Raw genomic sequence first — 70656 nt, forward strand, 5'->3', positions numbered from 1 at the left:
GGTGCATGGTGATTTATCCATGTGAATGTTCCTTGCAGAGCTGTTTAGGTGAAGGCTGGGGGATCAGATAAATGCATCCTGCGACAGGCCTCCCTGCATGAAGCCTTTAACAACAAATTCACAGAAGAACAATGACATGAAAAATGCTTAGGAACAATAGTTATGAAATTCTATGCAGATACAGTACACTTCCTTTGTGTCCTAATTTAATTGCTCACATGGTCCTTAGAATAATCTTAGGAGCCAGGTACTGTCCTGTGGGTGCAGAAACGCTCTGCCCCAGAGCAGGCTGGGGTACATGTGCTCACACACACACACACACACACACACACACACACACACACACACGAGTGTGTTAAAGAAAGAGAAATAAAGTAGGAGAAGGAGCCAGGTGTTGGTGGCTCATGCCCATAATCCTAGCTATTCAGGAGGCTGAGATCTAAGGGTTATGGTTTGAAACCAGCTTGGGCAGGAAAGTCTGTAAAACTCTGATCTCCAGTTAACCACTACAAAGATGAAAGTGGAGTTGTAGCTCAAGTGGAAGAGTGCTAGTCTTGAGTGGATAAAGCTAAGTATAGCATCCAGTCCTTGAGTTCAAGCCCAGTACTGGCACGATTAGAAAAGAGAAGGAGGAAAAGGAGGAGAAGGAAAAGGAGGAAGCGGAGGAGGAAGAGGAGGGGAGAGAGAAGGAGGAAACAGGAAAGAAGAGAAGGAAGAAGAGAATGGAAAGAGGAGGAGAAACTTCAAAACTCAATTGGATGGTGTATCTATTATGAGAGAAGATAGTACAGATATAAATTGTGTTTTTGAAACCCTATAGAAACTTAAGCCCTGATTGTCAGTCATATTTAGCTGGGGTCTGGTCAGCATGCAGACCGCAACTCAGCAGGTCCGAGGGACTGACATGTTACCTCTCTAACCAGCTCCCAGCTCGTGCTGCTCACAGGAATCTGGGGAAGCACATTTTGAGAAACAGTGGACCAGGGAGGCTGAGGCTCCCAACTTCCAGAATGTACGTTCCATGAAGCCCAATGGGCACATACCCAGTACTGAGAACAGAAAAAGCCCATCACCATCAAATGAATGATACAGACCAGGGATCCCCCTGGGGACCCAAGAAGCGGAGTTCTGCATGTAGTTCTGTGTCTCCTGCAGCCATGGTCTTGGCCAACCTGCGGGTCCTCGTGACAGCCCATCACTATGGAGGGTGACAGCTCTGGCCTCTCCTTTCCTATGAGTCAGCACGGCACCCCCACTCAGCCCAGGCTAGGAGTGTCCAAGATTTGAGCTGTTGCATGAAACAAAAAGTACCAGCAACTTGGCAGCCTCAACCACGCTATGTTCTGAGAAGACCAAGGAGAGAAGTTAGCAGTGAAGAAATATCTAAGTTGAAGTTACCGTAGAAACATTAACTCATCCACATTGGCTGCTTGCTGCATTTGGATTACAGGTTAGGCTCAGAAGCCTGAAATAAATTATATACTCTTGGTATTATTCAGCACTGTACTGTATAATAATAAATTATACAGTTATAGGCCTCAGCCCAAGTTATAACAAATTATACCACAGCGTATAATTACCCTGCACTGTACCATATAATAATAAATTAGACAGCTACAAACCTGACTTATGATTCCTGGAAGAGATAGGAGAAAGAACAGAGCTATTGATCCAGTTGTCCATCAGATGCTTGTTAGACAAGCCAGGGGCCAAAGGGAGGGACCACTCCTCTTTCTTCCTTCCTATTTGAAGCTCCCCCGACCCCTGCCCAGCTCTCTTGGTTTTCAGGGTAGACTTGGCCTTGGAGATTTGGGCTGACTTAGAATCAAGCCCTCATGGGCCCTGTAAGTTGGCTAGGGAGTGGAGGTAGGTACATTGCAAATAAAATACAACATATGAAGGCTCCCAAGAGGCCAGTCACTAAAGCTGAAGAATTTTACCAAGGAAAAAGTTAATGTACCTAGTGGCCAAGAGTGGAAAAGATGGGAAATCAAACTCCAATCTGCCTCCCAGGGGTCAGGCTTGGGTTATGTATGGGCTGACAGGCTCAGGGAAGGTGTTGGAAGGCTAACTAAGAGCAGGTTGAGATGGTTAAGTCTAGAGTTTACTACAGGTTTCCTCTTGATTTCAAGAATAGTTATACAGAGTCAAGAAACCAGGAAGCTGCTGGGCACTGGTGGCTCACACCTGTACTCTTAGCTTCTGAGATCTGAGGATCAAGAATCAAAGCAGGAGCTGGGTGCCAGTGGCTCACGCCTATAATCCCAGCTCTCAGGAGCTGAGATCTGAGGATAACAGTTTGAAGCCAGCCAGGCTAGGAAAGTTTGTGAGATTCTATTTATTTATTTATTTATTTATTTATTTATTTATTTATTTATTTATTTATTTATTTATTGCTGGTCGTGGGGCCTGAACTCTGGGCCTAAATGCTGTCCCTCATCTCTTCAGCTCAAGGCTAGCACTCTACCACTTGAGCCACAGTGCCACTTCCTGCCTTTTCTGCGTATGTGGTGCTGAGGAATCGAACCCAGGGCCTCATGCATCCAAGGCAAGCACTCTACTAGCACTAAGCCACCTTCCCAGCCCTGTGAAATTCTTATATCCAATTAACCACCAGAAAACCAGAAATGGTGCTGTGGCTCAGAGTAGTAGAGTGCTAGCCTTGAGCAAAAGAGCTTAGGACAGTGCCCAGGCAGAGTTCAAGCCCCAGGACTGACAGAAAGAAAGAAAGAAAGAAAGAAAGAAAGAAAGAAAGAAAGAAAGAAAGAAAGAAAGAAAGAAAGAAAGAAAGAAAGAAAGAAAGAAAGAAAGAAAGAAAGAAAGAAAGAGAAAGAGAAAGAGAGAGAGAAAGAGAGAAAGAAAGAAAGAAAGAAAGAGAGAAAGGAAGGAAAGAAAGAGAGGAAGGAAAGAAGGAAAGAAGGAAGAAAGAAAGAAACAAAGAAAGAAAAGGAAAGAAGGAAGAAAAGAAAGAAAGAAAGAAAGAAAGAAAGAAAGAAAGAAAGAAAGAAAGAAAGAAAGAAAGAAAGAAAGGAAAGGAAAGAAAGAGGAAAAAAAGAATCAAAGTCTGGGAAGGTGGCTCAGTGGTAGAACGCTTGCCTTGCATGCCTGAGGCCCTGGGTTCGATTCCTCAGCACCACATAAGCAAAAAGAAAAAAAGCCGGAAGTGGCGCTGTGACTCAAGTGGTAGAGCGCTAGCCTTGAGCTGAAGAGCTGAGGGACAGTGCCCAGGCCCAGAGTTCAGGCCCACAACCGGACCCAAAAAAAAAAAAAAAGAATCAAAGTCAGCCCAAGTAGGAAAGTCTGTGAGATTCTTATCTCCAATTAACTACCAGAAAGCTGGAAGTAGAGCTGTGGTTCAAGTGGTAGAGCACTAACTTTGAGCAAAAACCAAAAAGCCAGGGGACAGTGCCCATGCCCTGAGTTCAAGCTCCAGGACTGGTGCATGCATGTGCACACACACACACACACACACACACATGCACACACACACACACAGCATCCTGGGGTTAAGTATCTTCCAGAAAGCAAGTAGCAGCTGGAGTGTCATCTCCTCATGCTTGGTTAGCCAGGCATCACTGTCCCCACTGGACAAGTGCACTGAAACCGTGTCACCTGACACAGAATGTGATGAAGAGGGGGCAGCGTGATGGAGAGGGTTGAAGGATGAGGGCTGGGGCCGCTGCAGGAGCCACGGGTGAACTCTGACTCTATCTGGAGCTATGTAAGCGCAGTCAGCCCCCAGGCCCCGCTGTGGTAACATCTTCACAGCTGTCACTGACTCCTGTGTTGTCAGCCCAAAGCCTGAGGGCTGGGAATTCTGGGAAGGCTGCTCAGGCTTTGCCAGGCTCTGCCAGTCCTGGGCCCATACCTATTGAAGATTATGGTTCCAAAGGATGGGTGCTGGGAGCAGGGGTCTGCACCCCAGTTCTGCCCCTGACTATCCCTATAACCCTGGGTAAGTTACAGGCAGGAGTTGGTCCCTTCATGCCTCAGTTTCCTAAACTTGTAAGACGTATACAAAAGTCAAGACCTTTTACAGAGATTAAAAAGAGACAATGAACCTGCCTTATGTAACTGTAACCCATCGGGACATAACCTTTATAATAACAATGATTTTTTTTTAAAATGATTTTTTTAAAAAAGACAGTGAGCCCCTCATGGCAGCTGACACGTCTTAATCAGTTAGCTAATAATGATTGATATTCATACTGAAGAGTTTGGCATCTAGTTTGCTGTGGGGAAATAAAGAATCATTGTCTTAAAAGATAAGATCCAGCAGTTCCCTTTATACATGATTTAACTTTGTGTGGTTTATCACCTGGGGTTAATCACAGTCTGAAAATGTTAGTGTTTGTCATTTTGTTTGATTGTAACAGGGTCTCACTAAGTAGTCCAGGCTGATCTCAAATTCCTAATTCTACTTCAGCCTCCTGAGTGCTGGGATTACAGGCATGCATCACTATGCCAAGTAGAATATTTGTCTGGATTCTTCCCAAAGAAACCAGGTTTCTATAAATTTTAGTGCAGCATAGTGTTACTATTAATTGCTGTTACTCTCTTCTTGTGCCTAGTTGAAAAGTTAAACTACACTATACATATATAGGAATGTGGGGGAGGGAACACCATACATGTAGAGTTCAGGATTATAGATGCTTTCAGGCATCCCCTGGGGGGGGTGTCTAAGACACATATTCCGTGGATAAGTAGGAACTATTACCCTAAGAAGTTATCTAACCAGGTCCCAGCAGCTCACATCTAAAATCCTAGCTACTCAGAAGAATTAGATCAGAGGCTTGAGATTCAAAGCCAGCCTGGCAGAAAAGGGACCCCATCTCCAACATCATCAGCAAAAAGCAGGGCTGGAGGTGTGGCACAGCCTAGCCAGCAAGAGGCTCTAGAGTTCAAATTCTGATATTGAACACCCCCGCCCCCCCCAAAAAAAAAAGAGGAAGAAAGAAAAAAGAAAAGAAGAAACATGTTACAGAATCCGCTCTTGACTGAGTCACTCATCGGGTCAGTCTTGGAAGAATCACACAAGCCATCTTCCCCAGCAGCCCTGAGTGCCAACACGGACATGAGATGCTCACCTCCCCCATCCCTGCCAAATTAAGGGAAAATAACAAAGTTGTGCCTCAACCCCGTGCAGATGCAGTGGCTGCTAATGAAAAGAAAATACTTCCTTTGAAACGCGGTGCATGAAAAGGAAGGCCTGGCAGCCAAGCTGGCATGGAGTGGAAGCCAGAAGGTTGGTGGTCAGCAGGTGGTTGCCCAGAGCCAGGGGCCCTGAAGAGCTGGGAGCTAGGAAGGCCAGGTGGGGGCCCTGAGGGGTGCAAGGCCGAGGGCCCAGAGGACAGCGGGCTCCCTGGGCTCCTGGCGCTCAGAGCGGTGGAGAAAAGTGAGTGGGATTTGTCACCAGCCTTTGGTTCCACAGCCATCTCAGTACGGGGCCTTGTTTTCAGGTCTGCACAGAAAGAAAAGCAGATTCTATGTAGTTGGAAGAATAGGGCAAATTGGCCCACTTGAGGGTGTTGGAAGCTTGTTTCTGGCTCCTGCTGGAAAACAAGGCCCCTTGGTTTTCTTTTTTAGCCCCTTTAGCCTAGTTCTGAGGATTGTTTTATGTTGGTGGGTTGTTGTTGTTTTTTCCTCTCTGAACAACTGGCCATTTCAGATTGCAGCAAGAAATCCAAATGCATTTGAGACTGGCCGGTGTGCACCAGCAGTGGAGGAGAAGGGCAGTGTTCCCAGGGCCCAGCAGGTGGACAGTGTCCAAGAATGGAGACCAGAGCTCCTGAGACTCAGGCAGGTGGATGTGGAGTAGAGGCCATGTGACAATCTGGAAATGATTTTAAAAAAACAAAAAAACTGTTCACATCTCTGACTCCACCAACTCACTTCTGGGAATTTCTGTGCCATGAAGTTTGTGACACATACATCAAAAAAAAAATTGCTTGCAACTAGGGGAAAAAATAGAAGTAGTCCCGATCAACAGGAAATTCGTTAACTAAATTATTATGGTGACATCCATGAGTGGAAAATTACTTCTTTTGGTTAAAATGTTTCAGTCATGGGGCTTAACCTCGGGGCTTGGGTGCTGTCCCTGAGTTCTCTTTGCTTAAGACTAACACTCTTGTTGAACCACAGTTCCACGTCTGGTTTTCTGGTGGTTAATTGGAAAGGAGAGTCTCACAGACTTTCCTACCCAGGCAGGTTTGAAATTGCAATCCTCAGATCTCAGTCTCCTGAGTAGCTAGGATTACAGACACGAGCCACCAGAGCCCAGCTCTCCTTTAAACATGTTTTTTCTTTTCTTAATTTTGTTTCAGCTTCTTCCTCTGTCAGCTAGGTGCTTCCTCTGTCCCACCACAGAAGCAGGTTCTGAGCTGGATGCAGCCACCACCATATCTCATGAGGGTTCTTCATGACAGGGCCTTGGTGATCTTTCTCATCTTTCCGTTCCATGTCTACACACCGCCAGTGCTCCCAGCCCCAGTGGCTTTGTATATTGCTCAGGGTTAAAGTCTGACCTCCTAACCGGAGCTCTCAGGCCCTGCTTCCTGAGACCCTGGCTGGATCCATGCACATCATGGCAAAAGCGCCAGTCCTCTCCCTCCTAGAGCTTTATTTTTGTGCCTGACCTATGTGTGCCTTATCCTTCTCTTCCTCCAGGGGGCAGTGTAAGCATCATCTAAATGGTCCCTGCCCACCCTCACCCTCACTCTGCCCATGTTATTTTTTTTTAAAGAGCATTTGCATAAAGTGACATGGTCCCCATCGCTTATTTGTGTTCCTATTCATCTTAACTTCCCATAGAACTGGAAGTGAGGACCTCACGGGTCGTGTGTTCTTGCTTGATGTACAGAACTTGCCCATTCTACGCACTGGTGGAAGTCGAGACACAAGGTGAGACTCTGAAGCTGCTTCAAAGGACAAGGGTGACTTTCTATGTCTTAGTTGAAAAGTGACCCAAATATAGACCACAGATACAAACCCATCTGTGACAAAGTCAAGTTCATACTCAGAGCCCAGCCATTGTTTGAGTGCTCACAATCTCTCCTGGGCCCGGTCTACAGACTTTTACACTTATTGATTTGCGCCATTTGATCTTCACAGTAACTTTCCGGAGTTGCTGTGGTTTTGAGAACCATTTGGGGAAAGAACTGGAAGAAACTTGAGCAAGGTCACACAGCTGGGAAGTGGGGAACCCAGGAAGTGAGAGGGGCTGGTGGGGCAGAGGGTCATCTCAGGAGATAGGAGGCAAGACCAGGAAGAAGCTGTGAAGTCGGGGGGGGGGGCTACAGATGCCGATCTATTCCTCCAGTGCTGAGTGACCTAGGGTGGGCCACCCACCTTCTCTGTGCTCCCTGAGGAACCAGAGGTGGTAGCCCAAAGCTACGGAGAACACACTGAATGATGTCCCCAGCATGCCCAGGGGGCCTCAGCACAGGGTAGCTGCCAACACAGCATAGCAGCAAACATGTCCCAGTTCCATGAGCCAGGGTCCCACAGGACTCCACAGGCCTGGCGGCATGGCTCAAGGCAAAGGAACTTCATGGGGCTTCACTCATTCCCAGCTGTCATCATGCTGCTGTCCCCATGTGCTGGAATGTGAGTCTGGGTGCCCCACCAAAGAATTCGCAGGGGACATGTTTGAAATGGCTGAGCTCCTGGCTATAAGTGCAGGCAAATGAGTTCAAAGGGCTTTGGCAGTGGGATCTGGAAGGTGAACCCTCATAGCCTGCCCTGCCCTGCCCTGCCCGGCCCTGGGCTTCCTGTCAGTAGGACACATGTGGAAAGGAGAAGAGTAAGGAACCGGGAACTTGGTACTTGCTGGGCTGGGCTGGGTGGCAGCAGCTCACTTCTGCAGAAATGCAGGATGAGGGCGTGGCTGGGGGCAACTTGGCTTTACCATCCTCTGGGCACTTAGCACAGCTGTGATTCATGTTTCTTTTTCTTTTCCTTTTCTTGGCCAATGTGGGGGAGGGGGGGTTTAAGTTAATCCTCCCATTCAGCCTCCCAAGTATTGGGTCTACAGACAACAAACCCCTTCCCTTCCCTTCCCTTCATTTTTCACCTTCCTTCCTTCCTTCCTTCCTTCCTTCCTTCCTTCCTTCCTTCCTTCCTTCCTTCCTTCCTTCCTTCCTTCCTTCCGTGTGTGTGTGTGTGTGTGTGTGTGTGTGTGTGTGTGTGTGTGTGTGTGTACGTACGTGTGCGCACGCTTGCTGGTACTAGGTCTTGAATTCAGGGACTGGGTAATGTCCCTTAGTTTTGTTTTTGTTTTTGTTTTTCACTCAGAACTGATGATCTGGGCTGGGAAGGTGGCTCAGTGGTAGAGCGCTTGCCTTGCATGCCTGAGGCCCGGGTTTGATTCCTCAGCACCACATAAGCAAAAAGAAAAAAGCCAGAAGTGGCGCTGTGGCTCAATGGTAGAGTGCTAGCCTTAAGCTGAAGAGCTGAGGGACAGCGCCCAGGCCCAGAGTTCAGGCCCCATGACCAGAGTTCAGGCCCCCCCCCCAAAAAAAAAGAACTAATGATCTACACAGCTCAACGTGTGGCTTTTTGGTGGTTAATTAAAAATACAAGTCTCATGGACGTTTCCTGCCTTGGCTGGCTTTGAATCTCAATTCCCAGCTTTCACCTTCCCATGTAGCTAGAATTACAGGCACCGGTGCCAAGCTTGTTTCTTTTCCTGATTATTTAGGGATTCTCCTTTCTTCCTGCTTTGTCCCCTGACAAGGGCGTGGATTTGTCTGTTGCTAGTCACATGTCTGCAGATGGATCTATAAGAAAAGTGCTTAAGGTGTGAATGAGTCAAGAGAGTCAGACACAGGAGCAACCCTAGCAAGAGACAGGTTTTATTAAAGAAGATCGGAGAAGTACTCTCCTTTTCCTGGCTTTGGCTATGAGAAAGAGGGCACTGCCTTGCACAGGCCACGAGGCTTCATGGAGATGGAGGAGAGGAGGGAGACAGGCATGTGTGCAACCGATGAGGAGACAAGGCTGCTGCAGATAGTTCAGCCTGGAAACCAGCACTGACGTCCAGTCGTGGTGATGAATGAAAATTCCTCAGCAGGCCTAGGGCCGTGAGGTCTGGCAGCAAAAGCTGCTTCCTCATTTCCATCATGACCTAAAATAGACACTGAGTAAACCTTTTTCTAATGAATGGGTGGATTTCTCCTTCTGCTAGTTTCATCACGTCAGGATGGCCCTGGGATTTTAGTCCCACCTCCAGATCGATGGTTGAGTAATCTTGGACTTTGTTTTTAAGGTTTAGGTGCAGGGATCAAAGGCTGTCTGAATGTGAACTCAAGCTCTGCCTTTACTAGCTGTCACCCTGGTAGACAGTCTCAACTTTTCTGTGCCTGTTTCTTCATCTGGGAAATGGGTGACACCTGTCTCACCGACAGAGGTGAAAGGTAGAAATGCCTAAAAATATAGAAAGTGCTTATAAGAAGAGCTAGTCCATGGAAGATCTACATAACTAAATATTAGCTTATTATTATGCTTTTTGTTTTCATTCCTGGGGATTGAAATCAAGGTCTTGACCTTACTCTACCACTTAAACCATGCCCCCAGCCCTTTTCACTTTAGTTTTATTTTTCAATAAATTCTCTCTCTTTTTAAATCCAGGCTGGTTTACAGCTTTACACCCCTACCTTCCCCTCCCCCCAATCCTCCTACCTCTGCCTTCCACATAACTAGGATTACAAGCATGCACCACTATACCAGCAGAGGCTGCAGCTTCTTTTAAGACTGGTTTTGTTAAGGCATCGTTCCCAAAGAATCAAGTGCACACACAGTTTGATTCGTACACTTCCAAGCTGGTTCTTTGAGCTCAGCCTTATGGTTTGGTTGTTTGTTGTTGTTGTTTGGTTTGGTTTTTGCAATTTGCCCCTTTTATTTACTATGAATCTCAGAAAACGTGCTCCTTTTGATTGTGATAAGTCACCTTAAGTACAAATTATTTTCTGTCTGCGTTCCCTCATCAGCCAGTGAGGTCAGTTGCTTCCACCTCATGGAATGCAGAGAATGAACAAACCAGACCACCAGTAACCATTGCTTACACAGCCTGCATTCCACACTAAGCCCAAGCTCTCCTCCACAGCCCCTTCCCCTACATGACAGAGGGTCTGGAGCCCAGAGGGTGCAAGGACACCACGGAGTTGACGGGGGGAGAGGCAGGGAGAAAGTCTGAATAGCTGCACAGCTGTGGAAGGATGGCCGTGTTTATAAAGCAGATTGTTATTTTTTAATTCTTTGCTGTGTGTCCTTTCCCCTACTTCCCTCTTTTAAGGATAATTAAAATGCAAGCTGGCACTCCCCGGTGAGGAGACAGCTGAAGATTTAATTGCCCCAAGAAAAAAAAAATTTCCAGCAAAAGGTCCTGCAATAATGACAGCTCCTAGCCTGGCTGCTCAAGCGCTCTCTGTGTCCTGCACATAATACCAGCGATAATGCGTTAATCTGCATGTGTGCCGGGTCCATTTACTGGCACGGAGGGAGACGCAGCGGCGGACAGCCGCAGCCAGGCTGCAGGCTCCTCACCATTAAACTCTCACCCGGCCTCATTCTAGAGATGGGTCCGTGGCCCTGATTCACTGACGGGCGGCCACATCAGCTGACCCTGCCCTATGGGGGCAGAAGGTGGGGGCTGTGGGAATGGCACCTTCCACCACAAGGGCCTGACTTCTCGTCCTTGAAATGAGGCCAGGAGGACGTGTCTGCTGGGTGACGGAATCCAGCAGCTCTCAGAGTTGGCCAGCTCACCAGCGGGGCTGGGTTGTACAATCTCAGGATAGGCAGCCCTCTGCATCTTTCATCTGCGTTTCTAAGTTTAGGACTCTTTTCTTTAGATGACACAACAAAGACCTAAAAGATCATTGGCTCCTCCCAGTTGGGGAGCGCATAGCAGGTCATGATCAAGGGCAGAGGACCTCAGTGGGACAAGCCAGGTGGGCTGGGATTTGAATCTAGTTTTAAAGGTGTCTTTGTTTTTGTTTTTGTTTTCTGGTGGTTTTTTTTTTATGGTGCTAGGACTTGAACTCAGAGCCTGGGTTCTCTCCTTTAGCTTTTTTGCTCAAGGCTGGTGCTCTACCACTTGAGCAATACCTCCACTGTCAGGTTTTTGGTGATTAATTAGAGATTGAGTCTCATAAAATTTACTGCCTGAGTTGACTTCAAACTACCAATCCTCAGATCTCAGCCTCCAGAGTAGCTAGGATTATCAGGATAAGCCACCAGTGACTGCCTTTAAATCTAGTTCTAAACTGCCAGAGAGCCCATCAGTTCTCCTAAGATGCCAATCTGTCTTTAAGTCCTTCAATCTCCCATTTTCTCCTTTTCCTCCTTTTTCTCCCTCCCTCCAGCCCTCTCCTCTCCTTTTTTTCCTTCCTCCCTTCCCTCTCTTCTTCTTTTCCTATCCATTTATCCATATACCCTCTCATCCATCCATCCATCTTCTCATTAATCTATTGACCAGTCCCCTCATCCTCCATCTTCCCCTCATCCTCTACCCATCCTCTCATTTCTTCAGCAAGCATTGGTTAGGTGCTTCCTGGAAACTAGGCATGGGAACTCTGTCAAAGAGCAAATCCAACTATCTCTTTATCCCTAGGAAATTCCCAGAGCAGTGGAAGAAAGAGAGATTAATCACACAGCACAAGATCAGTGTATAATTACAAATTGAAACATAGGCTCCAAAGAATTGCTATTAAATGTCTAACAAAGGCATTAAGCTCAGTTTGTGGATCAGAAGCAAGCAGGGAAGAAAAGGAATGTGTGCAAAAGTCCGGTGGCTCATTTTAGAAGTTGTCAGAAGGCTGATGTTACCAGTGCAGGGTGATGGAGAATCGTATAATATGGGATACAGGCAAGTTCAGTGGGCCAGCTCATGCAGGGAAGACTGGCCTCGCCCAGCACCGGGCCCTCCACTCTGCCTGATTCTTAGATTTTCTCTTTGGAAAGTTTTCTGCCTCATGCAGGCTGAGCACGGCCTATGCATTTTTTCTGTAATAAGAAAAGGCATCCCCAAGTTGGAAGTAAGGCAAGAGAAGGTGCCGTTTCCTTTCATTGTCAACCTGGGACAGTTGGAAAGTGAGGAACTGAAGGATTTCTTAATTCTGCCTAGGAATATACCCAAGTTTGTCAGCCCAGATTTTCTAAAGCTGTGGGTGATGCTCATTTGTAGATTTTTGTCTGGTAGTGGACAAATGACTTCTGTCTGGCAGAAAAGACCACTTGCAGGTGCAAGTACCTATAACACGTTGACCAGTTGTCTCCAATGTAGATCTTTTGTCCTCGAGTCCCTTTCCCACATCTTCCAGTAGGCCAGCTTGTGAATGGTGCCTCTCTCTCTACCTTGGGGCCACCCTCTGACCTGGCTTCCTTGGGCCTCATGCGTTCATATGGGTGTGGTTCATCTGAGCTTTGCATGGGTCTGCTTTCCCAGAAGAGCTTGAGGCATAAATTGTGAGCTAAATAGCTGCTTTTGAGCTTCTCCCTTCACCTCTCTGAGCCTCAGCCTTCCTACTTGTGAGTGGACACCACAGCACCCATCTACAAAGGAATACTCAAGGCTCTGTGGAACAACAAATCTCTGCTGTGATCCTAGCTTCTCAGGAGGCTAAGATCTGAGGATCATGATTCAAAGCCAGCCTATAGCAAAAGCTGAAAGTGGTGCTGTGGTTCAAGGGGTAGTATGCTTGCCTTAAGCAAAAGATGCTTAATTAAGGACAGCTCTAAGACCCTGAATTCAAGCCCCAGGACCAGCAAAAAAGAAAAACAAGAAAAAGAAAAGAGAAGGGAATTTCAAGGGAGCCTTCTGATCTTAGACTGAAATCTCTAAAGCCAGGAGCCAAAATAAAAACCTTTCCCCTTCCTCATACTGTCTTCTTAGGTCACAGGGATGAAAAGCTAGCTAGCACATGGTAGGCTTTCTCCTGTCTCGTCCTATAGACTGGATTGCAAAGGCAGGACATAAAGTTCTGGGAGTGGGGAGCTCAGGGTCTGGGTTGGAAGACAAGGCATGTGGGGGCTGGACCCTTGTGCAGGGCTCTCAAAGGTATTTGGCAGAACAGGACGAATAGAAAATGTCTCTTAAAGGGTCACGCAAGACAGAGGGAAGAGGATTGAAAAGCCACATGAGGGGCTGAGCTCCCAAAGGTTGGCAAGAGGGAGCTCTTGGGGGCTAGAGAGGAAGGGAGGGCCTGAAGTCTTTCCTGTCATTTAATTCCTAAGTTGCACCCCATTTCACAGGCAAGAATGCCAAGGGGTAGAGGTGCCAAGGTTGCAGTACAGCTACCTCTTGGCTTCAGAATGGAGGATAGGGAGCAGAGGGTGGAGGTAGAGGGAGGAGGAGTGGAGAGGATGTGAAGACAGTAAGAGGGCTTGTCCTTGAGTTGTCCTTGGTCTTCATGTCCGGTGTGGCGCTTTGTCTCTCGGTGCCTCATGTGGTCACCAGGATGCTATCTTTTAGATGGACTCATCAGTACTCCCAGAATCCCTCACCTGGACCAGACACTGGGGCTGGGTTTGGGATGGAAGATAAAGCATTGGCTTTTTTTTTATTTTTTAAAAAAAGAAACTGTCAGCCTGGGGCAAGCATCACGTTTGGGGAAGGTGAGGCAGCCCTGTTCTAAACAGTTGAGGTATAATTTGTTGCATGGGTGAGTTTCATTGGTCTGGCATCTGGAGACCTTCAAGAAACCACTTCTGGAGAGGAAAGGGGGTACAGCACATCTGCTCCCCATCAGGCTCCTTCTGCTCCTTGCCCCAAGGGTAGTGAACTGTCTCATCTGTCACCAAGGTTTGGCTGTGTTGTTTTTTGTTGTTGTTGTTGTTGTTGTTTGTGCTGGTCCCTGGGGCTTGAACTCAGGGTCTAGGTGTTAACCCTGAGCTTTTGTGCTCAAAGCTAGCACTCTATTACTTGAGCCACAGCTCCATTTCCATTTTGGTGGTTAGTTGGAGATAAGAGTCTCTCGGAGCCTGGAGCTAGTGGTTCACACCTGTAATCCTAGCTACTCAGGAGGCTGAGATCTGAGGATTATGGTTCAAAGCCAGCCTGGGCAGAAAAGTCTATGAGACTCCTCCAATAAACCACTAGAAAACCAGAAGTAGCGCTGTGGCTCAAGCGGTAGAGCAGTTGCCTTGAGCTGAAGAGCACAGGGACAGCGCCCAGGCCCAGGGTTCAAGCCCCATGACCGAAAAAAAAAAAAAAAAAAAAAAAGAGTCTCATGGACTTTTCTGCCTGGGTTGGCTTCTCAGCCTCCTGAGTAGTTAGGATGACCCATGCTACCGGGGTTCTTGGTAATGTGTTTTATTTCCTTTTTTTTTTTTTTTTTTTTTTTTTTTTAGGCATTTTCAATGTCTTGTCTTCACCAAACAAAACAAGACCCTGGTAGAGCTATGGTGCTATGTTGATTAGGGTGGAGGACCAGCAGCAACAGGCTGAGCCCATGGAAGATTCCGACTATCTCTGCCTGGATGGTGACCAGGCTGTCACTCTGACGCTTTCCTGATGAGACTATGTGGTATTTCTTGACTTTCAACGGTCAGATGCAACCTGAGCCCTTAAAATCCGTGCCCCTCATATCTATCCACCAACCCTCACCTCCCTAACCCCCATCCAGTGCCTGACAGCACCCCTCCATCAGCATCTCTTCCTGGATAGAAGCCTTCGAATATGATTATTCGAATATGATTATTGTTGCCATTTCCTTATTCGATTTTGGGGTTATCACAGTAGTTACCTAAGATAGAGGGAAGTCGCTATTTATACGGAGGATTGGATATGCAGTATTGTAAAATTATGTATTTATGTAAATAAACCATGGTGGGATCTTGGCTGTTTGGAATATGCTAGGAGATGTGGGTTTCCAAATCAGGCATTCTTTAGGGGGAATGAGATTTTCCTGATCATCGGGTAACGCAGGCTCAGGGCTTCTAGGCAGATCCTCACAGAAGGAGGGGTCATCTGCCCAGGGAGTTGCCAATAAATGGCAAATGCTTGACTGATTTCTTGGTGGGCAGGAGAGAGCCACTTGGTGCCCATCCACTTTTCTATCACCTGCCAGCCTCCAGCCCTGGAGATTTGGCCTGCAGTTGAAAGAGGCTCAGGCGCTGCATAAAATATATCTCCCAAGCCTCCTCGCCTGGAAGCGTAGTCTATCATTCTCTCCCTTCCTAGGAAATGGAAAGTATTTCCTCACCCACTCGGATAGATTCAGGCCTTGAGCACCCCATTCTTGGGAGCTGCACACATATTTCATAGACTGGACCTCAAGGGGGAGAGAGACAGAGGGGGGTCAGGGAGAGGAACCAGGACAGGGCCAAGCTGAGTTCTCAGTCACAGTCCAGGATGTAGCCTGGGATGTGGGTGACCTGCAGGAGACTCCTTGGCTCAGGTGGTAGGTCCCTGATCACAAGCCAAGCCAAGATTACAGATGATTACAAGTGGGCTTGGCTGGCTAGGTGACATGCTCTAGTGATGTCCAGGATTGAGGAGGAGGGCTGTGAGGGTCAGACCCCCTAGTTGCTAACCCAGGCTTGTGGGGACACTGGGAAATGACTTCTCTTTGTCTGTTACCTCATCTACACGCCCACCGGGAGTGAGACCGTCCATCTCACCTGGCAGCCAGGATGATGAGACGATTGAGCAAGTTAATGACTGTCCAACACTTTACTTCCCATGGCGCTCAGCAGCCAACATTCATTTGGTAGTCAGCGCCTACTTGAAATGTGATACCTATAAAATAGGGTCCAACCAGGTACCTGTGACTCACACCTATAATCCTAGCTGCTCAGGAGACTGAGTAGCTGAGTTGCTTTGAACTGAGAATTGTAGTTCAAAGCCAGGCCAGGCAGAAAAGTTTGTGAGACTCATTTCGTTAAACAGCAAAATGCCAAAAATAGTGGTAGAGCGGGTAGAGCACCAGCCTTGAGCAAAACAAACAAACAAAATCCAAGTGAGACTATAGGGCCCTGAGTTCAAGGCCCAGTACTCACAACCAAAACAAAACAAAAAACCAGTAACTGACCTCATTGAATGATAAGGGTTGAAGGACTCGGTCAATGTAAAGTGCTGGCAAACAGTAAGCACTATGTATATTGCTATGTTAATACACTAGGGATTGCAGCATGATTATTGATTGTACTGATATTAATACTCTAATGCAAAGAAGGTAAAAAACAAGCATTTATTGAGCACCTACTACATTCATCCAGCAAGGGCTATTACAGGACAGGAATCAGATTCAGCGTTTGCTAGGGAAAGGCTCCAGGAAGAAGGGTACGGGGAAACAGGCCAACCAATACTCAGGGAGCCTCCCTTGTGCCAGGCCTGGAGCTCAGCGCCCTGTATCCTGCCTTCATCCCTATACGGGCGGGGAAGCACAACTGTCCCCATTGTACAGATGAGGGAGTCAAGTCTCAGGGGGTGATCTGTCCAAATGTCCACAACTACAAAGCAACAGAGCCAGATTCCAAACTTGGTGGTCTGTCTAGATTTACATCCCACCCCAAGCTAGGGAAAACAGAAGCTCCCACTGGAGAGGGAGGGGCACTGCCAACAGTGTGCAAGGCCTGGGCGCCTTGTCTCCCCCTTCCCCCACCCAACTCCTGGGACAGGCAGACGACAGCCTTCAAGAGGCCCCAGAACTTGATTCCCAAAAGACAAGAACACCACAAACACACGCACGCACGCACACGCAGTACCCAATGACATCAGTTAACCCAGAAATCTTTATTACAAAAATATTTTGCAAGCCAAAAAGTTTTAAGTTGCAACTATATACAAAAATGGGGCCTATTTCCTTCCCAACAGTCTGAAAATAAACTCCTGAAACCACCCTCCTTCCGCAGGGTTGTTTCAACCTCTTCCTTTTCCTCTGGGGTTCCATAAGACAGAGATGTGGGGACCCTCCAGGCTGCCTGGCTGAAGCTAGAGCTAGCCACATTCCCTTATATCCCCCTCCAAAGAGCAAAAGAAAATGAAATGAAAATGGCACCAAGGAAACGTCCTTTTAAAATCGTGTGTGTGTGTGTGTGTGTGTGTGTGTGTGCGCGCGCGCGTGTGTGTGTGTGTGTGTGTGTCTCCAAACATGCATGTGCTGTCTGGGCCAAAGAGGAAGAAGGAGGTTTACAAACCAACACTTTGGAACTGGGGAACCAGCCCAAGCAGTGGCTGAGCCACTGTGGCTCAGATGTATGGGAGCTCAGGCTTCTCAGCTAGTGTTATCCACATGGCCTGTGGGCTCAGCCCATTCCTGGATGCCACCCTGTAAAACACCAAGTGACCCATCCTACACAGCTGTCCTGTTGAACTCTTGGGGTTCCCCCCACCCTGGCCTCTACCCCCATTACACCTGCAGAAAACAGACAGGATGGCTCAGCTTTTCGCTTGGAAGGCTCAAGGCAGGAATCCCTCTGGCTTCCAGCAGCATCTGTGTCTGAATTCTAAGAGTTCTCCATGGAGGCTGAATGGGCAGGGTTACAATACTTGCTTGCCTGCACCCAATGAGGCTCAGCTGGAAGGAGGAGGAAGGGGTCAGAGGGTAACTGGGTCACAGCCTCTGCCCAACCTTCCTGAGACAGAGGGACAGCGGGGGATACATTCTGGCCCACCACTGGGCTATCTTGGCTGTGGTCAGCATGGATTCCAGTTTAATTCCCATGGAGCTTGGGAGCACACACACACACAAAGGAAGCATCTTCCTGGGGAGGGGGGGGGTCAGCTCAGAGGGAAAAGGGGTGCTCTTGCTCAAAGAGTTGGGCAGATGCCAGCTCAGTACCCCTCCCCTCCGCCTGTCCCTAAAGTGCTTGAGAGACAGTGGCCAGGGACATCAGGATTTCCCTCCCCTCTCCTCTTGGAAAAAAGAGCAGAGGGAGCTGAAGAAATGCACTTAGCATGGTGAGACCTGCTGACCTTAGAAGGGAGCAAGACTAGCCCCGTGGCTCAGCCCAGAACAAGGCCAAGTTAGTCCCAGAGAGATGGCAGAGCCCCTCCATGGAGCTGCCCCAGAGAGATCCTCCTTCTTGTCCTAGAAGAACCCGGACTCAGTTTCGGTAGGAAATCCCCTCCAGGGTAAGAAACTGTTAAATCTCAGACTGCACAAGACCCAACCAGGAACTTCAACACATGACAAAGAGCCAAGATAACCAAGTTGTTGTTTTAAGGGGAGAAAAAAAAAACAAAACGAAAACAAAAAAAAAAACAACCAAGAAATTTAAAAAAAACCCAAAACATAACACCACAGATCAAGTTTTCTAACACCTTGGCTTCAAGATTGCACGGTTCACATTTCTCAATAATTTACAGGCGTCCACAGCGTGCTGCTGTTAGTGCTAGCTGGAGGAAGCAAGCTCGGGTCTAGAAAGGAGATGCGGAGCACCCCAGATGGGTTTGATGGTTGTCCCAGGAGTCACCGCTGGCCCCGAGGAACAAGAGCGAGTCCCCCGCCTCCTCCAGGGCTTGTGGCTCATCAGCCCAGGGAAGGGGGGGTACACCAGGGTTGTTAATAGCAACCTCACCAGGTCTCCGATTGCAGGTCTCAAGGGTCTTTTTTTTCCAGCTTCTCCATGGATGGGACAGTTTGATCTAAAGGGCAATGTTCCCAAAGCCCCCAGTTGGGTGAAGGTGGTGGGCAGGAAGTGAGATCATCTTCCCTCCTCACCTGGAAGATCAGGCTCATGGAACATCAAAGGAGGTAGCCCTGGGGTCTCTCAACAACCACGACCCAGACCTGTGCTGGAGGTGGACAGAGGCAGGACAGTCCTTGGACTCTCGAGAAGTGCTGGCCAGGTCCTCGGCTGGTTGGATGATCTCCTCCTTCAGAGGTGGGGCCAAGATGGAGGAGGCATGAGCTGGAAATGCTGGAGAGCCAAGGGGGATAGATGGACAGGCAGATAAGAACCATCCCCATTCCTGGTCCTAGGGCCTTCTGGAAATGGGGCTGGCTGTCCTCGTCATGGCCGCTCCATGTAGGGCACAAGAAAGCTTGTGGGGCCAGACCCTAGAGCCGACGGGCATCTTGTTCACTTCCTCTGGACCTGGACACTAGCATACTCTGAGAAGGACGGCTCGGGCTTGGGGGCTGGCGGTTTGGGGGCCCGGTTGAGGTGGACCATGTCCAGGTCTGCGTAGGTGAGGGTGTCCTCCGACTTGGGCGGGGGGCCGCTCTGAATGCTGGCATACTCTGTGTGATTGTTTGGCTCGGCAGCCCGGGGGGCCGGCTTCTTCTCCTTGGGCAGGTTCAGGTCCGCATAAGTGATATCATTGATGTCATTGGTGTCCTGGATCTGAAAGACATCGCTGGAGGTCACTTTGGAGCTCTCAGCCCACTCACCCACCGAGTACCAGGTCTGGATGCTTCCGTCCCTCCGGTTGTCAGAGGCTCAGCCCTAGTGCAAATCCCTCTAGTCTTGAGAAGGAAAAACCACCTCTAGCCTTCCCCCTTTCACCCCACCTTCCTCCTCCCACAGCCTAAGGGATCTTCCTGAAATGCCCATAGAGTCACCTCTAAACTGTGGAACTGGGGATCCTTTCCCATGTCCACCCACCTGCCTGGTACATGCACCCTCCTCCTCATAGTAGGTATGTATCTTCCATGCACATCTCAGCCCCAGCATTTCTCCACCCTGAGATGCTTCCCTGACCCCATGTCCTTGGCCCAGGGCTCAGCCTCCACGTTCCCCGGCCTCACTCCCTGCATCAGTGTCACCACCAAGACTGTGTCTGTTTTGTGCCCTGAGTATATGTGATCTCCCGGGGAGTGGAGATACTCATTCATGTATATATGTACTCAACACATATTTGCTGGGTATTTCTTATGATGCTAATATCAAGAACTGGCACAGAAGCCCAATCTATTAGAATGGAGGGGAAGGAGGGAGGAATGGATGGTTGGATGGGTAGATCAATAACTGGATGGATGGATGAGTAATTGGATGATGGATGGGTGAGTGGCCGTATTGGGGAATGGATAGATAGATGGGTGGATGGATAAACGATATGGCAATACTTCTAACTCCACTCTGGGTGAAGCTGGAGCCTGGGAGACAGAACAAAAGCAGTGTGGGAATGACGTCTCCCATCAGTGGATCCAAAAGGCCTGGATTTCAATCCCAATTTTGCTTTGCCTAGCTGGGGGCCTTTGGGTAATCCATTACAACTTTCTAGGCCCCAGTTTTCCCAGCTGAAAAGTAGGGACACATAAGTAGTATCTTCAGCCAAGTACCAGTGGCTCACACCTGTAATCCTAGCTACTCAGGAGGCTAAGAGCTGAGGAATGAGGTTCAAAGCCAGCCCAGGCAGGAAGGTCCATGAAACTCTTATCTCCAATAAACTACTCAAAAACAAAAGCCAAAAAATGAAGCTTCAGCTCAAGTGGTAGAGTGCTAGCCTTGAGCAAACAAGCTCAGGGATAGTGTTCAGACCCTGGCACGCACGCATGCACGCACGCACGCACGCACGCACACACACACACACACACACACAGAGCACTATCTTCTTCACTGTCATCCTTTCCCTCAGAAAGCTTCTAAGGGAAGTCCAAAGGTAAAATGACTACTGAGAAAGTTTCTCTCTGCCACACCTGGCAACTGTCTTGTATTTGCTAATTGCCATCCAGGTTTGTGTCCAGGATTGCTGGGCAATCCTGGGGGAGGAAGACGGGGACGAAAGAGCAGGCCATGGTGTCTAGCGTATGAGCACCATGCTTCTCATAGCACAGCTCCTTGGACAGATCACATCTAAAACAATGCCAACTGCCTGGGAAATAAACAAGGGCAGCTGGCATTCTCTCAGTCAGGGTGTAGAGCAGGGCCTATCTCATTACAAGTGCTAAGGAGCCCAGAGCCTTTGGGGTCTGACAGCGTACATTGGTGACAGGCAGGGCTTCAGCTGCCTATGAAATCTCAGCAATGTGCTGGGAAGAAGCTGCCAGGTCAAGGGCAGGTGCCCCCAGGTGGGGTAATTAATAACATGTTGTCTTTCCATCAGCAAAGGCCAGAGAGGTCCTGGCAGGCTGCAGTGTACTGCTTTTCCAGGTGAGAGCCAGGCTGCAGGAGGAGGAAATAAAATGCTGTGGTTGGAGGAACTGGCTTGAGCAAAGGCTGGGTGGCAGGAAGGTAAAATCCACAAGTGGAGACTGAAACCAGACTTCAAAGCACACTGACACAGGCCGTACTATGACCGCTGTCCCCTGGAGTTGTGCAAAGGGGCAGCCATGATGCAAGAAGGATGCAACCAAGTCTGCAGGCTAGAACACCACCACAGAATTAGAGGAACTTGGGGAGGTACAGAGAGATCTGCCCTTCCCTCATCAGGGGCAGGTCTTAATTTAGAACCGGATCTTCAGCTTTGCCTGATGTAAGGAAATCACACCCGGAGTTTACCAGGAAGGGCGGCTCACCAAGGACTGTACCTGGGTTATTTCTCTGGCATTCTTCTCTGGCTCATGCAACCTAAAAAGGAAAGAGACGTACAGATAAAAATAACCGGGCTCTATCTCAAACGCTCATGCAAATCGATAAGAATAACATTTAGGTTCCACTTCCTATATTGAAAGGAAGGCAGGCATGAATGAATCATACACAGACCTAAGCAGCGTATCCAATGTTTGGACATGAGGGCCAATCTCACAAACAAGTAATTTTCAACAAGGCACTGGCTGTGTGTGTGTGTGTTTAAAAAAAATTGTTGGCCTGAGTCTCCGAGAAAGCTATTACTCAGAGAAGGAGTGGGGAGACAGGTGGGTATTCTCCTACACTGCTAATAGGAGAGGCAGCCAGGGCAGCCCTTGGGGAAACCCTTCCTATTTTAACTCACAATTCTACTTTCTTGGGGGAGGAGGCTCTCTGCCAAAAGGTAAGGTGGAAGAGAGAAGAACTTGTCAACTGGGACCAGTTTAGGAAATAAGGATAAATCTAGATGTTGAATTTTTTTCTTTAATTTTTAGGCTTTTAGATCGTAACTTATAATCATGCCTGGAAGCTTAGCTACTCAGGAGGCTGAGTCCTAGAGGATCAGGGTTGGAAGCCAACCTGGGCAGAAAAGTTCTGGAGACTCCATCTCTAAAAAAAATTACCAGCAAAAAGAAAACCAGACTGGAGGCATGGCTCAAGTGGGAGAGCACCAGCCAAGCAAGCAAGGGGAAGCCTGGGAGCTCAAACCCCAGTACTACATAAATAAATAACTAGATGAAAGTAAATTAACTGAATGAAATTACAAGGTATAAGAGGAGGGCTTCTTTATTTTTGTTATTAGTGTTAGGGATCAGAGCCAGGGCCTCCTACCTGCTAGTCAAAGGTTCCACCACAGAGCTACACCTCCAACCCCATCAGATGTATATGATAAGTTACAAACGATCACATTGGAATGGTCAGGGCAAGAGCTTAAGGCTGTGGGATAATCTCTATGATGACAAATGTACGATTAACCCTGGGAGGAAAATGCTAACAGCAGGGATCTTTATAGATTATTTTTCTTCCTTTTAGTTCCCTATGTTTTCCAAATGTTCTGTATTATAAATATCTATGTATTACTGGGGTTTTGTTTTTGTTTTTTTAAAGAGGAGAGGGAGAGAGATGTTCTGATTAATCAAAAAAGCTGTTCATGCACTTGATTCTGTAATTGGAGGCTGGGTCACGGTCAAGGTGATGAGCAAGTCAGCCACTGCCCCGGGTCGGGCAGCAGTTTGTGTAAATTCTCAAGCCAGCAGCTCCGGGCACGTGAGCCTGGATAATGTCAGACATGAGCACTGGGGCTTGGCAGTGGGGTTATTAATGGAGTTGGCTTGAGGACTTGGCTCACAGGCAATTCTGGGGCATGACAGGGCCCCACGTGGCACAGAAACAGCTTGCTAGGATCACAGAGATCAGCAAGCCTCGCCCCACCCCCTCCAACTTGAACACCTCTGTGGACCCCCACTGCCGATCCCCTTCAGGTTCAACTCACCCAGTGGAGTGCTGGGTAAACTCCCCTACTGGGCCCATTCATTCTCTCACTCTCGTGTACACTGTACTGACCATTTCTTGAGGGCTTCTTGATTCTTCACACTTGGTGCTTTCTGACCCCCTTATTCCTGGTGAACTTTCGGGCATCCTTCAAGACTATTCTGATGTTGCTTCCTCCAGAGGTTTTGCTAATGGTGGGCTGGGCTGCCTCTCCCTCGCCACCTCATTGTATTATCTCTGCTTTAGGCTGCTGTCTGCATGCTGTCTTGTCACAATAGTCAAGGCTGCCCAACAGACTTGGAATGAATGGCGGTCAGGTCCCAGGACCTTTGCATACTCAATGCTCTTACCTTGTCATCACCTGTCTTACTCTTCTTCCTCCTCTAAGTCCTAGTTTAAACATCCCATTTTAGGGGAAACCATCCCCAAACCACCAAACTCCATTCTCAGCAGATCCAGTCATCTCTTTCAAAGCATTATTTCACACTGTAAACAATTATCCGGTTTCTTGAGTCCATTTCTCCCCTGGTCTTTCTACCTCAGTGAATGGGACCACCAGTGTTCATACCAGGCTCAGGTTAGAGGTTGCAATATCCCCGATTCTCTCCTCCTTTACAATCCAGGTCTAACCAATCACAAGGCCAACCGGCTACTTCTAAAATCTATACATCGGATTTAGCCATTCTGTCACATCATTTCCCATATCCTGGCTTCCTGGGCTGCTAGGGCAGGGGGTAGGGGCTGTTTTTAAGAGGCATATATGCAAGCCAGGTATGGTGGTACATGCTTGTAATCCCAGCTATTTGGGAAGTAAAAACACAAGAATCATCATTTGAGGCCAGCACAGACAAAAAAAAAAAAAAATCAGCAAGACTCCATCTCAAAAACAAACTAAAAGCAAAAGGACCGAGGGTTCAGCTCTAAAAAAAGAAAAAAATTTGCATCGACGACGTCACATTGTTTCTTTGCTCAAAACACTCATGGTACTCCCCTGCACCACAGTGACAGCAGGGCTCTGCTTTCTGCCTGCCGTCCTCCCTTCCTCTCTCACTCCCTCCTTCCCTCCACCCCAGCAACTGAGGCCTCCTTCACGCTCCATAAACATGTCCAAGGCCTCAGGGCCTTGGCACTGACCGCTCCCTCCGTCTGGCCTAACTCCTGCCCCAGATGGACCCACAACTGATGCTCCCCATCCTTCAGCTGTCTTCTAAACATCACCTCCTTGGAGGAGCCTTCCCTGCTTGCCCCTAAGTCTCACCTCTGAGCTCGGCTCCATCCCTTGCCTGCCTTCATCTCATCTCCTCGGGCCCTGCAGCACTGTGGTGTCTGATAAGCTGAAAGACTGTGCATGCGCCCTGTGCAGAGTGACCGTGAAGCCACCACGCTAGTGCTGGGCTAACATACAACTGGCACTCCATAAATATTTATTTGTTGAGTGAATACTGAGCATTTCTCCTATTCTGTGCCAAGGACCAAAAGGCCAGGCTTAGCATATCCCCTACCTCCTTCTGTCGGCCCCCAGCTCAAATCTGGCACAGAGCTGGGCTCCATCCAAAGGAGTAAGCGAGGGAATCAGGAAAGCACTCATAGTCTAAGAATAAACGTAGTGATTGTGTGATAAGCGAACAAACGGCCACCCGAATGAACCCCAGTGCCCAATTAATGCAGCTGCCATGCTTTCTCTCGTCTGAGCCAGGAAGGGTGGTGGGCGGTGAGCTGCCAGTTATTCCTAACCAGGGAGTTAGGAGAGCGGGGTCCCTGTAGGGTCTCTGTGCTCAAAAGCAGCAGCGGTCTCCCCAGACACCTACCCCGAGGGGCCAGGTTGTCCCCTAAACCAACATCCTCGGAAAAGCGTCTGATCTCAGCAAGCCAGGCCGGAGCCGAGGCTGAACGCAAAGCCATCACGGCTCGCCAGCGACAGCTTTGGTTTCGAGAGATGAAAGGAGCGAGTGATCTCTCATGGCTCCCTGGGTAGCTCACGCTGGAAAAATATGAAACAGCCAGAAAACGGTTGGCTCCTCTGGGGAGGCAGGAACAGGAGGCAGGAGGCCCGGGAGCCGGGATGCAGAGCACCAGGGTTAATGCCAGCACGGGGTGGGGGGGTGGGGGGCGGGTGGGACCCAGGCTTCTCTGAGCCTTGGTCACTTGGTCACTTGCATCATATGATGGAATGAGGGCTCTGGAACTGCAGCTTGGACCAGCAGCCCCTAAGACAGGTGTAGAACCTGGAGGAGGGAGGGTCTGACTGCAGCTGATGTGCAAACACCATCCCCTCCTCTCCCACCCCCATCCGCAGCAGTACTTTCCCACACAGGTCTGGAACCACTGTCCTGTGACACAAAGTAAGAAGTCTCAGTCTCTGAGAAGTCAGATCACAAATGGATACATGCATAAAGGGGCAGATGGGTGCATAGGACATAGCAAATGATCAGTGAACAGCAGGTGAAGGCTGTTGGTCACTTCCCTTATGGACCCTTGTCCCTTTCATCCAGAAACTCACCATGTAACTTGGACAGGTAAGATGAGTGAAATATACAGACAATGAAGACAGAGTGGGTGATGGAGACGGGGGCAATGGGGAAGAGCTCAGAGGCTATGCAGATCTTAGCTGCAGCAGTCAGTCTGTTTGGTTACTTGTTCATTCAACAAACCTTGGCTGAGCACCCAATGGGAACATGAGGGACATAGGGGCTAAGTAGGGGACAGATACAGAGTCACCGTGAACACACTGGATATCAGGACCAGCCCAGAGGAGGCTCCCAGGAAGTTGCTTAGCCTGGTGAAGAGGCCATGCCCTCCTACCAAGCTCAGAAGAGCAGGAGGTGATCATGTTGCCTGCCATGCCACAGAACTCAACAGGTACAGTCCCTACAGCCTGCTATGTCCTCAGAGAGGACACAGGGAAAGGTCCTGGGTGGTGTGTGCAAAGGGGTTTACCTTAGTAGAGGCCACTCACTGTCCAAGAGCCAGGAGGTGCTAGGCACTGGTGGCTCACACCTGTAATCCTTAGCTACGCAGGAGGCTGAGATCTCAGGATTGACTCAGTTCAAAGCCAGCTCAGGCAGTAAAGTCCGTTACTCTTATCTCCAATATACCAGCGGAAAAACTGGAAATGGAGCTGTGGCTCAAAGTGGTAGAGCACTAACCTTGAGTAGAACAGCTCAGGGACAGTGCCCAAGCCATGAGTTCAAGCCCTACAACGGACTGAAAACAAACAAAAGAGCCAGGAGGAGAATGAGGATCCTGTGAATGGAAGAAGGACACAGCAGATATCATCCACTTAATGAGAAGACCACAGGATGGTCAGAACTGATGGTCTAAGCCAGAAGGAGGCAGGCCAAAGTCCTGGACCTTGAAGGCCAGGAGACACTGAGGCCTTTGGGCAGAGGATGGAGAGGAGTCTTGTCCCCAGAAAGGAGGAGCAGGTAGATGCTGCTTGTTCTGGGGAGAAGGCAGCCAGGAGGGTGGCCCAGAAAGTGGCCTGTAGAGCTGCATCCCAAGGGCAGCGGGTGCCCTTTCTCCCTTGCTGGCAGGGTGGGGCACACAAGCTCCCTAGAGCCTCTGGGGCAGGGGAGACGCTCTTGCTATATGCAACCTGGGAGCCTAGTAGTTCCTCCATCCCAACACCCAACGCCTACAGTTCCCTAACTAGGGTACAGTTATCCCCTCCCTCCACCCCCAACCCTGAGTTGAGCCTGACTCTACATCAATCCATCAGCAAACCCTCTTTGCTCTCCAAGATACTTCCCGAATCTGACCATCTGTCATCTTCCTCTGCTTGGACCACTGCAGCAGCCTTTCCACAGGCCTCTCTGCCTCCACCTTCACCACCTACATCCAGATTTCCACTTCCAGAGAGGGTGAGAAGAAAAGTAGGACCACAAGCCAGGCACTGGTGGTTCATGTCTTTAATCCCAACTACTCAGGAGCCTGAGATCTGAGGATCACAGTTCAAAGCCAGCCTGGTCAGGAAGGTCCGTGAGACTCTCATCTCCAATTAACCACCAGAAAACCAGAAGTGGAGCTGTGGCTCAAAGTGGCAGAGTGCTAGCCTTGGGCAGAAAAAGCTCAGGGACAGTGCCCAGGCCCTGAGTTCAAGCCCCACAACCAACAAGAAAAAAGTAGAACCACATTCTGCCTATGATTTATCATACCCCCCTTCTCAAAGTCCTTCTTGCAGCCACAGGCCCTGGACTACTGTCTCCCATTCTAAGGTCACACAGCTGCTCTGCAATTCTGAAATCCAGGACACTTAAAAAGCAACCAATAAACACACACAGAAGTATCTGCAGTCATGGGGCAGTAAAACCCTGCCGGCCCCCACAGGAGGCTGTTCGATCTTATCAGTCACTGTAGTAGGGAGTATGGAAGCACACAGCACACTCGCCGGTGGACCCGTACCCGGTTAGGCTGGGTGGAGGCTCCTTCCTAGCAAGCCAACGAGGCCTTACTAAGAGGCTGCAGTATATGGGGCTGCTACTAAGAGCCCAGGACCTGCTCCCCTCCCCGCTGTCCCCCTGCCCGGCCACATCCCACACCATGACCCTGGCCCTCCCTGCCTGCTCTCCTGCTCCTGAAGCTGCCTTTGTCACACCCTCAGTTCCACAGCTAGAGGATCTGCTCAGACCCCCTCTCCAGGCAGCCGCTCACTCTGCCTATGACCTCTAAAACCTCTCCCCCTTCCCCCCTCCCCCACCATGGTAGACCTCCACCTTCATGCTAGATCAGACCATCATCTAACAGAACTTGCTAGATCATTTCACATCCATATTTACCACGTGTGCCCCTCCTCCCCACATCTCAGCCCCACGGCAGCCTGGGCTCATTCTGGTTCACAGACCTATCCCCAGCACACGCGACAGTGACACATAGTAGTGATTCTGCAACAAATCACTGCCAACGGGAATCCACACAGATGTGCCCTCTCTGTGACAGCGTCGCCCCAGAGCCCCTGGCCAGGCTGTGAATTTCAGGGGGGCTCGACATGACTCCATCACCCTAGCGTTCATCCCAGCCACGCCCACCGGGGTGCTCAGCCGACAGCCGCTGAAGAAAGGTAAGAGAGACGCCCACTAGAGCCTGCACACAGGGTGTACGCGAGCGCCACAGTCCACGCAGGATTACAAACCAATGCGAAGAGGTTACAAAAGCCAACAGGATGTGGACAGGCACCTGAGTGACAGTCAAGTGACAAAATGTGGCTTTGGGGACCACAAAAAAATAAAACAAAAAACAAACACTTGTGTCCCCCCTTCCCCTCTCCGCCCCCCCCCCCCCCCCAGCCCAGTGATGCACTTACCTCGTGGAAGAAGTAGAGCCCTTGGCTAGAAGAGAATAGAAAAGAAAAAGCTAGTTAAGCACAGTTCGTTCACCTAAGTATCTTCTGGGGAAAGGGGTGGGGCGGCAAAGGTTTGCCTGCAGGGCTGTGGTGAATTCCTTCCTTGAACCTGGACAAACCACCGCCCCCTCCATGCCCAGCCAATGGGTGGTCCTCTCTCTTCCAGGAAGCAAGAGGCAGTGGAGTGAGTCAGGCCCTCCCATGCTTCTGGAGATTTCCACAGCCCCCAAACAGCTTTCAACCTTGGATGGGTCCAGGCTGAACCTTACCTGTGCTTGAGCAGAAACCTCTAGCAAGCCCTGTTAGGTTTCACAGCAGGAGATGGGGAGCAGGTGTGACCCCCAGGCTGGCCACCCATGCACTTTGCTGTGTGACCCAGGGTAGGACCCTTCCCCTCTCTGAGCTTCTTAAAACGCCTAAGATCGGCCTGCACATCCATTTATGTACACATCACCATGTTGCCAGACAGCAAGCGTCCGCCTGGCACAGAGGTTTTCAGCCTGTGATACGGGGTATCCCACAGAGCAGGCTCCGAGGCTCCGCAGCCATCTGACTCCCATTTTACAGTAAATTTGTAATTAAAAAGCAACACGCGTGCTCAAATGTGCCTGGCGCCACACTCCAACAGGCTGGAGGCTGCCCTGGTGTGGGAGCTCCAGCAGCCTGGGTAAGCAGGCTGGGGCCTGGACAGGGCCTGGCTGTGGGAGTGAGCTGGGGTGGGGGGCAGGGGGAAGGCTGTCCCTCAGCACCCCACATCCACATGGAGGCCCAGGAGTCCAGATACTGAGTCACACATCATCTCAAGGGCAGGGACAGGATGGGGGTGGGTCCTCATTTCATACCAGAGACTGGTGTCTCCCCAGACTTAACGTTGGCAAGTGTTAGGGTTGAGATGGGGATAGCCCCCCCCACACACACAGGTGAGGTGGAGGCGGGGGGGGGCCCCCCAGGGTCCAGGGGGTCCCACCATGGCTCATGGCTTTGAATCCTAGCTTCATCTACGAGCTGTCAGGCCCCAGCAGGTTTTGGATTGTTCCCAGGCCTCTGTCACCTCGTGTGTAGATTGGTTCAGTAAATCCTTCCCCTTCCCCAGGAAGGACAGAACCTGGGGTTGGGGGCAGAGGAGGAAGAGGGGTACAGAAACAAAGCGTGACATGCACAACCAGCCAGGGCCCACGCACAGGATGGCTCAGGGCCGTGGCGTGGCTCATGGGGGGCAAGGGGCGTCACAACCAGCATTTTTAATAGGAAAAAAAAAACCCCAGGATCTGACCGAAAAAAGAAAATACCAGTTTCATTTTTATATAAAGGGTTGTGTTGGGTTGAGACGTGAAATGTTATTTCTATGGTTTGTGGTTAAAAAAAAAAAAAAAAAAAAAGGTCTTGGAAATATCAATTTAAAATTGCCTCCTGAGAGCGTGAAGAAGGAAACCTGCAGAATGAGGCTCTAGAGTGTGTGACAGTAAACTTGAGCCCTGGAACTACCCTCCGAGACAGGCAGGGCTGTACCCATCTTACAGATGAGGAAACCAAGGCGAGAGACGCAGAACTGACTGTGTAGAGTAGATGCCAAGGACCTGGAGACTCGCTGCCAGAAACGAGGGAGAGACTGTGACTTCAGGAGCCTGTGCTGTGAGCCAGGCTCCTCCCTAACCTCACAGCCTCCATCCATCCCATTGGCCCAGCCTTGGAGACGGCTGGGAGTACTCACTCTGCCTCTGTCTGGTCTCCTACCCAGGGCAAGCATGCTACCCAGCCAGGTTAGAGGAAAGCAGAGCTCTGCCAGGCAGCTCCTGGGAATGACTGTCCTCTCTGAGTCTCCTCTCGCCACCCTGGCAGCCCTCTGCTCTCATCTCCTATGAGGTTGTGAGACCTGGGGCAGTGACAGCCATGTCTGTAGCCATGAGGAGAAGTGGTGAGGAACCCTCCCAACTCCAACATGGTGAAGCTACTGCACCAGTCACTGGCTTTGCATTTCTTATCCCTAGAAGTCACCAACGCCCCTAGAGTACCCAGTGGCCACATCCTCCAGGAAGGACAGACGAGAGCAAACTCTGAGAAAGAAGAGGGGACTCCACCTACCTTTCTTCTGTTTGATTCGGAGGAGGTAGAGGACTGCCATCAGCAGGACCACCAACAGGGCACACACCACACCCACCACGATGAAGATATTCCAGCTATTTGTGCCATCTGAAGATCACACAGAAGAGAACCTTCACCGGTACAGATAAGAAATGGGGAAAAACAGAAGCCCACCGCCCTTTCTTACTACACAGGCACTGCTGGCCAAGAAGCTGGGTCTCCTGAGACATCAGGAGCCACCTGGGCCTCTCAGTGAGGACTGGCATACACTCACCTACATGGGTCATCCATGATGGTACAAATGTCATACCTAGGGGGCCACCAGGGAAAATACTGCTAATGGCAGCCCCTGAAGGAAGCCCCAACTTCCTCTCCTGAGGAGCAGAGATCTGTCTATCCCCCACCTCCATCTGAAATGACCTATGCTGGGCAGCCACCGCTGGAGCCTAAATTCCCCTGACACTTGAATCAGCAACTGACTATCCTTGGCCGGGATGGGGGAGGGGTCCTCTGTAGAGCAACCTGGGCTGGCCACTCATCTAGGAGCTCTGAGTCAGGTCACCAGAGACAGAGTCAGTGGCTGGGGCAGGCAGGTGGGTTCAGGGCCCAAGCAGAAGGTTCTAGTCTAGAACATAGCAGGAAGTCAGTAGGGCTCTGTACCATGGAAACACAGGTTCAAATGAACACCCAAACACATTTGTTTCACAGGCTCCACAAGTAAGCTGAACCCTCCTGGCTTCCCCCTGCTCAGGAAACCAATAATCATCTCCACCTGAGTGGAAAGTTATAAGAATCATCCAAGAAACCAGCTGCCCACTGACTCCTGTGCCCTCTCTTGAAAGACTGGAGGGCCTACTGTATACCCTAAAGCTAAAGGAGCAAGGGGAGGCTCAGAGAGAGCACTGATTGATCCAAGGTCACACAGCAAGTCAGTGACAGAATCACAGTGGACACGCATGCGTCCCTCACCAGGAGCTGTGTGCTATGAAATTCGGGTACTGGGGACATCAAAGTATATCTGACATGATTTTGGAGGACACTATGTGGGGCTTCACAAAGAACGTATGAAGACATAGTTCTAATCCATTCAAAGGCTTTGCTATGGACAACTCATCAGCCATGGTGGTGACAGGTGCCAGAACATTCCACTGAAAAGCCACCAAGGTGCAGTGCTTTTCAAGGACAAGATGGGAACCAATAAGCCATGAAAAGAGGGCTGAGAAAACGCCACCCTGATACCCTGGCACTGACACAATATGACCTTTATCCTAAACCACTGTGCCCTTGGCCTACAAATGCACCTCTAGAAATGGTCTCCAAGGAGACGGTCACACACAGGACAGAGCACATGCAAGGAGAGCCAGTGAACCACAGCCAGTGGCCTGCTCCACTCCTGAGGGCAGAGGGTACCGAGTGAGGGCAGGACAGGAGAGCCATGCAGAACGGACGTAACAACTGTCAGATGAAGGAGGCACAAGGATCCAACTCCCCTCTCCTTCAATATATGTTTATGTCCACAGATCCACGGAGCCATGCTAGTTCCAAACTGCACCAAACTCCTACAGTGCCACTCGGTGTGTGAACTGACTTTAAAACTCAACGTTCTAGACTTCTAGATTCATCTATAGTCAACACTATACACTACTTGGAACATTTAAACGTGTTAAATGGAAATAACATCTAGTGAAACATTCTAGGAGCCGGTCCTCTGCCGTGGAGGGCTCACCAGGGGTTGTTTCTGCACCCTGCTCCTTTTGCTGGGCAGAGGCCTCCAGGGTGAGGTTGGCAGTGATGGCGGGCTGGCCCTCGTGCTCCACCTGGCAGGTGAGCACCACGTTCTCCCTGTGTGCAGAGACGTTCACCAGCAGCCAGCTCGTCTGGTTGTAAGTCCCATCCTTGTTCTCGGTGCGGGCCCAGCTGGTGTCTGTCCGCGATAGGTTTCCATTCTCCATCCAGGTCACCTGGAGGCTTGAAGGGTAGAACTTGGACGCCAGGCACGTGACATTCACCTGGTTCCCTGCCATCATGGGCTGCTGGCTGACCTCCAAGGTGGGCGGCACTAAAACAGCACAGGCAGAGTCTCTGACCTTGTGGCTCAGAGACCCCAGAGGAAGGGCTGGAGTGCTAAGCCTCCACAACAGGGCACAGGAATCACACGGGACAGCGCTGGGCACTGGGTATGTGCTCCAATACTGAAGGGATGGATGTGGACATAATATAATCACTAAGCACAGTAAGCCCTCAAGTACTCAGGGCTGTTGTTAAATGAATAATAAGTGAAACCAACACATGCAGGCCTGGCATGCAGACAGATGCAGTGATGGCAGCTAAATGAATGAGAGATGGACATGCACACGGGCCCAGTACTTGTAGCTGCCCTGGTAAAGGAAGTGCAGCCTCCAGCAGAGCGCTGGGCACAGGTGCTTGGCATCAGGACTGCTGGGTACCATTTCCAGGCCCTTCAGACTCCACAGCAAAAGCCCTAGGGAGGGTCAGGCTTGGTGGGCAGGCAGGGACTTGGGCTGGGACTTGGGGTCATCTACCTCGAATGGCGTCAGACAAGTTGGCAGTCCCACGGAGAGGGCTCCCGGACAAAGTGGCATGGGCCACCTCACAGATGACCTGAGAGCGGACGTCCCCAGGGGTCAGCACCACCTTGGCTGTGCTGGAGATGTTGTAGGAGACACTCTCTCCCTTGGGGTCCAGGCTGGTCTGGGAGTCAGGGAGCTGCTTCCCATTTTTGAACCACTTCAGGGTGATGTTCCGAGGGGAGAAGCCGTGGGACTTGCAGGTGAAGCTCACTGTCTGTCCAGGTGTGGCCCTGGCTGCAGGGCCGGAAACCACGGGAAGAGAAGGTCTGGCTACAAAGGAGCATTTACAGACAGAGATGTGATTGCAGAGCCTGCCCTGCCGTGCAGGAGAGATGCTATGAGTAACCTTCCCACACACTGCTGCTATTAGTACTACTATACACTATTGTCATTATGACTACTACTGTTCTGAACACCGAGTCCAGGGCCTCATGCCTGCTACATCCCCAGACATAGACAGGACATTATTAAACCTCCTAATAAGGCTGGGAGGGTAGTGTCCTTAATCTGGTATTACAGCGAATACAGAAGCTCCAGGAGGTGAGTGAGTCAGTAAGAAAAGCAGGCATAGGTCGACTCCAGGCTTGAAGTCAAAGTCCTTCTCTCTGCTCTAGGTGAACAACCAATCTGGGTACCAGAAGGAAATTACTGACTTGCCTCATGCTGTAGGCCTGACTGGCCACCTAGGTAGGAGTGGTATGTATTTCATGCTGCAGCTGTGAAATGAGGCAAGGGCTACCTGGCCCCCTGCCTGCCTATTTTCTTCCTTTCCTCTTCCCTCCCTCCCTTACTCCCTATTTCTCCCTCCCTCCCTCCCTCCTTCCTTTTACCCCTTCTCCCCTCTCTCCTCATTTCTTCCTTTCCAGGCTGCAGTAAGGATGCTATGAGGAGCTTTTGCATCACACCCAGGAGATGCTTCTCAAATACGAGCATGCACAAGCACATGCACACTCATGTGTGCAATTGCTCTTAACCAGAGTTCCCCTGCAGAAACATGTAACTCCCTCTACATTTTTCCTTCCTTCCAAAAACACGCCAGAAGTTGTAAGCTGTGCCAAGTCATGAATTTGGAAGGAAGAGGCTAAGGTGTTTTGTGAATCCGGAGGCATCTCTTGGGTCACTGTGAGACTGGAAACACAGATCACTTGGATGCTGAGGAAATCAAAGGTAGTTCAGTTCTTGATCCCTAAGTCATTACAAGACACTGAGACCCAGGCTCCTGGGCAGGCAGAAAACACTCCTGATCCAAGCCAGGTGAGGTGGCTCACACCTCTAATCCTAGCTATTCAGGAGGCTGAGATCTGAGGATCACGGTTCAAAGCCAGCCCAGGCAGAAAAGTCCGTGAGACTCATCTCCAATAAGCCACTAGAAAACTGGAAGTGGTGCTGCGGCGGTAGAGCGCTTGCCTTGAGCTGAAGAGCGCAGGGATAGCGCCCAAGCCCAGAGTTCAAGCCCCACGACCAAACAACAAACAAACAAACAATCCTGATCCCAAATCAGAAGAGGGTAGCTTGCTGGGTAGACCAGTCCTAATGGTGTCTCCATATTGTTAATTATTCCCTGCAACTTTGATAACAGCTGCCAGGCAGCAAATGTCAGACATATTCCTATTTGTTAATATTTAACTGGCTCCCTTGCAGCCATCAAAAACTTCCAGGGTTCAAGGAGGAGGCTGACACTTGAGGGAAGTCAGGCTATCAAGATGCAGGCTGAGACAAGACCTTGGAAAGATAAGGAGTTGTGAAGTTGTTCTTACATTCAAGCAACTACAGACAGAAAGGCTATGAAGTTGTAGTGAACCTGTGCAGACTTTTCTCTTGTCATTATTCCCTACACAATATGGTATACATAAGCTATTTACTCAGCACTGGCACAGTATAGGATGGTACTACTCTAGAGGGAGTTTTAGGCACAGGGAAAAATGCCATAGGTTAAATGCACATTCTGGGCCACTTTCAATGAGGGGTTCCAGCATCCTTGGATTCTGGAATCTTCCACTATCCAGGAACCAATCTCCAGAGATATGCTAAGAGGGTACAGCTTCAGGAGTTCTTAGAGCCCACCACTGGCTGTGTTGTGCACTCACTAGCCTTGGGAGGAGTCTGAGTGTGGGCACCTTTACAAGGTAAGCGTCACACAGGGGTGGGGCTGGTCCTGGACATGTAGTGGGGAGCAGGTGGGTCAGGCCACCGTACTCTGTTCTTATCTGTCTCAGCCTCAGGGCCGCCTTCTATTACAACAAGCCCCCTCTGTCTCAGAAGCTGAGTAAGGACTAATCAGGGCACCGAGCCTGGTGTCTAGACAGTGCTTCACGAGGGACACCTAATTACACATTCATTCTATTCTCTCTCTCTCTCTCTCTCTCTCTCTCTCTCTCTCTCTCTCTCTCTCTCTCTCTCTCTCCTTTCTCTCTCTCTCTCTCTCTCTCTTGCCAGTCCTGGGGATTGAACTCAGGGTTCTGGGCACTGTCTCTAAGCTTATTTTGCTCAAGGCCAGTGCTCTACCACTTGAGCCACAATGTCACATCCAGCCTTTTGAGTAGTTTGTTGGGAGTCTTGTGGCCTTTCCTGCCCACAACTGGTTTTGAACTGTAATCCTCAGATCTCAGCCTCCTGAGTAGCTAGATTACAGGCGTGAGCCACCAGTGCCTGGCTACACATTCATTCTTTGGGCAGCCAGAGGCACAACAAAACTGCCCAGACATTCCAGGACCTGTCCCCATCCTGCTCCTGCAACTTGCTATGAAAAAAAAAAACAAATTGGGGCAAAAACAACTCAATCAGGACCCTCTTCACGGATTAATAATCCTCTAGGAGCCAAGTATGCAAAATCGCTTTCTAAACACACACAGGGGCTCAGGCATTCCCCCCAGAGTGGCTGTGCGCAGACAGGAAGAACCCTGTGTCACTGCGGCTCGTGGAGGTGGTGGGGTAGGAGTGGGGAGTCCTCTGGGAAGAATGAGGGCTTTCTGGGCTCCACAGCCTGTTCACACACAGAATATAGAGGGAAGATCCCACCCTGAGCCTGGACCTGAGCAGGGCTCTGACTGTGCGGACCCCAGAGAGCTGTGGCTGCTGGTATGTGCAATTCTGAAAGAGCCACTGAAAAAGGGTCTCTTGCCTTGCCAAGGGGTACAAACCCAACTTTCCCCACCTCTGACCTCAGGATGCGGGTGAATCTCAGAGGTTCTCAGTCCTGGCTGTCGTTTAGACTCTTCTGGAATAGTAAGTTCAGATACCCACCCCCACAGCAGAACAAGTACAGCTGAACTCCTTGGGTGCAACCTGAGCCTGGGCTTTACTTCAGGTCCCCAGGTGGTTCCAGTGAGGAGTCAGGTGGGGAATCACCGACCCCACCTGTCCCATTGACTCCTGAAGCCCAGAGAGGGAAAGTGACCTGTCCAAGTCAGGTGGCCTCCGCCCATCAGAGCTCACATAGATGGGTCATCTCCTACAAGCAGGCATTCTAAATGCCAATAGCACTTCCGTCCTTCTGTCCCCATGCTTGAGGAGGGGCATCAGGGCCAGCTGAGGACACAGAGGCCCACTGTGTGCAGCACCTTGTCCCAGTTCACAAGCTGGGATGTGGGACCAAGCAATCAGGCCGTGACTCTCATGACCTCTAAACCCCAGAGGCCCAGCAATGACCCTGACACCCCCATGTCCTCTCCATCCTCACAGGACCCACATTCAGTGGGCCATGACTTTCACCATCTTCCAGAGAAGGAACTGGACTCCACAGATGCTGACCCTCCGTAAGACTAGATGATGGACTTTCTGCGGGTTGGCCCTTCAGCAGGTTCCCTACATCCACAAGCATGGAAGGACTTACTTAGAGAAAGAGCTGCAGCGCACACCACATTGCCACCCTGCCACCTCCACCTCCCCTTTTCTTATCCTTTAGGCCCGGATATGGCCAAAGGGAAGAAGCACTGGCTAGGAGGCAGCTGGCTGAGTCGTACCTGAGCCACCTGCTGGCTACAATTGCCCAGGCATGGCAAAATCAGGATGAAACCATCTCTCCTCCATCTGGCTTAGTGAGGAGGCTTCATTTATAACAGAAGGGAAACGATATCTACATAAATGAAAATGAACCTAATATCTGCCATGGCTGACTTCTTGCAGGAGCATCTCTGTCCATTCACCATAACACAATTTCAACAGCTCAAGGTTGGGACAACTGAAGGATCCACTCACAGAACACTGCCCAGTTCATTATGACCTTTTCACATGTGGGAGTACAATGCAGCTATGTGTTTTTTTATTTTATTCATGGGGCTTGAACTCAGGGCCTGAGTGCTGTCTCTGAGCTCTTTTGATCAAGGCTAGTGCTTACCACTTTGAACCATATTGCCACTTCCGGTTTCCTAGTAATTAGTTGACGAGTCTCTCAGACCTTTCTGCCTGGGCTGGCTTTGAACTGTGATCCTCAGATCTCAGCCTCCTGAGTAGCTAGGATTACAGGCATGAGCCATAGGTGCCGAGCTAAATGTAATTATGTAAATGATAGAGTGGCTCTCTGTGTCCTGACAGGGGATCTCTATGTAGACTGAGGAGGTGGAGTAGCTTCTCCAGTCACTGAGGGCCTCAGGGTCTCCCTGGGAGAGGTATTCTGAGCCTGGGGAAGACCATGAAGAGCAGAGGGCTGGTGAAACCATGTTCAGCTCATGAAGTTTTTAGTCAGTACCTGCTGGGCCTCGCTCCTCTGAGATGGTGTTTAGCATCTACTGTGAATATGGCTTGGACTCTGATCCTAGTTCTGATCCTGACCATGTCTGGGATTTGGCTCTCACCTGTGAAAAGGGGGTTAGGCTGGGTGGTGGATGGTCTATGTGTGCAGACAATCACAGGGTCAGGAGGTAAAAAGATCCTGAGCCTGACAAGAAACCTAAGGGATGCATCTCTGCTGCCTTACCTGGGTCCCCAAGTCACCCCTATGAGAACTGAGCCTGGGTGGATGACCCAGCTCTGCTCAGAGCCTCAGCACCTGGAAGAGCAAGTACCTAATGCAGGGTGCAGACACAGAGCCAGGGCAGAGGCCCAACCTCCCAGCCCCTCCCAGCAGGGTGGACCTCAGCAGGGAACCTGGGCACCCAGGAGTATCCTCAGTGCTGCAAGTGAAGACGACCTGGGAGTGGAGGGACCAGGCACAGCTTAGAGGTAGCAGGGGCTCAGCTTGGGCTGCTTCCTGTTTCCCCATGGCGTGTGGAGCAGAGCCTGGCAGACAGTAAGTCCTCAGAGCTGTGGCATGAAAAAAGACTTGGGCCACCAAGGAGAAGTGCTTCCTGGAGACGGCAGGCCTCATCAGACCTATGATGGGAAAGTCACTCACACTATCTGGTCTTTCTTCTTCAGGGGCAAGGAGTTTGGTTGTGGAGCAGGAAGACCAGGGCCAAATGCCCCCACTGGCCAGCTGTGGAGCAGGGAGAACAGAGGACAGATGTCCCCACTGGCCAGCTGTGGAATGCTACAGCAGGTCCTGTGCAGACCTGGGCCTCCCTGGCCCAGAGGGGGGACCAGAGCATGAACACCAGCTCAGCACCCAGCACTGCCCCTGCTTCTAGGCTGCTGCTCACAGAACTGAGGGCGTTATTCTGCACATACTGTCACACTCTAGGAGACAAAATAAACCGCAATGTACTCACCACTCACAGACAGCTCAGTGCCTGGTCCAGACTTAAACTCCTTGTCCCCAGTGGCTGTCTTCTGGAACTTCACACAATAGTAGGTGCCCGCATCTGCTGGGGTGACGTTCCTGATGCGGATGGAAAAGTCTATGTTTTCTCTCTGTGTGGGATCTGAAACTGGTGTGACGCGTGGGTTGTGGGGTTCTTTGAAATGGAAGATCGGCTCCTGTCTTGGTCCTTTCCCCCTGAACCACTGGATGGGCCCCACAGGGAGCAGGGAGGTCACAGTGCAGCGCAGCATGGCCGTCTCTCCAGCAGCGACAGATACCGCCCTGTCAGCCTGGATCACCTGCAGCTCATCTGCAGCGGTTCCTGGAGGAAACACAGTAGTCATTCATCCTGACGGGACCCTGGGAGGTTCCTCAACTCTGACATTTACTATCCAAGCACAAACCAGGAGATGAACGTGAACCCAGCACACTGCCCATGATGACGGTAAGCCCCCATCTGGGCCTGGAACACATGTACTATGAATGCAGAAACTGAGGCACAAAATGCAGACTCATAAACTTTACAGACCATGATAGACAATTTGCCCCATGAAGGTTTGTTACTTTAACTAAGCATCACTATCCCACAATACTGTGAAATTTGTGAATTACATAATCAGAATAAAAAATCTGAAAAAAAAAAGGGCTGACTTTAAGTCACACAGGCAAGTGTGAGCTGCTTGCCTGGGCCCTCTATCCAGGCTCTGGTGGGTCACACCTGTAACCCTAGCTATTCAGGAGTCTGAGGTCTGAGGACGGTGGTTCAAAGCCAGTCCAGGCAGAAAAGTCCATGAGATTCTTACCTCCAAAAAAGTACTCAGAAAAGGCCAGAAGTGGCGCTGTGGCCCAAGTGGTAGAGCAACTAGCTTTGAGCAAAAAGCAGCTCAGGGACAGACACTGAGTTCAAACCCCAGTACCAGCACAAAAGTAGTCACCTCTGAGCTAGGGTTCAAATTTGTATTTACCAGGAAGGAAGAAGCTGGGTGTTCCCCCAGTAGAGGGAATATTGGGGAAAGCAGAGAGGTAGGACTCCACAAGGGGGAAGATTCTGTTTCCAGCCTGGACAACTGCTAGTACTCAGCAGCAGGAGTGGTAGTAGAGTCGGAGAATCCCTATAGGCATAAGCCTGTGCTGGGTGGTGTATGGCTGTCATCTGGGGCCATAAGAAGAACCTGGGGTCAAGTGCTGCCCTTCTGGGCAGGATCTTTCATGGCGCTCAGCCTCAGTGCCCTCACCTGAGCCCACTCAGTACTAAGTCCATGTCCACCTGTCTCTGAAGGGACTGAGTGCCAAGGCTGGGGACAGTGTTGAGAAGCCACATCTGGCCCTGAAGGTCACCTGGCCTGGCTTGACACACCCCTGGGTCACATGTGACCCTAGTCTATCCATCTGTTTTGAGTCCTTGTTTCTTTTTCCAAATGAGTGAAACATCCATGTGGAGATTCTATTTGTGGGTGTTCTAGAATATCCATTTGAGGGCGCCCTGCCTTCTGCCTTGTTCTGGAAAGAAAACAAGGTCATGTATGTAAGTCCCTCCATACAGAGATTACACAGGAGGGGGCTGATGCCCAAACTTCACCCCATAATCCCTCATTGACGCTTCTTGGGCCAGCTTGTATTTTGAGGACTTGTACAAGGACCCCATCAAGATCTCCATGCTGGATACCTTGTGGGTAGGCTCCTGAGCACCATAGGGAACCACTGGGTTCATGAAACAGGGACCCCCAGGTAGAGTGACTAGCGGGTGAAGGCAAGAACAGATCCAGGAAGATAATGGGGCAGAATGGGGGTGATGGAAGCCATGCTATAGACACCCAAAGGAACTTGCCTGGGAGCAAGATGGGAGGTGGGAAAGAAGGATAGATCATAAAGCCTTGGAGTCACTTATTTACCCCTCAGTACTTACGGCAGGAATGGGGAGTGGTTTGTTCCAGGTTCTTTCCTGGAAACCCAAGTATAAGCGTACTTAAGTCCCTAATATAAAATGCAGTACGTGCATATAATCTATCCCCATTCTCACTTTTGCAATATGTCACCTCTTGATAACTCTGTCATGTACTGCTCAATGACTGAGATGGTCATTAGGCAGTTTTATCATCGTGCGTGCACTGCGGCGTGCCTACACAATCCCAGACGGTCCGCTCTACTGCATACCTGGGCTGGTGGTGTATACCACTACAGATGTGGCCCATCGTTACCCAGAATATCATTACACGGGACACCTAATGTAACACCTGACACAAAAGCCCTCATCCTGATCATTTAGGGAACAGTGGCTGGAGAAGTGTGTAGCTATTCAGCACAAATGCTGCTGTGGTGGGGCTAGGGTTAGAAGGGCTAGTCACAAGCACAGAGCTTAATACAGAGTCAGAGGGAGCCTGGACGGGGGCAGGGAGAATGAGGAAGACAGCAGCAGGTGTGGCAGCCTGGGTCCCCAGCTGGCCTCCTCACCCACCCGCAATGTGACCTTGTCCATCTGCTCCACAGCTCCTCCTTAGAAGGAAGGATGGAGGAAGAGTCCCTGGGAGGTGTCCACCAGCCCATGGACGGCTCCCACTGGAGAGGGCGAGTTCCCTGTGTTAGGGTGGTCACAGGATCTTTCTGCTCTCACTCCTTCTTCCCACTGTCCTACCTCCTTCTACCTCCCAGCCAGGGCTCCCTGGAGGCTGGATTTTTACAGCCCACCCTGGAAGGTGGAAGTGGGGCATAAGAGAGCATCTGGAGGACAGGGGCTCAGCCAGCAGCATCAACCCACCCAGAGGGTAAAGTTGCAGGTCAGGTGCATGAAGGAGGACATGGCCCACCTGGGCCCATGAGGGCAGAAAACTATCTGGGGACATCAACAGGAAGTCAGGATCATTCCATGGGTCCCACTGGATCAAGGGAGACAGTAGGGTAACCACAGGCTCCCCTAAACCAGCTCAACCCTTACTTCCTGGACCCCCATTCCACCATCTATGAAGTAGGTACATGCAAGTCCCTCCCACAGCCATGAGGTTAAGTGGGAATTCTGGAGTTCCTAGCCCTATTACGGTGACATAGCTCTCTATTATATACATAGACTTTTCTCCATTGTTCTAACCCCCCCACCCCTAACTACTCTGGTGGGTCCTCAGGGACTATTTCCAGCCTTCATCCTAGCACAGCACCGGGCACACAGTAGGTCCTCCACAAACACGCGCTGACAAACACCCTGGTGGAGACTTGCTGTGACCCTGGCGGGTCCTCTGAGAGTCTCTGCCTTCCTTGGTTCAATGGAGCTCATACTGGACCCCAGGGTACTGAAGCCGGCTCCTGGTTATTATTATTCTTATCAATAACTGCATGCTGGGGATGGTGAGTCAGCAGCTGGCGAGGAGCACTGCGCTCAGGAGGGCTAAGGAATCCAGAGTACGAACACTCTCAGCTCCCATGCAGGCTGCAAGTTGGAGCAGGGCTATTCTTGTGCAGCCAGAGGCCCGTCATCACACCCCAGGCAGGCGACAATAAAATCTGGAGTTGGGTAGGGCTAGCTCCCCCTCTTTCTTTTTTTTTTTTTAATTTTTTTATAGCTCCTCTCAAGCTCTCCACCAACTACAAGCCAGATTTAGGAAGTTTAATTAATTAGCTAGTGTTTATAAAGCGTTTGAAGAATTTTAAAAGTGCGACGTAAGTGCCAAATATTATTTTAATCTGGGTATGTGTGTGTGTGTTTTTTCCAAGAGTGCTTTTTCTTTCCTTTTCTTGCTGTCTTTTATTTTTCTCTACAGGTTCTGTTCTGGGAACTAGGTTGAAAAAAGAAAAAAGAAAATCACTCCTTGAGCCAGGTGCCTAGGAGCTCACGCTTACAATTCTAGCTACTCAGGAGGCTGAGATCTGAGATAATAATTTGAATTCAATCCAGGCAGGAAAGTATGTGAGATTCTTAGCTCCAATGAACCAGCAAAAAACTGGAAGTGGAGCTGTGGCTCAAGAGGTAGAGTACTAGCTTTGAGCGGAAAAGCCAAGGCCCTGATTTCAAGCCGTAGTATTGGCAGTGGTACATACACGCACACACGCACGCATGCACACTCACATGCATACACACAAACACACACACACCCACTGTTCCTGGGGTCCAGCCCTAGGGTCATTGGTGCTGATGCAACTCTCCCTGGCTGGCCTGGCAGAGCAGAGAACAGACCCGCAGGTGTGACCTGGCCTGGGTGGGTGTGGCCTGGCCTGGGTGGGTATGGCCTAGTCTGGATTGTGGGGGGGACATTATATAAGAAAGAAAACAAGTGGAGTTGCTCACCAGCCCCTTGCTGGGCAGGGTCACAAGGACCTGATCTCAGAGTGCATCACCTCTAAAACAAGAGCATGGAAAAGGACAAAAGCAACCCAAAGGTTGTTAAAGTGACAGAATGGTTAAGGGAATGACAGCTTATCCCATATGGGAAATTAGGGACAGATATAAAAAACCATTACCACAAAAACCTTGGGACTGTGCATGTTTTTCATGGCAGAATTTTAAATAACATGGTGGTTATGCAAATAAAACCATTCCCTGCAAAGCATTTAGAGGAAACAAAAAAGTAGAAAAACAAAATAATAATCTCATATAATATCATCAAAGATAACTGCAATCAACGCTTCACCGTATCTTAGTTAAAATACGAGCCAATAAAAACAATGTAAAAAACATACCTTCAGATAGCTAAAGATATGTGCAAACATTGTGCTTCACTCACTTAAGATTATTCTTATTTAAAAAATGGAAACTGAGATGAGTCTGGGGGGGGGTGGTTAATTAAAAAAAAAGGAAACTGAGAACCTCTACTATTCAAGAAAAGGAGACTGGTTAACTCTGTCCAAGGTCATTACAATGGTGGTAGAGAGTTACAATGAAAATATATTCAAGTTCAGCGTTGTCCAGTGACAGAGTCAATAAAACCCAAGCTTCTAGTTTTAGTGGTGCAAAAGACAGTAAGGATTATCTGTGATTACTTTTTTGTCTGTGCTGGTCCTGGGGCTTGAACTCAGGGCCTGGGCCCAGTCCCTAAACCTCATTATGGTGGAGGCTACTGCTCCACCACTGAGTCACAGCATCACTTCTGGCTTTTTCTGAGTAGTTTATTGGAGATAAGAGTCTCACAGCCAGGGCTGGCTTTGAACTGCAATCCTGAGATTTCAACCTTCTAAGTAGCTAGGATTACAGGCATGAGCCACTAGCACCTGACCACATGGTTACTTTTGAGTGGTAGATTTACACAGGATTTTGTTTTCTGTTGTCAATTTGCATTAGTTGTGCAAGAGAAAAGATAAACTGCTTTCAAAGTGACTTTGTAAAACAAAATGAAACTAGTTACGAACAACTGCAAGTGCTATCCAAAGCTCTTTGGATTCTGAATCTAAAACAGATGGGAAGGCCAGGCACTGGTAGCTCACACCTGTAATCCTAGTTACTCAGGAGGCTGAGATCTAAAGATCATGGTTTGAAACCAGCCTGAGCAGGAAATTCTATAAGATTCTTATCTCTAATTAACCACCAAAATACAGGATGTGGAACTGTGGCAAGTGGTAAAGTACCAGATTTAGGCAAAAAATGCCTGGCAAGGATATGAGGCTCTGAGTTCAAGCCCCAGTACTAGCACCAAAAACAAACAAAACACTGGTAAGATTACTCTTTCCTTTTTTTTCTTTCTATTCTGGGCATTTTTCAGATTTTCTATATTAGACGATCATTAAGTACCACATAACAGTATTGTGGGCTGTCGTGGGTTGTATAGCCGAGTGGGAGAACACTCACCAAGTATGTGCAAGGCCCTTCGTTCAATCTCAAGGACTCAAAAGTAGAAACAAAAAGAAAAGCGCGCGCACACACACACACACACACACACACACACACACACACACACACACACACACACACTACCGTATGTTACTCATGCAAGGTGAGAGCGAGTTTTTTTGTTATTGTCAGTCATGGGGCTGGAACTCAGGGCCTGGGTGCTGTCCTTGAGCACTTTTGCTTAAGACTAGTGCTCTACCACCTTGAGCCACAGTACCACTTCCAGTTTTCCGGTGGTTCATTGGAGATAAGAGTCTCACGGACTTTCTTGCCTGGGCTGGCTTTGAACTGTGATCCTCACACCTCAGCCTCCTGAGTAGTTGGGATTACAGGCATGAGCCACCAGAGCACGGCTGGGAGCCACAGGGTTTGACTAAATCTCCCTCACCAAGGATTCCATCTGTTTTGTTCAAGGCTGTCCCATCGTCCTGTTCTCCTGCCTCCCCTCCCCCCCCCCCCCCCCGCCAGCAACTGCTACCGAGTACTGCTCAAGAAATCTCTGCAGATAGGGCTGTCCAATGGTGTGTCCAGAATAAGAGGCCTCGAATGGAAACCCTGACACTGTCATGTGTGGTATTCCACACATGGAAGGAGACTGGGGATAAAATACACATTTTCTTGTCATCTTATAGTAGGTATTCTCTTAAGTCTTTTTGTTTCATGAATACTTCAGGCTTTGAAGAAGTACAGGAATGAAGCAAAATACGTGAGGACCTTTTCTAGGGGAGAAGGAGCCCCCATGGGTGGTGCAAGGGGTAGAGGATGTGGTCGGTGATGGATTACTGGCCCCACCATGTGCCACGCCCCGAGCCAGGGCTGAGGATGGCGGTGTCCCTGCCCCTGTGGCGCTTGCACTCTAATTGTGAGAATGGAGTCTGAAGAAATCACTCACAGACTGCAGTTGGGGTGGGCACTGGACCCCTTGGAACGAGGTACAACTCCATCTCCCCCCCGTGCCTACTGTCCACCTTCTCTGCCTCAGTTGGCTGAGATGTCAAAAGTTTGACCGCCTGTGTCAAATGCCACGCACACGGGCAGCAAGGCAGAAGGCAGAGCACTGACGGCAGCACGTAGGAACACATACCTTCAGTTCTATAAAGATACAAAGGGTGGCTTTTTGAGATGAAGAAAAGAGGCAACTGGTTGTCAAAAGTGAGAAAACAGTATGGATGAGAAAACAATACAACAAAGCAAAACAAAACAAAACAAAAACCCTTCCAACTTAGAAGTGAAGCCTGCAGAAAAGAGGCAGGATGGCCAAGCAGAGGGCAGGGAGGCCGGGAGGCCGGGAGGCCAGAAGAGCTGGCAGTGCTGATGAGCAGAAAGCTGGCTTCTAATGGAACCTGGAGGTGACGGAGCAATGCTTGCAGCAGCGTGGCCCGCTGGCGCGGTGACAGGAAAAGCACTGTAAAAGCATGTGTTCTATAAACACCCTTTGTACTGCAATGGCCTCCAGGGACCAGAAGAGGCAGGGAGAGAGCGTGCAGAGGTCACCAACACCACATCCACTTGGCTTGGTGCCTCAGCAACCTCAGGACCTCCTTCCCACCTCTCCTAAAGCAAAGATGAGGAGGGAGGCCGGGAGGCAGAAGCTATCTCCTCTGAACCTCCAGGTCCTGGCTTGCTCTGAGCCAGGCCCCAGGCTGCACGGCCGCCCCCTCGTGAGGCAACGGGCAGGCCAGACAGTGCCTCCAGGCCCAGGCACCTGTCACCATCTCCTTCCTACGGGGTAGAAATCACTCTAGGCTCCCAGGCAGGAGTCTGGAACCCTTCCGTGCGGCTGCTTCTGCCTAGACGGGGTCCCCTCCAGCTCAGGCCTCCGCATTCTCAGGCTGCCAAGGACACATTTTCCCCAGCTGAGAAAAAAGGTTCTCTTAAAAGCAACACACATTTATTAAATGGCATTTGCCAAGGTTTCTGAGCCCTGGCTGCCGGCAGCAGACAGTCTCTGGGTGGGAATTTTCCCCGAGCTGACACTACTCACTGACTTTTTATAGAGCTTTCAGCCGCCTGTAAAAGCTCTTTCCAGGCAGGACGCTTAGCTCCCTGAACCCACACGGTACTTGTGCAGGGAGCAACAGGTAGGCAGTCCATTTGGCAGATGGGGGAAATCAAGGCAAAGGGTGGGCTCCAGCGTCAGTCAGGAAGAGACACATGGCTGGCTTCACACTCAGGGCTGAGCCCACGCTGAGCCCTCCAAACCCTGAGGAAGTGCAAAGGCCCTGGGGTGAGAGAGAAGATAATGGATGAAAAGCCCACAGGGAAAAGGACATGACAGGATATGATGCTGGGGAATGCTGGGTTAGAAATGCCCCTCCAGCAAGTGCTATATTGTAAAATCTAGGATGTTATTCTACAAGCAGTGGGAATGCCGAGCAGGACCAAAGACAGGCTCACTGCACTTCACTGGGGCGAAGAGACTAACAGAGAAGAGGGCAGAGGCAGCAGTCAGAAACTTAGGGTCTCACATCTTAGCTCTGCACAAAAAGCTGTGAGACCTTGTACAAGTCACTTTACCTCTCTGTCTCCCTCTCAACTACCCGATGAGTAAAGTATAGCTGCCCTCTCTCAGAATCATGTGTCTATTAAATGAGGCATTTGATCCTGTCATGTTCAATATCAGGTACTCAATAAAACAGATCCTTCTTGGCCTGGCCCTGACTTCTGTTAACTCTTTGCATCTCCTCTCTCGCCTCTCCTCTTCTCCCCCCTGACCCCCGGCGGGCTGAGATCTGAGGATCGTGGTTCAAAGCTAGCCTAGGCAGGAAAGTCCCTGTGAGACTCTTTTCTCCAATTAACCACCAGAAAACTGGAAGTGGTGCTGCGGCTCAAAGTAGTAGAGTACTAGCCTTGAGCAAAAGAGCTGAGGGTCAGTGCCCAGGCCCTGAGTTCAAGCCTCCCCCTGCCCCAAGAAAAACAAAACAACAACAGGGAAGAAGATCTCCATGCTTTTGGGCCCCAAAGTGAGGACATGAGGATCAGACGATGATCCTTGAAGAGATGGAAGCCCAGTCTGGACGGGAAATGGCCTGGGCATCCAGCATTCGCTTTCTAACTCTCCCCACACTGATCCCTGGCACTGGGGGCCGGGAGAATGAAGATCAGCTGACTGGTGTCGAGGTTTGGGCCTCATGACATCATCCCTCCTCATTCTGCAGATCTGAAATCTTCCAAAATGAGATTCACAAGAGAACATGTGTTCCAGCCTCAGCCTCTGCCAGGCACACATGCACCGAGTACGTACGTCCTTCCACCCCAGGCTTCCGATTCTGGCGGAAGCGATGGTCAGCTTGAGGAATGGGGCAGGAGAGATGGCCCTGGCATCACCACCCACCTCTCCGCTCCAGCCGGCCCTCCCCGCCTCCAGTCTCCTCCTGATTGGAGCACCTGGTCTCGGGTTCCTGCACAGATCTGCAGCATCTAACACCCTGCACCCCCATGTGGCTGTGCCAGGAAATCTGACAGACACGGAGAGCCAGTGCTGTATCTCACTTCCACCTCAGCCATTTCCTCTCTCCCTGGACCCAGGGCCTGGCCAAGGCACCTGACAGGGAGACCCAACCCCAAGAAGTCACCATCAGGAGGCCGGCGCTCTTTTAAGTTAGCAGGAAGGCAGCATCAGCTGTTAAAACAGACGCTTCCCTCCCCGACATGGATGAAAGGACAGATGGGGTCAGAAACCCATCTTGGAAACCTGCTGCCCTACCATGGACACACTGATTGAACCAGGAAGAGGAGAGCCAAGCCAGCAGGGTGTCAGCAACCTGGACCTCAGTTTCCTACCTACCCAGCGAGGCTAGGGGAGGACAATGAAAGAATCACATGACCGTCACAGCTGGGCTCTGTGGTCAGACTGATCTGAATGGCTGGCTGGCCACTGGATTCTGACACTGTGTGACCTTAGGCAAGTCTGGGCCCCTCTCTGAGCCTCCCTTTTCCCAGTGTCCTGACAGGACACTTGATAATGGGACACACCACCCAGGATTGCCACAAGTTCTTTTGAAGGGTTAGGGGAGGCACACACCAGGTCCAGAGCCCAGCAACATGCCAGAAACGATGGTTATCTGTTAGTATGACTTCAGCGTTTGCTTAGGGAACTCAGGATCCCATCAGATTTCCAGCTTTCACAGTGGAATTCTCCAGCACAGCCTTGGCCTGCACCCTCAGAAGCTTGGCGTGACCCCCACCCCTTCCTCATCCCTGGGGCCTAGCCTGCCAGCTCAATCAGCCACTTTCTCCCCTGGCTGCCCACTTTTGGCTTTTGGTTCTAGTCATCCACAATTGTGGGTTCACACAGAGACACCTAGAGGCAGATGTGCCACAGCACAGCACTCAGTCCCAGGGGGCAGGAACAGGCAATTCCAGCCCAGCCTGCCCTCCCCAAGGCAGCAAGCCAGGGTGGCTTCAGGGAAGAGCCTCCCTGGGTGCGGCAATGGCCTGCCTCAAGGGCACTGGCTCTTCTTCTCCCTTTCCTTCCCCCACCTCTGGCCCCGTGCTTTCTAGGTATCGGGCCCTGCCAGTTGCTTTCCAAAACTCAGACCCAATTTCACAGCTGCAGAAACCAAAACAGAAGACAGCAATAGCCACGCACATGCGTACTGAGCACCAACTGCACCCTAGGCAGACGTCAGGCATCATACTTGTGTGAATGGGCTCAGGCCTGGCGCTAGCACTGCTAATAGCATTTCACAGAGGAGAAAACTGAAGCCCAGAGAAATTCAGGAAATCATCTGACGACACGGTTGGCTGGATATCCTGGGTCCCAGGACCCACCTCAGCATAGACTATGCATGCCTCTACATGGAAAAGCCTCCAAAAGGAGATCTATCTGATTAGCCGATGAGGCACACCAGCAAGGAATGTGGAGGAAACAGCCAACAGCCTCAAGGAGGGGCAGGAACAGGATGGACTAAGGTAGAGAGAGAGAGGTAGGGGTTTAGCATAGGGCCTGGGTTTGTACAGTAGCCAAACTTGAGCCAGGCACCAGTGGCTCACGCCTGCAATGCTTGCTACTCAGGAGGCTGAGATCTCGGTTCAAAGCCGGCTAAGGCAGGAAAATCCATGAGATTCATCTCCAATTAATCACAGAATAGGCCGGAAGTGGTGCTATGGCTCAAGTGGTAGAGCACTACCAGCCTTGAGCAAAAAGGAGCTCAGGGACAATGCCCGGGTCCAAAGTTTAAACCCCAGGACTGGCAAAAAAGCCAAAATGGGTCAGGTTGGGTGTCAGTGGATTCTGTACAAATGGAAACTCCTCTAGTTCACACGATCAGCGACACGGGACAGAGCAGCCTACAAGGCTCCTGTCAGCCACCTTGTAGCATCCTGTGTGCAGAAACAGGGCTTTGCCAGCAAGGACATCCAGCACCGGCTGGTGCTTTGTTGGTTTTTTTTTTTTTTTTTTGAAAAACTTGGACCAAGAGCGCAACAGTTTTGAGCTGAGGAGACATGACGAGAGAGGTGTTGACAAGTCAGGAATGGAGCACAGTTAAAAAGAGTGGTTGGGGGGGAGGGGACCCCCATCAGTCCAAGATTACAAATAAGAAAATAACCTGTCGCACGGAGCCCTTGGAAGCAGCGAGCGAGCGTGTGGGATCCGAACAACACTTTTAGACTCCCTTCCTCTACCACACCCCCTCTCCATCTGTCGCAAAGGGCACCAGGAAGATGCAGGAGGAACATTCCAGCTCTTGAGGGCTCCAGAGCTCGGCAGCCCAGATGGGGGGGAAGGGAGGGGCCCCTCTCACAGAAGCCACATCATCTGTGGGGCCAAGGGGCTGCCAGTGTTCCCCTTAGCATGCTGTCAAGAACAACGCCCCTGACTCAGGCAAGAATTTCTGCCCCATCTACCACTCTCCACCTTAGCACCGAAATGGGGGAGGGGGAAGGCTCCTCACCCCTCCAGGAAGGGAGGGAGTAATGCTGGCCAAGTTTTACTCATCTCGCCCATCAGAACCCACCCAGTAGGAAAGGCTGCATCCAAGATCCTGGCTCCCTCACCACTTAGTCCTGGGACGAGTATGTCCCCAGTCTTTTTTTTTTTTGGACTCGGTTTTCCTCATCTGTAAAATGGGGATGAAAGCCAAGTCAGATGATGCATGAGTTACTTAATAACCATTGGCTTGTGTTCCTCCCTCCCTGAGCCCAGGGTTCACGTCAGGACTTCACACATGCCCAACGAATGAGTCACACCACAAATCTCCCAGGGGTTGGTAAAGGGATAATGAAGAGCCAGAATGTACCCAGAAAGCCCCGTAGCATTAAGGACCTTGCAAGAGCCAGGCACACATGGAACCACCCCCCACCACACACACACACACGCCCTTTCTTTTCCTATGAAAGAGGAAGTGAGAACAGTTTTACCACTGTGGAAAGCACAGCACAGCCACCCAGGTTGCCACATTCTACCCTACCCGGTGTCACACACTCTCTGGGCACCCCACTGCTCCCCAAAACCAAACCCCATGTGAAGGACTTCATCCAAGGGTTATTGGGAGGTGTCCCCGAGGTCCCAGGGCCCAGGGAAGGCCCGGTGAGTATCCAGCAGGGTCAGGGTCAGTCCCCAGAACCAGGCTCTTCCAGTGCCCCCATATCCCCCTGTTCAGGGACACCAAGAAACAGACTTTCCACAGGGTCGGAGCACACTGGGTGGTGACTTCACCAGCATCATTTTAGAATTTCCCTTTGGCAGCATCTGTGCCAAATACAGTCTTTAGCAACTTCTTCCCCTGTCTTTCCCCACCAAGATAATTCACATGACCGGTCTCCCCCCCCCCCCCCCCACCATGGGGATCATGTGAAGCCCCAGCTGTCACGTGATGCTTTCAGGATGACAGCTCTGCCTGAGACACAAGCCTGCCACCAGCGGTCCCTCAATCTACAGCCGTCTCCGAAGCCTGACATTTGAGTTTCTCACTCGAAACAAATCCATTTTCTTAGAAAATTGGACAACTGCCTTTTCTACCTTCTTGCCTTTCTAAGCTTGTCTCTCTACGACTTTGCCGTAAATTCGATGCCCCAAACCACAGGGATCGACCCAGACCTGGAGCCCCTGTTCCCCCTCCCCATTCTCCAGGCAAGCCTTTCAGTAAAGTCCATGCCTGGGCCCAGAGTATGACTGGACTCCCACAGGACCCCAAATGAGGGGTGCAGGAAGGCTCAAGCTCTGGGCACCCTCCCTCCCCCCACCAAGGGGTCATCATTCTCCCCTCCTAGGATGTATTTATTTCAAAGTTAACTGGGCCCCTCTGCTGCATCCGCTTTTGTGGGTTATTGATGCCGAATGGATTGGAACGGAAGTTTTATGGCCCAATCTTTACCATTTTATAGATTGTTTTTATAGGTTGGGGGGGGGAGAGAATGCTCACAGGAAAGGTACTGGTGTTTCTAGGCAGCACCCCGGGAAAGGGCAGGCTGCCCATCTGAACACTTGCTAATCAGTGGCATTGGTCCTCATTGGTCCTGGTTGGAGAAGGGTCTGGAATAGATATTTAAAAATTAACTTGGGCCCAGTTTCCTGCTTCAGGAAAATGAAGCACTTTTGGAGAGATGCGTGTGCATTTCCCAGCCATTGAGGACAGCAGGGCAGAAACTGGGACTTTTTTTTTTTTTTTGGTCACAGCACAAATGGCCAGCTTGGGCAGACAGGGGCACAGGAAATCAGAGAGCCACTCACAGGAGAGAGAGGAAATTTATCAGTGTTCTGACCACCGGGCAAGGACCGATTTGTAACTGAAAACCTTGGAGGGTAGGAGAAGGGGGGGGGGCTGCTTTGTGGCTCTTGGGTTCAGGGAAACTGCAGGGCACAGAGAAGCTGCCGGCCAGCCCCCACGTCTTCCACCCACTCTGCTATCAGATGGCTACCGGGCTCCATACACACACAGAGGAACAGACCCTGAGCCCATCTTCACCTCCCCACTCAAAAGGAGGGGTGACGGGGACCCCCCTGACCATCGAACACTGCTCCACGAAGCCAACAAACTACATCTCCCTTCTATCCCTGCCCAGCCCCTTGAACCCCATTTATCTCCCGGCCCCTCCTCCCTGGAGACTGGGGATTTTGCAAACCCTCTTTAAGAAGCAGGACTCTTCTAAATGGTGACCTCACCCCTTGGCGAACATACGTTTGCTTTCAGAGCCGCCTGCCCGCCTGCCTGCTAGAGACAGCCAGGTGTTTGATGTAGGCCAACAAAAAGACATGCTCCGAGCCACAGGTAACAGCCCCGCAGAACACCTGAACTGCAGGGAGCTGCCTCCGCCAGGAGACGGGCAGGAGGAGAGCCGGAGCGGGCGGGCGAAGCCAGCCCGGGAGGGAGAGCCCGGGAAGGCTGAGCCGCCGCCGGGCAATCCACCCCGTCTTCCCCGAGGATCTGTTGATCGCGGTGGCTCACCAGGGCCTCCCTTCCTCGCCCCCCCCCCCAAACATCTCTGGACTCAGCTAGCCGCGAAGACGGCTCACTCTCCCCTAATTCCAACAGCCTGTCTCCAGCGGGCTCGGCGGCCACCCGCCTCTCTCAGACCCCCTAGTCTAACCTGTGGAAAGCTGAAGTCTAGCGAGAAAGCTTCCAAGGGGAGAAGCCAGGAGCTCCCGAGCCCTAGCCTGCGCGGGCAGCCACTGCTGCTGCCTCTTCCATCAGACTGGGCAGGGGCTGGGTATAACAACTCACATCTATGTCCCGGTGCCCGGCGGGAGGGCTGCACCCCGAGCGGGCAGGCAAGCCCCTTCTTAGGAAGAGTTCTACCCTAGGCTGTGTGACCTTGGGCAAGTGGCTGGCCCTCTCTGGGCCTCAGTTTCTGCATCTGTAACCCTGGTTTACAGAGACACAACCACCACCACCACCACCACCACCCCGCATACACACACACATACACCGGGTACACCACCGGGACTGCTGGGCTGGAGCCGAGCGGCTCCCGGGGGCCGTCGGCGCGGCGCGAGGCCCGAGCCCCGCGGCTCCGGGAGGGAGTCGGGGCGCTTACCTGACCAGGCGCAGGACGCGGCGAGCAGCAGGCAGAGCAGCGGCCGGAGGCGGCCGGGGGCCGGGCCGGCGGGCTCCATGGGCCGCGGCTGCGGAGCGAGGAGGGAGACGGCGGTGAGTGCGCGCTCGGGCGGGCGGGCGGGCGCGGGGAAATGACTAAGGCCCCCTCCCCCTCCCCTCCGCCCCCCTCCCGCCCCGACCGGAGCCCGGAGCCGCCGCCGCCGCCGCGGGATCGGAGACCCCCCCGCCCCCGCCCCGGGAGAGATGGGGAGACCGAGACGGGGAGACACCCCGAGAGCGCCAGCCGCGGCCGGGGACGGCGAGGGGAGGAACCAGACCCGAGGGAGCCAGGCGGAGAGCCAGAGACACAGGGAGGCGATCGCGGGGGGAGAGCGAGCGCGGGGAGAGGGAGAGCGCGAGAGGGAAAGAGAGAGAGCGCGAGAGGGGGGAGAGGGAGAGAGAGAGAGCGAGAGAGAGAGAGAGAGAGAGAGAGAGAGAGAGAGAGAGAGAGAGAGAGAGAGAGAGAGAGAGAGAGCGCGAGCGCGGGGGAGCGGCGCGCGGGGCGCAGCGCGGGAACGCAGCGCCGGGGCCAGGCGAGGGCAGCGCGGGGACCCGGGCCGGGACCGAGCGCCGCCGCCCCCGCCGCTGCCCACCTGCCCCGCCCGGCTCCGCGCCGCGATCCCGCGCCGCGCCCGGCCCCCTCCGCCCGCGCGCGCGGCCGCCCTCCCGCCTCCCCGTCCCCCCTTCTTCCCGTCCGTCCGGAGGCGGCGGCGGCGGGGCCCGGGCCGCCCTCACCTCCTCGCCCCGCGCGCGCCCGCGCGCAGCCGCCCACGGCGCCCCGGGAACCGCGAGGGCAGCGTCGCCCCCGCGCCGCGCCCCCCGCCCGCGCCCCGCGGCCCGCGCGGACCTGCGCCGGCGGGAAGGACGCCCAGGCTCGGGAAGCGCCGCCCGGGCCGCCCCGAGGCCCGGCCCGCTCCACTTTGCGCAAACTTGTTTTTCTAAGGTCGGCGCTGCCAGCTGCCTACATCGTCCTCTTAAGGTGGACTGGGGAAGTTGCGGCCCGACCCGCCCCGGGCCCCGGCCGCGGGGAGGCTGGAGACGGGCGGCGCGGCCCGTGGCAGGGAGGGGCGCTCGGGGGAGGAGGGGGGGTTGCCTTTAGCCCCTCCCCAAGGGGCCCTGCCCTCCCCGGATCCCAAAGCTGGAGGGGGAGAGGGGTGGCTGGGGCAGGAGGGTGCGTGCGGGCCCCGGGGACCCTGGTCTGCCCGCGCTGGGCCGAGGTGAAGCAAAAGCAGGAAGTGAATGCAAGGGAAGGGGGAGAGGAAGGAGAGAGGGATGGTACAAAAATAGCGCGTGTGTAGGAAGGACTTCAGTGCCGCCTGGAAAAGAGGCGCTGGGGGAGAGGAGGGGAGCAGGGGGGGCAGGGAGAGCGGAGGGACCGGACCGGCTTCCCTGGGCGGGGGGGGGGGGGGTCTCTGGATGGGGGCCTGAACTTCATCCCGGGCAGACTCGGGGTGGGGTCAGCTTTAGAGGAAGAGGAGCAGGAGGAGCCTGAGGCCCGGGGTCCCGGAAGATGGAGCTCTTCTGGAGGGAATGCCCTGTTTACCAGCAAAAGCCAGGTCAACGCTGGGATCCGCCGAGCTGCGGGTCATCGGGCCGAAGGCTCTGGTGGGAGGAAGGGGAGTTCGGGACCCTCTACTCTTCCTGGCAGAGTTTCCGAGCTGGAAGTAAGCTCTGAGGTAGCCGATTGCATCTCACCGTTTACGGGACTTAATGAAGCAAATTGGGGGTGGGGGGGTTGGTACTGTTCCACCTGTGACTGGAGGCTCTCGGAAGGAGGATGCTGGCCTAAGGCTACACAACGAGTCCTGGGGTTAAAACAAAAAAGCAACCACTGTGAAGCTATAGTACGCACTAGACACTGTTGAAAGTGAACTATACAACTTGTGGGTGGGGATAGGAGGAAAGCACAGTGCAGAAACTGGAGACATTGCCCAAAAGGAAATGTACTCTGCCTGACTTAGGTAACTGTAACCCCTCTGTACATCACCTTTATAAGAACAATTACAGAAATTAACAACAATATGAGCCAGGCCCGCGTGGTTCATGCCTGTAATCCTAGCTACTCAGGAAGCTGAGATCTCTAAGGATTGAGGTTCCAAGCCAGCCTGGGCAAGAAAGTCTGTGAGACCCTACATCTCCAATTAACCCCCCAAAAGCTGGAAGTGAAGGTGTGGCTTCAGTGATAGAGCACCAGCCATGAGTGAAAAGGCTAAGAGATAGCACCTAGGACCTGAGTTCAAGTCCCAATACCAGCTCAAAAGAAAAAACAGATAGGTGATTTTTTTTTCTCTCTCCCTCAGGCTAAGGACCTCTGCAGTGATTCCCCTCCTTCCTCAGGCCTCCTGGTAAAATGTTTGGTTCTGCTTTTTTGCCAAGACAGAGAGGCAGGCGGGGCCTAGCTGTTCTGAGCAGGGCCCAGTGTCTCTGGTTGGTAAGCTTTTCTTAGGTTTCTGAGCTGTGAGAACTGGGGAAACACTTGGTTGTTTCCCAGCCTCAACTTCCTCATCCAAAATGAGGCAAAAGGGGATACCAACCTAGAAGGGCCAACATGAGGCTGAGCTGACCCCTATACTACATGCACCTAGCATGATCTAGCATGCACCAAGGAGAGTGTTGGATAACCCCGTGGTTCTGGGAGTTATTGAGAGTGCAAAGGAATTTTTGTTTTCCTAGGCATGGGAGATTATCACAGGGAGAATTCACATTCTAGGGGAGGAAACAGAAGTAGGAAAGAAGGAACAATGAATGAACCCAGCAAATCAGTTTAGAGAGTGAGGGGCCAAAGTGAGTCCATTTAAGTTAGGGCAGCAGGTAGATGAAGTCCTCCCTTCCATATGGAGGCTGAATCACAGTAAAGCCAAGACCTAAGAACAAAAGGTCCAGGAAGAAAAGACACAGACATAGACTAGGATCCTGGGGTCAATTTAGTTGGAGGATGGTCTGGCTGGGTGGCTTTGAAAGCTAGGTAGAGAGCCTATGTTTATTCTGCAGATTGGAACCACTGGAGGGGTCCAGGCAGGAGAGTACCAGGTCTGATTTGTGTGTTCCAAGTGCTTCTCTACTGGGGGGGGGATTAGGGGTGGAGGGTTGGGAAGAGGGGATCAGACAATGGAGGTATGAGGAAGGAGGCATTACCCTGGGGTCTGGGGCCATCCCGGTATCTGAAGTGGGCTGCAGGGAGACTCTCCAGCTTTGCAGGTGCGCTGGTAGGACCATCAAAGTGTCCAGAGAGACTGACGAAAATCAGTCACCAGACTATGTTTAGGGTAGGAGGGTGCTGGGCCTCCAGCTGAGGTCAGAGATGAGGCAACCTCCTGCCCTGGGCTTCCAGAAGGCTGTGTTGCTAATGGCATCCCAGGACACACACACACACACACACACACACACACACACACACACACACACACACACACACACACACACACACACACACACACACACACACACACACACACACACACACACACACACACACACACACACACACACACACACACAGACCTGCCTGGGATTAGGAACCTTGGGATTAGAAGGATAATAATCGAACCACCTGCTATTTATACACAGCACCTTTGTCAAAGGCAGTCAGCAATGCTTTCCCTCCCAGGGCCTTTCTCATCCTCACCTCAACCAGAGGGCGGGGCTTGCGCTCTGACCACATAAAAGCTCCCCTGTGCCCAGCCACTGAGCTGAGAACTCAGGGAGGCCCATGGACAGATGGGCAAAGCAAACAGGTGGGGTTCAGCCTGTCTGGTCACTCCAGGGAAGATTATGGCAGACCATTGATAGGGATCAGCAACTCATTCCTACAACAAGACTAGCTAAGCTGCCCTGGATCCAAATCTAACAGCCTTCATACATACATCATCCTTCCCATCCACTTACCAATATTTATGAAGCGTCTACATCCATACACCTACCAAGATTCATTAACCATCTCCTGTGTACAGACACTGTGCTAGGAAAAGCAGTCTAGTAGAGGAAACAGACAAACCAACAGGTAAGGTATTTAGTCCATCTGGTAGACACAGGTGGTGGAGGGAGGAAAGGACCTGAGCATTAGTGACCATGACAAGGACAGGAGTGGGTATGATTTTGACAAAGTGACAAGAGCTGTCTCCTGGGGTCAAAAGGGGAAGCCAGTGGCCACTCCACCCCTGCCCTGGCTTTGGACCCTTTTCCTCCTGGGTGTTGGGATTCTGTCTGGGAATCCTGCAGCCTCGGCTTCTCACCACATCCAGGACCCAGCCAGTGCTCACTACCAATACTGCTTCCACCATCTCCCCATGGCCCCCCTGTTCCTCCCCTCTGTTCCTCACTCAGCAGCAGCCTGAGGACTGCTTTTCCACACAGCAGATGAGACCCTTCCCCTGATGTCTCAAGCTACCAAAACAGAGACCCGGACAGGCACAGGCAAGGAAAGATCAGGAGCTCCACAAGCCAAGACTCAGGGAATTACACTCAGGCAACTGAGCTGAGAAGGGTTGTTTTTAGTTTTGATCTGTGAATAATAATAACAGGAAGTCACTAGTGGAGCAGATGTCAAAGCAACCATGTTAGGAAGCGTCGGGGGGTTTGATTCTGAAGGATGGGTAGAGGCATCCTGGCATGTACCCGGCCCTTCCATACACATCCCTCATCTTATCAGAGCCCCGACATCAAAAGATCCCAGAGGTAAGAGAAGAAGCCAGAGACAGAAAGCAGCTTGACGGGGCCACTCAGCTTGGGCATGCCGGGACCTGCGGAGATCCAGCTCCGCTTGGCTTAGCTTTGCCCACGCTTGGCTCCTGAGTGCCCATCTCCTTCGGCTGGCATCAGCGGGCAAGCCTGCCAGGCTGCCTTTGTGTGGGGCCTGTCAGGAGGCTGGAGCTGCCAACGACCTATTTTTCTGGGCAAGAGGAGCCATTTGGAGTTAGAGGCCTGAGCTATGGAGCCAGAACAATAAAAAATTAAAAAAAAATAAATAAAGCACAGACTCCTGGGTTGCCTGGACTAGGGACTGGCTGGTCCAGAAGGGAAGCTGCTGACCAAGCTGGGGGTGGGTTAGGGAAGGCCTGATGAGCCCTGCTTGTTCTCTGACCCTGAGGTGGCTCATCACCAAGGCCCATCTCTGGGGGTGGATGCCATTGTGTAGCTATGAGAGCCAAAGCTTGGGGTGGGGAGGGGCAGGGGACTGGGGGAGTGACTTGCCTCAGGTTCAGATTTGAACTTCATTCCTCCCAAAATAATCATAGTTCATCTGTTTAGCATCTTCTGTGCCTTACAAGTTCACTCTCATGACTCACGATCCACCTGGGAGGAGGCTCGGCTCGTAACTCCCTCATCTTACAACTGACACAGCTGAGACTTTGAGGTGCTCCTGCTCACAGGCCTGTTAAATTCTCATCCCGGTTTTTGTCTTCATAGCCTGTGTTGTCACCTGTCATTGTTGATTAAACTGCATGTGTACTGCAGTTGGCCAGTCTTCCTAACTAGAGACTGGTCAGTCCAGCCCAGAGGCTCTGCATCTGGCTCTGAAGGCAGAGTCAGATCTGAGAGTTTGAGCCCAGGCTCCGCCTCCAGAGATGCCCATGCCTTCTAGGGCAGATGCGGCCAAAGATATTATTGTAATTGTTTTGTTTTGTTTTGTTTTTCCCTCCCCAGGGCCTTCAGTAGTAAACAATAGGTTGTCAATAAATAGGAGCTTTTTGTTGTTGTTGTTGTTGTTGTTGTTTTTTGCTTTTTGCCAGTCCTGGAGCATGAACTCAGGGCATGGGCACTGTCCCTGAGTTTCTTTTGCTCAAGACTAGTTCTCTACCACTTGAGTCACAGCACCACTTCCGGCTTTTTCTGTTCATGTGGTACTGAGGACTCGAACCCAGGGCTTCATGCATGCTCTCTACCACTAAGCAACATTCCCAGCCCTGGTTTTTTGGTTTGTTTTTAAGTGATCTGCCCCATTTACAAGAAAGGGAATCAGGGGAGCAGAGATTTGGGGATTCGAGGGCAGCATCTACAAATCTGTGCTTCAAGTCACCCCACTTTATAATCACCCCAGCCTTCAGCACAGCTGCCCAGGAATCAGAGCTGAAGTTCTACCACTTGAGTGGATCTCAGCCTTGCCTGAAGCGATGTTAAAACACAGGCCTCAGGGCCCTGCCCCAGAGTGGCTGATTCAGTAGATCTCTGGTAAGGCCCGAGGACTGCATTCTAACAAGGCTCCAGTGCCTGTTCAGGGAACACACAGTTGAGAACCACCAAATAGACTGTTCATCAAGCCCAGTTGAGAAGGTTCATGAGCTCAACCCCAGCATTCTGGCTGGCTGGCCAGTCTGTCCATCCCTCTGGATCCTGTCTCTACTGAGGAAGAAGGCAAAGAGCAGGACAGCCCCAGCTCAGAAACTGCAGCCAGCGCTCCAAGGCAAGGCTGTGACAGATCATCCAGCCAGACCCAGAGGGAGCCGTGCGGTAATTAGTGCTTTCCTAGTAAAGTCAGAGACGAAACCATCCGGCAAGCAGGCAGGCAGGCAGGCAGGCAGCTAGTCTGCTGGAGCTCATCAGGGGTGGGTGGCGGTGCTGTCAGGCCCTAAACACTTCTTAAGCTCTGGGGGTCTGTCTCTACTCAATGCTGAGCCCAGCTGTGCTGAGCCAAGCCTTCCCCGCCAGCTCTGGGTACAGCGAGGAGGGGGGTGCTGTCCCTGAAGGATGGGAGGTATTGGCAGAGAGCCAGTTGTCTCCACGTGCATCCAGAGATCTGAGTTCAAGGGCAGACTGCCTAATAGTACTGATCATGGTTAATACAAGGGAACCTACACTAAATCCCAGCCCTGAAGCACTTCAACAGACTCTTCTACAACTCTCCTTACATTGACAGAAGTCGTGTCCCCTTTTTCCAGGTGAGAAAATCAAGGCAGAGAGCAATAAGTGAGAACACACAGCCTGAGCCAGGCATAGGTGGCTCATGCCTTTAATCCTAGCTCCTCAGGAGGCTGAGATCTGAGGATGGCCAGTGGTAGAGTGCTAGCCTTGAGCGAAAAAGCTCAGGGACAGCACCCAGGCCCTGAGTTCCAGCCCCACAATTGACAAAAACAAAAAACATAAAGAAAAAAGAAAACTGACAGCTGGAGAGCTACAGAGGTAGGTTCTTTGACTCCAGGATTGCTCATCCTCAGCCTTGCTCTCCATGTCTGCAAATTCTCCTTTGTGATGCTATCAGGACCACCTAGCCCTCTCTGGGTCACCACTGATTGGCTGGTGTGATCACCTCCAGTGCCCTCTGTGGTGCCCGCACTGGGTCTTCTGGTGGTCAGGGCATACCAGAACTAAGTGAGCAACATAGTAAATGGAATCATGACTCTTAACTCCTTCCTGTTCTGCTGGGACCATCAGCTCTCAGGCTGTGACTCAGGTTCATTCCCTGCCTCTGCCTCTCATTCACTAACTGTGTAGGTGGGTCTCAGCTTCTGTGTCCTCATCTGAAAGCAGGTTGAGAGTGGGATTCATGCTGGAGGTGGCAGGGGCAGCGGGGGAAAGGGAGGAGGGAGACCTATCAGCAAAGGCAGCTGTGTAGTACCTACTTCCGCTCATCTTCATCTCAATTCTGCTTCTGTGGTTTCCAGGCACACCTTGGGGGCCCTCTTCACTCATCTTCTTTCTCTCCCTGCCACCTCAGAGCCATCATCCAATCCTCTTGGTTTTACCTTCACTATCACCTGAGAATTCCCCACCCTACCCTCTGCTCTACATCACCCACTGGTCTCAGCACCTGCATCTCTTACCATCTCTGCTCCCCTACTTCCTCTCTGAACTCTCCATTTGTCTTTCCTTCCATCAAAGCCTCCCATAGTTTTCTATCTTAGCTCTTGAAATGAAACCCAACAGTCTCATATACCTTATAACCTCCGTCCCCCTGTGATCACCCTTTCCCCCCTCATTCCAGCCATACTCGCCCTCTCAGTATTTCTTGAACATGCCCCAACAGGTGCCTACCTCAGGGCCTTTGCACTTGATGGTGCCTGTGCCTAGAACCCTCTTTGTATAGCTAATTGGCTAGTTCCTTCCCACTCTTCATTTTGGGCCTCTATTCAAATGTTGCCTCTTTGAAAACCCTGACCAGGCTGCTCTATCTAAAACTTCTTGTCTCCTTCCCATTTTTATCTTTCATGAAACTACCTATACTTGCTGGTGGCATATCAAAGTATATATCATTGGTTGTTGTAGCTCTCACCCGTTCAAATTCGGGCTCCATCCGCCCTTGCCTTTATTCCCCTGTGTTGGCTAGACGCCAGTGAACACAGAGAGAGCCTCCTATTAGCAGAGTGGAAGGAACAGAGCAGGAAGCAGGAAACAGGAAGCGGAAAGCAGCTCTGTCCATGGGGCACTGGCAGCGTGGCTGGCTGAGAGTTGAAGCTCCTGAGAGTTTGATTACCCTGGTTTTCCTCAGTGAACTCCTAACTGCTTTCCCAGGCATGGAGGCTACACCTCCAATTGGCCTCATTTCTGTTCCAACAGGAAGTGTCCACCCTTGGGCAGGACCTCAGAGGAAAGCCCAGAGATGCATACCACTTTCTCGATGGTAGCCACCGAGGAGAGCCACGAGAGCAGTGACCACACCGGCCTCTAGATAGCCACTGCTCCTAGAACAAGGAGCCAGGTGGGCAACAAGTCTAGAATTCGATTCCAGAGCCTTTTGGCCCCGTACATGATGGAGCCCTAGCCACACTATGAGAGACTGAGTTCAGATGCTGCGCTGACTCGGCAGAGGTTTCTCCTCACCTTGGCCCATTTGCACAGGTGAGTCAACAGAGACTGTATAAGGCTGTGTGAACAGAAAGGCTGCCTGGGCCATGTATAGGATGAGTGGCAAAGCAAGACAAATGAGCCTAGACAGGTTGGTACCTAACCCCTGACTCCTCTTTTATGATCTCTTAAGTCCTACAGGCCTGGAATCCCAGCCTAAGTTTCCTCTCTCCCTGAGGCTCATTTCCCCCTTATGCACGGAAAGTACTCACTGTCCCTGTGGAAGTGAAGGAGGAGTTGCAGAGAGAACTGGTAGACCTCCCAGGACTCCCAGACCTCCAGTGCCTGGAGATACCACAGAGGAAGTATGAGCACATTCCAGTGGACTGGCCTCTGGATGGTCTCCCAGCTGTAAGCCAATAGTTGGCTTTAGAGAAGAGGCTCTGCTAGGATTTAGGCCAAAAGCAGCCTCAAATTAGAGGCTGCATCTCCAAGAAGGTGGAAAACCAAAGCAATGGGTCATCAGGAGAGCAGGGAGGAGGGAAGGAAGAGTATGTTGGAGGTAGGGGTGTTGCAGGCTAGCAGAAGGTGTCATCTGTACCCCCCACAGGCCCGAAGAAGGGACATGGCCCTCCCACGCAGGCCTCATGGTGGCCCCAGGGAGCCATACCTGTGTCCAAGGCCTCTACCCTCAACTACCGGCCACACAGTGGCTTAGTGTTGCTGAGCTAGACGCATGGCCCAGGAGCCAGGGAGTTCAAGGACAGTGGGCGGCCTGAGACTAAGTCAGAGCAGGAGAGGCACAGAGCAGGGCCTAGGACAGGGTCACCGATTGTCAGCAGGGCCTCACAGGCCCAGGCAGGGCACTTAGCCCCCACTCAGCTCCAAGCAGGACTGAACCTGAGCAGCTGCAGAGCTAGCAGGTCAGACAGATTCCAGAAGCCTGAGATGCTCAGGGAGAAGGGAGCTCCACCAAGATTGGCCACTTCCCATGGTCCCTGTGGGATGGTATCCAGACCAAAGGAATTTAAAACGTCCAGGTTTCCAGTTGTCCAGCACCCACAGACCTCTCTGCTGTACTAGACTGCTGCCACTGGTGGGAAGTCACTACCTTTTATGGCCGTACTCCCCACCCCCACTCCATCCGACCCCAAACTCAGCAGCCTTGTGCTAGCTCAACTCACCATACCTTGTAGCTCAGTCTTTTGCTGATCATTTTGGAGTTGGAGTCTCCTGGACTTTACTTTGAACTGTGATCCCCTGATTCTCAGGCTCTTGAGTTGCTGGAATAATAGGAGTGAGCCACTGGCCACTGGCTCCATTAATCTAATTTTTATAGATCTGCATGTACCCCAGTTGTCTTTATACCCCTGGTGCTCTGTCTCCTGACCCACCACCATTGTGTCTGTGCCCCACTGTCTCCCACGAGCCTAGTGCGAGGCTGTCTGCAAGGCATTCCACTTCCTAGCAATCTCTAGCTAATGTGCCACAAATGAGTGGGGGTGGGCTTTGGGGCAGGGAAGGGGGGAGGTCCTGCCATGTCTTAAACAGCGAGCTGACATGCAGCACTGTGGTCCCTGGGGAGTAGGTGGGTCTCTAACTGAGTATGTGGCTGGGATTGTTTACATGTATTTGTCCAGAGCTGTCTGTGTGTCTGCCTGTGTGTTTTGCTAAATAGACGTGTCTCTAATGGATGCAGATATGTCTGCAGGTCCAGCTGCAAATACCCCTGCATGCTGTGTGCACACACGTGTCTGTGTGTCGCTGTGGAGTGGCATGTCTTTCTCATTTGGTTGTTTGTATGCGTGCCTGAGTATGTTGCACAGGTGTGAGCATGTTGTCTGAGCTCTAGGTTGCAGCTCGCTACTTCTCTCCGTGTCTTTCTGTGTGTGTGCTGGGTTTCCTTTGTGTGGCTTGCTGTGGGCCTCCTTTCCTGCTTGGCCTTCTGAGGAGCTGGGATGACTCCCTGCAGCCTGGCTGACTTAAGGCCGCCTGACTGGCAGGCAGCGAGGGCTCCACGCCCCTCCCCTCCTTCTCGAGGCGCTAATCACTGGGTTATATGCAGATGGCAAATGTGTGGCTGCCAGGCTTAGAGGAGGGACTGCAGAGGGGGTGTGCAGATGAACACACCAAGAACGAGAGGAGAGAGTGAGAAGACAATTTAGAGGCAGAGAAGGGGGGACCAATTTGGCTTTCCTTCAGAGCTATAGGTGTAGGGTTCTCTCTAGAGGCGTGAAGCTCGCAGGGGGGAGGGTGGGTGGCTGTTGCAGTGCTGTGATTTTCCTTCCCTGATCACTCTGGGGTCTTAACACCACAGGATTCGAGAATCTTAGCCTTATAGGTCTATGGAATTCTCAAGTGTCGGTCCACTGTAATTCCAGATTCCTAGTACCACGTTCGGGGACTTGAATCTTCCTCCCGGCATTTTCAAATATATTCTTGTCATTCTTCTTCCTCTCTGGTCTTTGTTCCTTTGTATAGTCCTGCCAGGGAAATGACCTTGAAAATTCAGCAGATCCATCCCCTGGCTCCCGGCAGGGCAGTGGAGAGTTCTATCAGTTTGGACATTCTTGGAGGTGGTGAACTGGAAGTATCCCAGACAAAGACTGAATGGTCTGTGGTCTCGTGTTACACCCTTCCCTTCTTCCTTCCTTCCCTCCCCACGGGGCAGTGCTTCCAACAAATACAAAGGCACCCGTGTTCCTGGGATATGTTTGCGGTGGTTCAGCAAACTGCAGGTGTGATGGGACGTCATCCAGACCAAAGGAATTTAAGACATCCAGACCTCCCAGCACTCACAAACCCCTCTGCTGTACTAGGCTGCTGCCGTTGGTGGAAAGCTCACTACTCTTTATGGCAATCTCCGCCCCCACCCCCACCCCAGGACCAGGGTTTGAACTCAGTGGCCTTGTGTTCACTCAACTCTTAGGTGGAATAACTTCAGCCTGGGCTCAGGGGGAGGTGTAGGGGTGGCATGGACAGCCAGACAAGCAGCAGCCACATTCTCCAGGATGAGTCCCCATGGGCACCCTGGGAAATCCTAGAGGATTTACCCAAGCTCTTTAGCATGGCAGCCCTTTGAGCTCTGCTAACTAGCCATCCCATCCCCCCACCCCATCCCTACAAACTCAGCCACGCTCAACTCTTTCATTTGTACAGACAGGTTCCACTTCGCCGCTCCTGGTGGTGCCAGCCCTCATCCATCCACGGAGTGCAGGCTTCCACTCAATTGTAAGGGCCACAAAAGAAAGAGTGAGGCAATAAGCCTCACTGCTTTCTCAGAATCTACAGCATTTTGGAACTTGGGAGGCATGGAACGGATGCTGAACTGATCGAAAGCGGCAGCTCATTTCCCCCTTGGAAATTTCAGTTCCCCGCCTCTACCCTTTCCCTAGCCTCTCTAGGTAGATTCCCAGGGCTACACTACCCTTAGGCAGTCTTGGCTTTGTCCTCTTCAGCAGCAGTGGAGCACCTGGAAGCTGACACCATGTCTAGTCAATTTCCCTACCTGTAGGGTTTGTTTCAAGGCAGGCACCCAGCAGGGGCTCAGTAAATGCAAGGAAGTCACCAGCCTCTCGGCTGGGTGACTTCAAATCCCCTGTTGGTCCCAACTGCCAGCACCAGTCCAAGCTGTTGGCAACATCTGCTTCAGAGTCTCATTTGCAATTATGCGTTCCCAGGCTCTTGCCACTTAATATTTAATAACCAGGCGGCTGGCCTTCTCTGGCAGCCACTTAAGACCCTGATTGCCTCTTGTTTGAACTTGGCCTTGATGGAGGCAGGGGCTGTTTGGGGGTTAATCATAAAGCCCATATCCCTGAGTTTGGGGCTAGCACAGGGCCAGGCCCTCTGGCCCTGGAAGGAGGGTACCTGTTGGCTTGTGGCTCCCAGTGACCTTACCGGAAAGACTGGGTTTCAGCTACAGCTGGCTGCATGTTTCCTGCTCCTGCCTGTAGGGCTATGCCTACCCATGCTGCCACGGCTGGGGAAGAGGAAAGAGGAAGAGGACAGTTGGACATTGACTGACTCATATCCGAGCTGGCTGAGGAGGGGAGGAAGGGGGATTCCACGCGGGCTGTGTCCCAGCAGGAAAGTTGGTTCCATCCTGTGTGGCTTGGTCACCAAGATCCAGAGCCAGTCCACATGGAAGCCTGTAGTAGCACAGAATATGGCTCAGGCAGCCATGCCAGCCCGCCCTGGCAGAAGGCTGAGAATGCCTTCCAAGTTGGCTACGGGAGGACATGAGGTAGTAGGGACGACTGATCCCTCCCGATAGCCTGGGGAACCCCGCTGGCCTTGCAAGGCTGGGGTCTGCTCAGAAAGCTGATCTTTACAGGACCACTGGGGACAAGGGGAGAGGTGCCAAGTGCTGTGTGGCCATGGGGTTCAGGAAGTAGAACACCAAGCGCAGAAGTTCTGAGATTGGTCTCTACTACTGACAGCCAGGGGTCGGGAGAGGGGCAGGAAACAGACTCCAGAGCTCATGTCTCAGCGGATATGGCCGAAGGTACTGCCAGGATTCACACTGGGGAATCACATGGGCTTCTCGGATCCCAGAGAGGGCTTCATAGGGTCAACACATAGAGCGGATCTTGCCCTACCCCTAAGAAGCCCAGTAACCATGATAGATTGTCACTATGTATATTAGACAACATAGTCACCAGACCACCCCCTTCCCCTAGGATTGAACTCAGGACGTGGGCACTGTCCCTGAGCTTCTTTTTGTTGTTGTTGACCATGGTCATGGGGCTTGAACTCAGGGCCTGGGCATTTGCTGTCTCTGAGCTAATTTGTTCAAGACTAGTACCCTACCACTTTGAGCCACAGCACCTTCTTCGGTTTTCTGGTGGTTAATTGGAGATAAGAGTCTCAAGGACTTTCCTGTCTGGGCTGGTTTTGAACCACAATCCTTAGATCTCAGCCTAGCCACCAGTACCTGGCCCTCAGCTTCTTTTGCTCAAGAAGAATTCTCTACCACTTAAGCTATAGCTCTACTTCTGGGTTTTTGGTAATTTATTAGCAGTAAGAGTCTTATAGGCTTTCCTTCCTGGGCTGGCTTCCAACTGCCATCCTCAGATCTCAGCCTCCTGAGTAGCTAGGATTACAGATGTGAGCCACCGGTGCTCAATTCTCCTCTTCCCTTTTTTGGTTGTGTTATTGTTTTATTTTGTTTCTTGTTTGTTTGTGCTTGGCCTGGGGCTTGAACTCGGAACCTCATGTTCTTGTTTGGCTTTTTCACTCAAGGCTAGTATTCAACTGCTTGAGCTACAGCTACATATCCAGGTTTTTGGTGGTTACTTAGAGATAAGAGTCTCCTGAACTTTCCTGCCCAGCCTGGCTTTGAACTGTGATCCTCAAATCTCAGATACCTGAGTAGCTAGGATTACAGGCATGAGGCATCAGAGAGCTTGTAGCACAGTGTTCTTCACTAGGAGATCAGCCAGCCCAACCCTGGAACCCGGAAAGAGAAGTGAGCTCTTGTGCTCTGCAGGGCCCATCCCTTTACAAGCTGTACTCATGCAGAACACGAAGCTCTTGCAACTGGCAGTGTTTATCAAGCACTTACTATGTGTAAGGTACACACTAAATAAGCTACTTGCCAACATGCACAGTTGCGTATAATCTCACTGTCTTCTTTCTCCACCTCCTCTCCTCATCATTCCTACATCCTGTTCCTAGTGCCTGTAGAGCCCAGCCCCCGTCCACCACCGCTCTTCACCACCTCCCCTTGCAACACCCTCGTGAACAGCCATCTGAGTCTCCTTTCAGCAACTGAAATCAGCTCAAATCCCTCCCTGGCTCTGACCTTCTGAGAGTTGCTATGGGGCTTGAAATCTAACCCAGATCCTAGAGCTGACACTGTTCCATATGGGCCTTCCCTCCCTCCTCTTCCTCCTCAGTCACCTTCCTGGTCCTCCTGTGACACTACCTTCTTCTCGGAAGAGCCCACAGAGTCTAACCTGGAGCTGTCCTGTGGTGCATGGGGGCCACCTGAGCTATACCATTCCATGTCACCTGCTAGGAACAGCCTTCCTCACTCTCTAAAATACCCGTACCCCAGGAGTCCAGCCCCTCAATGTCCCATTTCCAACACTTTATATCTCTGATCATCATTTTTCTGATCCCGTTTGACTGGGGAGGGACTTCAGTTCTGGTTGGTTCCTACTGGAACCCCAGGACCTAGAAGGTGGCTGCTGTGTCCCATGGACTTTGTGGAATTTGTTATAGGACTGCAAAGGTGGCTTCCTAGAGCACTGCGGTCTCATTGTATAGAAACCCCAGCAAGGCCAGTCTGAGCACAACTCGCTACACCAGCCAACCCCTACCCACCAGCTCAGTGCCTGAGTACCCTACCATAGTGCTCACCAGAGCCCTAGGAACCCGTCAGGAGATGCAGGGGGTACCAGGATTATGCATCTTGGATTTGCTGCCCACCTCCACCCCCATCCCCACCCGCAGCTGAGTCTCTGCCATGTGGCTAGGGCTGACGGTCTAGGATGAAAACCAGACTCACGGATGCCCCTTCTACCCCACCTCAACTCCCACGGAAGCTTCTGGCTGATTGGCGGTCAGTAATCCCAGCTCCTGCCCACCCTAAGGTTTCCAGCACTCCCTCCCTTCCTCCCTCCCTCTGCCGCAGTCATTGCCGCACAGTTAATGGAATAACAAGACACTTTACCCATTATCAGATGCAAATATCTTTTGTTGTCGGCTGTGCTGGCTCCACAGCTGGGATCTCCCTAAGACCCAGAGAGACCCAGCCCACGGCTTCCTATTGCCCCAGAAGTGGGGGCCCAGCCTGGCTCACGTTCAGCTGTCCCAGTCTCTGCAGGGCTAAGTGGGGGGGGCAATGAGGAGTTCTGAGGTACTCTGCATTGTAAAGATGGCTATGGGGTGGGTGGCCCCCAATCCTTGTATACACAGAGAAGGAAAAAGCAACACCTGAGAGGGTGCAGGAAGACTCACTGTGTGCAGGCCTTTGTATGTTTCATCGCCAAGTGATTGCATCCAGGGTGGACCCCTATTGTGCAGAATTAGAGGACGGAGGCAGGAAACTGAGAAGGTGATGTCTTTATTGGGGTTAAGGGGTGGGACCTGGGGAGGTGATGGTAGAAAAGCTTCCAGTGTTCACCTTCTTGAAGCTTCTGTCCTAGGGCTGCACAATGTCCAGGCATCCCTGGCCTGGCTCGCCTTACTTTGAGTATTTCAAGGAAGCATGGAAGAGTATCTGATAGGTGAGGGGTCCCCTGGAGAAAGGGCAATCCTCCCCCAAGCAACTGTGGTACTCTCAGAGGAAGATGCCTTCCTCACCCACTCCTGGATGTGGAGAGGAGAGGGGGAGAGCTAGAGAGTGACAGGAGAATGGAGCCACCTGTTAGGGGCCAAGGTTGGATGCTGGAAACAAAGAGGATGTTGTGCTGGTGGCTCACCCAGCCCTGTTTATCTGCCTGTGGGCCCCTTGACTGTCCCCCAGACTCAGAGGTTGGCTTGATTCCCACCCAGACATGTCCAATTCTTCCTGGTCTCCTCTCCTGGATGAGGGTCAGGTTTAGCACACAAATAAGGAATCAGCATCTCCCCCTGCTTGCTCCTTCCTCGTTACTGCCTCCTTCTCCTGCTTTCCTGAAGAATTTCACAAGCCCTTCTGCCTACCTCCCTCTCCTCCCTCTCCACAGAGTCCTGCCTGGTCCCGCCTGGGCTGCCTCTGAGGGGACTCCTAACCAGCTCTGCCCAGCTGTGACCTATGAGCCTTCCGTCTTTCTGCCAGAACTTTATCAAGGCCTCTCTGTGACCAAGATCCCTCCTCATTCCCACCACTCTGCAACGGTGTGGCTGTCACATGATTTTCTCTGAATACCTCTCCATATATTTGTACATCCACGCCCTCTGCCAAGATCACCATTCTTCTTCTTGGTGTTGGTCTTGGTCTTAGGGCTTGAATTCAGGGCTAGGGCACTGACCCTGAGCTATTTTGTTTAAGGACAGTGCTCTACCACTTGGAGCCACAGCACCATGTCCAGTTTTCTAGCAGGTAATTGGAGATAAGAGTCTCATGGCCTTTCCTGCCCAGGGTGGCTTTGAACTTCAATTCTCAGAATTTAGCTTCCTAAGTAGCTAGGATTATAGGCGTGAGCCAGCAGTACCTAGCTCCAAGAGCACCATACTAATTACATCCACTCAGCAAACTCCTACTCACCTGTCAAAGCCCAACAGAGGAGCTGAAGGCCTCCTCTATGAAGGTTTGTCCATCAAGACCCATTCTAGAGGCTAGAGGACCCTTTGTGCCTCCCCAGCCCATGCATGGCCCCTCCCACAGAAGGTGCTTCTTCCTTTCCACTCAGCTGTGGGCTCCAGAACAGCGATCCTGGTGACAGGGCTCAGGAACTTCCACCTGGTTTCAAATCCTGACTGGCATTTTCTAGTCGGGCAACACTGTACACGGGAATTCCTGTACT

At 51.4% G+C, this 70656-nt stretch overlaps 1 protein-coding gene across 2 annotated transcripts; it reads right to left on the reverse strand.

Annotated features, from left to right (window-relative positions):
- Window positions 1-16716: 16716 nt before the first annotated feature.
- On the reverse strand, window positions 16717-54597 carry Sirpa (signal regulatory protein alpha). Of its 2 annotated transcripts, none has more exons than XM_070006911.1 (9): window positions 54330-54597; window positions 53424-53511; window positions 38604-38957; window positions 32911-33228; window positions 32094-32426; window positions 30368-30475; window positions 28247-28271; window positions 21405-21456; window positions 16717-19290 (listed from the first exon to the last, which is right to left on the reverse strand). In XM_070006911.1, the coding sequence occupies exons 2-9, from the start codon at window positions 53500-53502 to the stop codon at window positions 19027-19029; spliced, it is 1533 nt and encodes a 510-aa protein (XP_069863012.1). In that variant the 5' UTR covers window positions 53503-53511; window positions 54330-54597; the 3' UTR covers window positions 16717-19026. The 2 variants fall into 2 exon arrangements, with proteins under 2 accessions (XP_069863012.1, XP_069863013.1); XM_070006912.1 differs by having other exon boundaries at window positions 21417-21456; window positions 54330-54541.
- Between the last annotated feature and the right edge of the window lie 16059 nt (window positions 54598-70656).

The sequence above is a fragment of the Dipodomys merriami genome, unplaced genomic scaffold (genome assembly GCF_024711535.1).
Source record: "Dipodomys merriami isolate MVZ:Mamm:240054 unplaced genomic scaffold, mDipMer1.0.p SCAF_7, whole genome shotgun sequence".
NCBI lineage: Eukaryota > Metazoa > Chordata > Mammalia > Rodentia > Heteromyidae > Dipodomys > Dipodomys merriami.

Excerpts from the sequence above, each read along its gene's own strand:
- Sirpa (XM_070006911.1), bottom strand. The coding sequence starts at position 53,502 with ATGGAGCCCGCCGGCCCGGCCCCCGGCCGCCTCCGGCCGCTGCTCTGC. Across the intron at positions 28,272-30,367 it reads CCGAATCAAACAGAAGAAAG|CCAAGGGCTCTACTTCTTCC; the intron begins GTAGGTGGAGTC and ends ATTCTCTTCTAG. Across the intron at positions 19,291-21,404 it reads TAACCCAGGTACAGTCCTTG|ATCCAGGACACCAATGACAT; the intron begins GTGAGCCGCCCT and ends GATGTCTTTCAG.